General features: G+C 32.8%; 4 protein-coding genes across 5 annotated transcripts; 2 read left to right on the forward strand and 2 right to left on the reverse strand.

Moving 5' to 3' along the window:
- Positions 1-10159: 10159 nt before the first annotated feature.
- Positions 10160-15439, forward strand: LOC124896665. The gene is made up of 4 exons (XM_047408322.1): positions 10160-10212; positions 12897-13232; positions 13398-13548; positions 15179-15439. The coding sequence occupies exons 1-4, from the start codon at positions 10160-10162 to the stop codon at positions 15437-15439; spliced, it is 801 nt and encodes a 266-aa protein (XP_047264278.1).
- Positions 15440-24753: 9314 nt separating this feature from the next.
- LOC107863783 (histone H2B.2) lies at positions 24754-25367 on the reverse strand. The gene has a single exon (XM_016709919.2). The coding sequence runs from the start codon at positions 25300-25302 to the stop codon at positions 24886-24888; it is 417 nt and encodes a 138-aa protein (XP_016565405.1). The 5' UTR covers positions 25303-25367; the 3' UTR covers positions 24754-24885.
- Positions 25368-37810: 12443 nt separating this feature from the next.
- LOC124896666 lies at positions 37811-41638 on the reverse strand. Its single transcript, XM_047408323.1, has 7 exons — positions 41493-41638; positions 40883-41322; positions 40700-40776; positions 40452-40622; positions 39663-39977; positions 39074-39290; positions 37811-37824 (listed from the first exon to the last, which is right to left on the reverse strand). The coding sequence occupies exons 1-7, from the start codon at positions 41636-41638 to the stop codon at positions 37811-37813; spliced, it is 1380 nt and encodes a 459-aa protein (XP_047264279.1).
- Positions 41639-43251: 1613 nt separating this feature from the next.
- LOC107863782 lies at positions 43252-47302 on the forward strand. 2 transcript variants are annotated; one of them, XM_016709917.2, is made up of 3 exons: positions 43252-43379; positions 45198-45433; positions 46929-47302. In XM_016709917.2, the coding sequence occupies exons 2-3, from the start codon at positions 45206-45208 to the stop codon at positions 46986-46988; spliced, it is 288 nt and encodes a 95-aa protein (XP_016565403.1). In that variant the 5' UTR covers positions 43252-43379; positions 45198-45205; the 3' UTR covers positions 46989-47302. The 2 variants fall into 2 exon arrangements, with proteins under 2 accessions (XP_016565403.1, XP_016565404.1); XM_016709918.2 differs by having other exon boundaries at positions 43363-43692.
- Positions 47303-72089: the final 24787 nt, after the last annotated feature.

Consider the following 72089-nt stretch of genomic DNA (forward strand, 5'->3'; position numbering starts at 1 on the left):
GCTGAGTATCGAAAAGAAGATCAATCCCAAACTCTATCTCTCTATCAAGAGGTATCCCTGGGAGATCATCCAGAATGACATTAGAAAACTCATTGACGACGTTAACAGACTGGAGAGTTGGAGTCTCAGACTCAGTGTCTTTGACTCTAACCAAATGGTAAATGCACCCTTTAGAAATAAGTTTTCTAGCTTTGAGGTAAGAGATAAAATAACTCTTGGGTGACACAGAATTCCCAGACCACTCAAACACGGATGCACCCAAAAATTGAAACTTGAACACTCAGGTCCGACAATCAATAGAGGCATAAGAAGAATACAGCCAGTCCATACCCAGAATCATATCAAAATCTACCATGTCTAACTCAATCAGATCAGCCAATAAGACTCTATGAAGAACGGTAACAGGATACTTTTTATACACTTTCTGGGCAATAATTGAATCACCCACTGGGGTAGAAACTAGGATAGGATTAGGAATAATCTTAGGACTCATTTAAAAATTCACAACAATCAAAAGTGTAACATATGAGAAACTGGATCCAGGATCCAACAAAGCATACACATCAAACTGAAATATACGAAGCATACCAGTAACAACATCGGGAGAGTCCTCCTGTTCCTGGCGGGACGGTAAAGCATAGAATCTATTCTGGTGCTGTCCGCCAGCATTGCTAGAAGAGGCGCCCTGAGTTGGGGCTGGGCGAGTCGCTGGAAATAGAGCACTAACAGTCTGAGTCTGGGTCTGAGGGCGATAGTCACGACACCTTTGTCTATCCTATGGACAATCTCTAACTTTGTGACCCATGTCATCACATCGAAAACAACCCCTCTTCTTACCCCAACACTCACCCAAATGAGCCCTACCACACTTAGGACACAGGGGACGATTTGGCTTACTGCCAGCACTATATTGGGACCTGGATGCATATGACCTGCTACCTTGCTCCTGCCTACCTCTAGGCATGGGAGCACTAGTAGATGACGGTGCTGGCATAGATGAACGATCCTGATACTAAGGGCGACTCCCTCCCTGCGATCTAGTCTGACCCTGTCCGTGCTGCTCGAACCTAGCTCTCTTATTCCCTCTCATTCTATCTCTCTCCTTAATCTTGTCTGCCTCAATCTGTTGGGCATGAGTCATCAGCCTAGAAAGATTCATCTCACTATTCAGCATAGCAGACCTACACTCCTTAACCATATAACTAGATACTCCAGTCACAAACTTACTCATACTAGCCCGATTATCAGCCACTAAGTCAGGAGCATACTTGGCCAACTGATTGAACTTTAGACAGTACTCCCTAACAGTCATAGATCCCTGTCGCAGGTTCATAAACTCTTCCACCTTCGCCTCCCTTATCTCCAAAGGGAAAAACTTATCCAGGAATGCATCCTAGAACTCTTGCAAAGTCGTAGGGACAACTCCCTCACCTCTACCTTTTCTCCAAGAAATAACCCAGTCATAAGCAAGGTCTTTCAACCTATACGCAGCCAAATCCATACTATGTTCCTTAGATACATGCATCACTTGAGTAATTTTCCGCTCCTCCTTTAAAAACAACCGTGGATCCTTATCAGACTTGGACCTATAGAATTCCAGCGGATTCATCCGTATGAAGTCATAGATCCTGGCAATAGCTGAGTCACCTCCCTACTGCTGTGGAGCCGGGGCCAGGTTGTCCTGAACATTTACAGTAACAGCTTAGGCCAATGCCTGAAAGGCTACCTGAAATTCAGCATGAGACACGTTTTCATTCAATGGGTCAGCGGGTTGAGGTTGCTGACCATCATTATTTCTTCTCGCTCAATGTGGAGGCATATTTCTGAAAGAGGAGAGCACGAATCAATAGCAGAGAGAGACACATTAAGTACGATAGACTTCTGAAAAAAAGAATCAAACTTTTTCCTAAAACATCTTGTAGCCTCTTGCTCATAGATGTGGCGTGCTACACACCAATGATCAAGACTCCACTTAACGCGGCTTGTCAGACTCCCTAGGACACCTTAAAACCTTAGGCTTTGATACCAAGTTTGTAACGCCCCAGAAAATGGGTCCCAGAGCGTCACACGGTGCTTGAGGCTACGAGTAACCCCAAGCTAGCCCTTTGAGCTATTTTTATTTAGTTCAACACAAATCAATGGGGTTTCCATAAATAACCCTCAAATATCAACAGAGTAATCATCATCCAAGAATAAAAGAATTTTAGAAAGATAATAAAATAAGACTTATTAGTCAACTCCCAACATCTATACTAGTCTAACAAACCTCTAAGAAAATCAATAAAACCAGCGAGCTATTGAGATATGCCCCAACTGACTCATACTCAGTTACCAAATGTAAATAATTTCGTGAAACCAACATCAGACATCACGTCCTCAGACCATAGGACTCACCACAACAGAGAATGTAGAACAGCGTGCCCAAAGAATCACTGTCGAACTAGGAATTGAGCACCTGAACCTACATTCTGAGAAAATGCAGCCCACATCCAAAGATGTGAGTCAGTACCATGGGAAGGAACTGAGTATATGGGGGTGTATGTAGTTGTATAAACATCATCATCATAAATATTTATAAGAAATATGCAGGATGTATGAAAGACTCACATAGCCCGAAGAAAATCATCATAATCATGAGAGGATGAAATAAGTACAATAACACATGTGAGTCATCATATAATTTGTCAATCACTTTCAGTTCATCAAGAATATTAATTCTCATAATGTAAATATCATTTAAATCTTTCGAAAGAATAACTTTCACAATTTCACTTTTAAATCACTTCACTATTCACCATAGACACAAGGAAACACACACACACTGGGAGATCCTATAAACGACATAAACCATGCGAGCTACATGGAGTCCAACGTACAACCCACATTGGGGAGAGCCGTCCTATCCTTGCCATTGGAATAGGACTGTCGATATCAAATCCACACAAACTAGTGATCAGTATATAAATTAGCCTCAGGCTCACTCCTATGGGGGCACGTAGTTCTAGGGAAGTAAGGTCGCTTTATACCTCCCACTCAGTGCTAAAGATTTCTCCCGGACTTAGCTCAGATCATTTCAAAGACAATCCACAATAAAATAATTTCAGTAATATATAAATATACATCGGGAGCCATCATGCTTTCCATCTATCAAAATCAACCACGTTGTGGATTTCTTTCACACTTGAGTTCAAAACAACTCCATTAAGACCAAAAGGTTAAATCATTCAAAATATCTCAAATATTCAACATCAACGTGCTTATAACACACACTTTCTCAAAAAAAACACAATTTTCAATGGGGATTCACGACCCAAATATCAAAATCATGATAAATATCTTTTAAGATTCATGCTTTATATCTCCACACATGTAAATTCATCTTTCAAAATCATAAACATTAAGATTTCATAATAATCATCATAAGATATGGGTTCATGCTTCAAATTCGTAAAAATCAAATAAAAATCATGCTTTTGTAAAGAAAATTACTTTTGAGCACAAGAATGAAAGAGAGTTCTTGTTGAAAGACCCCATATACCTTGAATGATGAACTTTAGATCAATACTCATTTTTGAGATGTTAATCGTACCTTTGAATGATGGTTCTTGGAGTTCTTGAACTAGGAACTTGGAATCTTGAATAAATTTACAGAATTAATGGTGAACTTTGGAGGTTCTTGAAGTTGGATATAGGAGCTTAGGGTTTTCTTATTGAGGGAATTTGATGAAATATAACATATAATGCTTCAATAGGCTTTAATATAGGGTTTGGACGGATTTTGGGTGAGGGGCAGTGACCAAAATGCCCCTAAAAATTAAATAATTCTCGAATCTGTTCTTTGGTGGACTGTTTTGATAGTTTGAAGTAGATCAACCATAACGTTTTACTCCAATATCTAAATTAGATGAAAGCAATTTCATTAGAAAGAGGACTCTCATATGTTTCCGTTGATATATAGTATCTCACCCAAATCATTGTGTACAAGTAGTTATGATCATTTAAAGTTGACCCAAAAATTCGCTTTTGATAGGCTGAAGTAGATAGACCATAACTTTTTTCTCCAATAAACGAATTGGATGAAACCAATTTCATTGGAAAGAGGACTCGCAGAGCTTTCCTTTGATATACAGTAGATCACCCAAATCATTATGTACAAGTATTTATGATTATTTAAAGTTGGAGAAAAAATACGTCAGGTCTCAGTACTTTTTCCTGCACGTTTTACTGTTCACTACTATTCACAGTTCGATCGGAATGCTCATAACTCGTCGCTCGGGTGTCTGTTTTGGATGATACATATATCGTTGGAAATATTATTCGATACTCTATGAAATGGTGGGTCATAATCTAAGACATTCCACATGAAAAATTTATAATTCATTCTAGAAAATAAAACCCAACACGTTTACTCACAAAATTTCAACAAGAAATTTCCTGGGGTATTACCATGCATCACACAAAAATATTCATAATGACTTTGGCTGACTGAGATTAAAACTACCCATCCTAACCCTCTTTTTTCCTCTCTCTCTCCTTAATCTTCTGCTCCTCTATCTGTTGAGCATGGACCATCAACCTAGACAAGTCCATCTAACTAATCAGCATTGAGGTCCTACACTTCTTGACCACACGATCAGATACACCAGAGATAAACTTACTCATCTTGAACCTGTTATCAACTACCACATGAGGAGCATATCTAGCTAACTGAGTAAACTTAAGAGAATACTCCCTCACACTTATGCTGCCTTACCTCAAATTAATAAAATCCAGTACCTTGACTTTCCTCAACTCCAATGGAAAGAATCGAAAACTTTCCTATTCTATAGGCCCTGCATTAACACCTGTATCAACTTTCCACTGCTCAAACCAAGTATGGGCTACATCCTGCAACTGATATGCATCCAACTCGGCACTCTGACTAGACGTCACCCCCATAGCATCTATTACCTTTTGAACCATATCGAAGAATTCCTGTGGATCCTCTTCAGACTTAGACCTCGTGAAAGGAGGAGGATTCATCCGGGTGAAGTCTCAAATTCTAGTTGCAGCAATATTGGCCACTAGGTTGGCTGGAACAGCAAATGGTAGTTTATTTTATGCTGCTACAGAGTTTTCTAGAGTAGTGAATGCAGCCCTAAATTCTGCGTGAGAGACATGCTCGTCCAGAGGATCTACCTGGACAGGTTGATGGGCTGGCTGAGTTCATGTTCTTCTTCTGTTCTTCTTAGAAGGAATGTTCTGTAAATGGAAGGAGGAAATGAATTAGGCTGAGAGTTTAACTTGATCTCATGCTCAATTGCACGACATGAATACTGAAAAAAGGGAAAATTTTCTTAAACGCCTTGTATCCTCTCATCCATAAGTGTGGCATGCTACACACCCATCCATAAGACTCTACTCGATGCAATTTTTAGACTTCCCAGGACACTTTAAAACCTTAGGCTCTGATACCAAGTTTGTAACAACCCAGGCCTACCCCCTAGTCATCACACGGTGCTTATAGTTTTGAGGGACCACAAGCTAACCCATGAGCTGGTACCAGCTGGGAGCACTGAATAATAACATCATAAATGCAGAAAAATACTGACATTGCCATAAGGTTTTAATAACTAAATTCAATACTGAAATATAAATCTAGAAAGGAAACAACTGTCTGAATCTGGGAAAAATACTGACAAACTGAATAACTAACTGACTGTAGTGTCTGAAAGCCAACTGTAAGGCTGAATGACTGTGAATTGATGGGACAGGCCCCCAACTAACTCTACTAACTACTGAAATAAAGACATAAAGTAAAATAATCTATCCTCGGATGATGAGGACTCACCACTGCTATCATACTTTTTGATAATCTGAGAGTCTAAATGCGATCCAGGAACTAAGCGTCAGCACCTATGATATGATACATTATAGCACAAAATAAAAGGTATGCGATCAGTACTTTGAATGTACTGGTATGCTAAATGAGATAGGCTGACATGCAAGGTTGCATGAATAGGAGTAATAAATTATCTGAATATACATGTAAAGCATAGAGTACTGAGTATAGTACATGAAATCCATAGGTACTGAAAATATGTGAAGCATATAAATATTGTGTATGCATGCAAATCTATAAATACTAAAGATACGTGAAAATCTATAGACACTAAGGATGCATGACCAAGCATATAATAAGAACTGAGTAAAGTCTGTAAATTGAGATACTAAAATGACTGACATATGTATGCTTTGGCCAAACAACACTAAGACTGAATAACTGAACGGGGACTATGACTGAGACTGTATTTGAGACAGTAAGAGGTATTATCTAACTGACATGCCCCAATCTGAGATAATCGGGGTCCAACCTGTAACCCTAGTTGGATGGGTGTTAATACCATGCCACGGGTACTAACATTGGCTGTATGGATCCACTAAACTGATATAATATCCAAAGGAATAAGGGTGTCAAGCCTGAACTGACGGGTGACTCCTGCGAGATAGTCAAGCCTAATCTAGCAGGCGACTACTCATATCCTATGCTGGCTACGTAGTTCTGGAGTATAGGGACTGCTACTAATATTTTTGTAGCTACTTGTAATAGCCCAAACTTTTAATGAGGGGTAAATGGGTGATTTAGCCTATATCATTAGTTTTAATTAATAGAATTAAAATGAGTAATCTAGAAGTCAAAACCCATTCCCTTACTTTGTCTTTCACAACTTAATAACTGAAGGAGTAAAATATATAGGGTTTTATTTTTTGTCTGTCCCATTATTTTTAGAGAGAGCAAACAGAAGACACGTTAAAGAGAAAAAAAACAACAAAAGTTTGGGGAGTGCAGACAACTTTAGAAGGGAGAAAAACAAGTTTCATAAAGAGCGGGTATGAAATTCTCCCTTGATTCCTTGGCACGAAGATAGTTTATGCATCTTGTTATGTTTTGGAAAAGAAAAAGATTCAATGAATACTAGTAGGATCCTATTTCTAACTGTATGTTAGTGTGGAAAAAAAATGATTAGAGTAATGATTACTAATCAATGGTAAAAGCATGTCATGATTACACCATGATTGGTGAATGATTACTTAGCAATCTTAGAACATTGATAAGGGTTCAAGCCATTATTTTTATTCGTTAAAGTTAATGTTGGAATAGTGTTTCTATGGGATTTTGGGTTTTTCTATTGTTTTGTTTGTATGGGGTGCTACTACGAAATATGATTATTATTATATTGAGCGAAACTTTCACCAATTAAGTTTGAAAAGTGAGATTAAGTTTTTCTCTTTAAATTTAGGGTTTAATATGTGAGATAGTAAGGTTTAGTTCTGAGATTAAAAGTTAGGGATATTGAGACTTGACCGGATTTGCTAAATTAATATTATTTCATTGATATTTTGCTATAAATTGAGGCTATTGGAGGTTGTTTGGTTGGTGTTCTATGCGTTGCAAGGTTGAAAAATTTGTCATTAGCAAGGTAAGTAACACTTTAAGCTTTGGGTGCTTGCTTTTCAAATTTATTTTTAAAATATATTTTTATCTGTCCGGTCCATGTGTTGGGACGAGTATGTGCTTGGCAGAATCGACGGTCTTAAAGACCAGCCACATATATTGTATGTTTAAGAATACTAATTCTCCCTGTATAAATTATTTTGTGATGTGATATGATTGTGTACTGTGAGATTGGGACATCATGTATGCTTCTTAATTCCTTTGGGGCATTGTGTATGCTTTCCTTGAGCATTGTGTATGCTTGTTGGATTAATTTGGGACATTGTGTATGTTTTCCTTGAGCATTGCGTATGCTTGTAGATTTGATGTGGGACATTGTGTATGCTCCCTTGAGTATTGTGTATACTCATGATATATTTGGCGCATTGTGTATGTTGCTCAAAACTCTTAGTGTTGGCTAATTACTTTAATTACAAATTATGATAAGTACTCTGTATGAATTGTATTGAGGTATATGGTTCTTAATGAACGATTGTTGGGCATCGTTGGTCACCCTGTGTGCAATAACTTTATGTTCTTGGTGTTGTTGTATTTTCTAATACTTGTCCCAGGAGTACTTAAAGTAGCGAACCGATGATCTTACTGGGTTATATTTTATATATAGTTCACTCCTTACTTACATGTCTGTAGGTTCTACAGCGCAAACTGGAACTAGTGGGTGACGGTTTCTTCGTAAGGATTCTATTATCAAGGTGAGCCTTTGCATTGTTCGTGGAGGCTTTCATTTCAGTTGTGACTATCTAGTTTATGTTTCTTTTCATTGGGTTTGCCTGCCCGAAGATTGAACTCATGTAACTCTATTTTACATGCTCCATCATCCATGTCTTAGTGTGGAATTTGGGATAAAAATTTAGTTCTCGAGTGATTGTTCAATTTATAGCTTAATTATGAATTTTTGTTGAATGATATTTTGTTATTTATTGATGCATTGAAGTTTCACATCTTATCGTGGTTCTTATTAACTGATAAAGTTTCAGAAAGATTGGTTCTCCCAACATGAGGTGTTGGCGGGTGCCGTCATGTCTATAGATTATTTTGGGATGTGACAAAGTTGGTATCAAAGCCTAGGATGTAGTTCTCGGGTCATGGAGCAGTGTTTAGTAGATTCTTGTTCATGGATATGTAGGCACGCATACTTATGAACTTGAGGCTACAGAACATCTAGGAAATTTTCCCTTTTTCGTTCATTATTCGTGCCTTGAGTTGAATTTGGTCTAACCTTTAAATATTGTTCACGGATAGTTAAGAGACATGGTTCTTTCTCTGCTAGTCGATTTAACACACCTACTGGACGTGGTTCTACCTGTAGTGGTGGTCAAGTTGGGTCTCATTCGACTAGGCCTCGGACTAGGACGCAGACCGGTCCTCAGCTTGGAGTTGGGAATGGGGGTTAGCCCCGAGATGTTGCTTTTGAGCAAATTCAGGATAAGGTTGATCGGGATGTTCCAACTGCAGTTCCAGCTGTTGTGCCTACTGTTGCATTTCCTGTAGACATTACAGTAAGAATGTTGAATATACTTGAGGCATTGGTGCCTAATCAAGGTCGAGATCCAGCTCCTCAAGCAACTTTACAAATCAGGCACAAGTTCAGTGAAATGTTGTGACTTCTCAGGCACCTCAACCAGTTGATCTTTCGGTTGCAGCTGTGGGGCAACCCAAGGATCTTAAGAATTTCATGGATACTAAGCCGCCGGAGTTTGATGCTACACCATCTTATATTGAGCCTCAAAAGTTTATCGATTGATGTGAGAAGATACTGACTACCTTGGGATTAAAGGAGACTCGTGGTGTAGAATTTACCACTTTTCTGTTCTCAGGGTTTTCTGAGGCATGGTGGACTTCCGTCTTAAGGGGAAAACAAGTAGGGCTACCACCGATCACTTGGTCAAAATTTCCAACCATGTTTATGGACAGATTTATTCCATTGAGCAAACAAGATGACATGAGGCTCCAGTTTAATGAGCTACGCCAGGGATCTATGACAGTTATTGAGTATGAAGCTAAGTTCACTGAGTTTTCCAGGTATGTTCCATCTTTGCTTACAAATCAGAGGAAGAAACTAAGACGATTTGTGGATAAACTTGAGGCTTGTTATCGTGGTTCAGTGATACGAGATGTGGTAATGGATCCTATGCTGAGGTGGTTGACACTGCTATCCGTTCTGAGTCCTATTATGAGATGGAAAGGATTAATTGAGAAAATAAAAAGACACGTGATTCAGGTGTGTTTAGAGGTGCTCAATCTGGGGGTAATGGTAGTTTTTATTATGGGCATTCCAGGCCCATGCAGTCAGATTCTATGGAATAGTCTTTGAGGAACAGTTATTCAGCTACACAGGGTGAACAACAGATGTAGAGGAAGGGTAACAGTTCTTATCAATCAAGTCAACATCCATGGTGTTCCAATTGTGGTAGAAATCACAGTGGTCATTGTTACGCAAAAAATAAGGCTTGTTATACTTGTGGTAAGCAGGGATATGTTGCTAAGTTTTGTCCTAAGAGAGATTTTGGGTCTAGTCAAGCTACTACTCAGGTGCAAAGGAATGTTGCAGAAGCACAAGCTCAAGCTCAACAGGCTAGAGCTGTTCCACAGGGTGCTTATGGACAAAATCGATAGGGTGCGCAGGTTGCTCAAGCAGGGGGTGGCCCACCAAGATTCTTCGCTATGGCTAGACAAGATAATGAGGCACCTGATGCGGTAGTCACAGGTATTACATTGTTAGTTCTCTTGAGGGATATTCTTTTATTGATTTTTGTTCTACGTATTTGTTTGCATCTTCATATATTATTTTTTCTTAGAAAGAAGAGTTGAGACTCTTATTGTTCTATATATGGCTATAACCCAAGTGGGGGACACTTTATTAGTGGATAGAGTTCATGGATATTATGTGATATGTGTCTAGCGAAGGAACACCATAATTGATCTACTTTTGTTGCCTATGTTTGCCTTTGATGTAATTATGTGTATGGACTGGTTGACATCATGTTATACTTTAATTGATTGTCATTCTAAGCTTATACATTTCTATTTTCCTGAAAGACTACCTTTAAGGTGGAAGCGTATGACCCATGTGACTCAAGAAAAAATAATATTTTATGAAAGGCACGTTGAATAATTAATCATGGGTGTTTGGATTTTACTGCTACTGCTCATGATGCACGAGCTAAAAGTATTACTATTGACAGTGTTCTTATTATTCGAAAATTTGTTGGTACGTTTTATGATTGTTTGCCCGAGCTAGCTGAGTTATTCATAGATTATCTTATTTTTCACTTGTATGTGCGAGTTAGATTTCCTCACTTATTTGACGTTTCTTATATGATTGTTACGTTCGAGGACAGACGTTATTTTAAGTGAGGGAGAATGTAACAGCCCAAACTTTTAATGAGGGGTAAATGGGTGATTTAGCCTATATCATTAGTATTAGTTAATAGAATTAAAATGAGCAATCCAAAAGGCAAAATCCATTCCCTTACATTTCTTTTCACAACTTAATAACTGAAGGAGTAGAATATATAGGGTTTTATTTTTGGTCCCATTATTTTTAGAGAGAGCAAGCAGAAGACACGTTAAAGAGAAAAAAAAACAAAAGTTTGGGGAGTGCAGACAACTTTAGAAGGGAGCAAAACAAGTTTTCATAAGGAGTGGGTATGAAATTCTCCCTTGATTCTTTGGCACGAAGATAGTTTATGCATCTTGTTATGTTTTGGAAAAGAAAAAGATTCAATGAATACTAGTAGGATCCTAGTAAACTCCAAGTTTACCATGACATGTACTTTTTTCTTTAGTAAAGTTCAGATTTACTATTACATAAATAAATTTCTGATTTACTACTTTAGAAGTAGATTTCAAAATAACTTTTCTCAGTTATTCTTCCTCATTCGAAGGTGAGTTGTGATACCATCACAATCAAGTGCACGTTTGCATTAATAAGGTTCTCATTCCCCAGGAATGGAATATCATTATGCCTTAAGCCTATCAAATTATGATAGCTTATAACCTCTTTCATGATATTGCTACTTCAAGAGCAAATCGAGGCATAAATATGATAGAGAGAATTTCTCTATATTGCTACCACATTCACTTCAAGAATGGAGCAAATTGTCATCTTTCAGACTTATCATATATTGCTACCACATTCACTTCTAGAAATGGAGCATATTCAATGGACAAGTTTCATGACTTTTCATCAAAAACACATTATTTTGCCTTAGCCATCATAATATCATCAATATAGTGCATTGAGATTCGAACTCAACGTCTTATCCATATAAAGGCGTCTTAGGCATAAATCAATGGGAGTTGAACCCAACATAATATCATCCTTTTTTATAATATTGTTCTTGAGGAATAAATTTAAAACATAAATGATTCCAAACCAATTATTTTTCCTCAAATACAACAATAATTATATTAGTAGTAGCAAAAGAAAAATAACATAAAAAATTACTAACCTTGAAATCCTTCATATTTATAATCTCACCTTATTTGGTAGAGTCTCGTGCTGATAACGTGTTATGAAACAATAAAGAATAAAGAAGAAGAGTAGAGAGAATAGAAAGAGTGATTCTTATTTCTTCTCTTGGGGGATGAAAGATCATAAAATTGAGAATACAATGAACAAAACTCCTCTATTTAAAGGAGAAATTTACTCCTAATCTGAGTAAAAGACAGATGCTTCAAATCCTAATAGATATCAAAATAGATCTTGATAAATGTTGATAGACATTCACTATAATGTAAATACATTTATTGTTAGCATGATGTAAATATTGTATATTAATGTAATCATATATTGTTGTATATTGGTGTAATTACATAGATTTGATTTAGTAGTTAAAGAGAATAATAGTGACTTTAGTAAGAGCAGATTTGGTGGGATAGAATAGCGAATTTAGAAGGACAGAAAAGCTGATATTTAGGGATAGAAAGACGGATCTTTACGGATGTAATCATTAAATGTTTTCTATTTAATGACAAGACTCTCAATATTGAGAGGCATTCAGCAGAAAATTGACATGGTATCAAAGCCAGGTCCATTCTCGTTTTGGGCTCCCGGTCCACGCGCCACTGCCAGTTAGGCCTAGGCGTGAGGGGGGTGTTAGAGTGGGTAAAAGTCCCATTGGGGAATGGACTAGTGGTTTGCTTATATGGACTTGGATAATTCTCACCTCTTGAGCTAGCTTTTGAGGTTGAGTTAGGCCCAAAGTCCATTCTTGACATCGTATCAGGAGTTTCAGTTTCAGTTATTTGTCACTAGAAAAGAACTATGGGGCCATATAGATGCAGCCAATCCTGCTCCTACTGATCCTACAAAGTTAGGTGAATGAAAGATTAAAGATGCTAGGGTGATGACATGGCTTTTAGGGTCAATTGACCCTCTTATTGTTCTTAATCTCAGGCCTTACAAGACAGCTAAAACCATGTGGGATTATTTACAAAGGGTTTACAAACAAGATAATAGTGCCCGACGTTTTCACTTAGAGTATGAAATTGCTAATTGCTCTCAAGAAGATCTTTCTATTCAGGATTATTTTTCTGGATTTCAGAACTTATGGGCTGAATTTACAGATATTGTTTATGCCAAAATATCGACCGAATCTCTCTCTGTAGTTCAACAAGTTCATGAGCAAAGCAAGCGAGATCAATTTTTTATGAAGTTACGCTGTGAGTTTGAGACTGTTTGCTCCCACTTGATGAATCGTGACCCATCTCCCTCCTTGGATGTTTGTTTAAGGTAATTACTTTGGGAAGAGCAGTGTTTTATCACACAAAATTCTTTCAAGAGAGATGATATTGTTGTTGCATTTGTTGCCCAAGGTAAAGGAAAGGGTAGGGATATGACTAGAACTTAATGCTACAGTTGCAAGGGATATGGTCATATTGCTAGCAATTGTGGCAGGAAGTTTTGTAATTATTGCAAACAACAAGGACACATTATCATAGAGTGTCTCACACGCCCTCAAAACCGTAAGGTTAATGGTTTTCAAGCTGGGACAAACGGTTTCACTACTGAGAACTCATCTTCGGGACAAGTTCTTACTCCTGAAATGGTAAGACAAATGATCATGTCAACCTTTTCAGCTTTAGGGCTACAAAGTAATGATCTTGCATCTAATTTTTGGCTTGTTGATTCTGGAGCTTCCAATCATATGACCAACTCATCTAGTATGCTAAAAAATATTTGTAAGTATCATGGTCCATCACAAATTCAAGTTGTCAATGGTAGTAATTTACCCATTACCAAGGTTGGGGATATTACTAAAACTTTCAACAATATTTTTGTGTCACCAAAGCTCTCCACTAGTTTTATTTCAGTTGGACAATTGGTAGATAACAATTGTGATGTAAATTTTTCTCGTAATGGTTGTCTTGTGCAGGATTAGGTGTCGGGAACGATAATTGCGAAGGGGCCTAAAGTTGGACGACTATTTCCTATACACTTTTCCATTCCTTGTGTTCTATCATTTGCTTGTACTTCTACACCTAGTAAGACTGAGGTATGGCATAAGCACTTAGGACATCAAAATTCTATTGTGCTATCTCATTTATCAAATTCGGGTTTATTGGGGAACAAAAATCAATTTTCCATTGCTTCCTTTGATTGTTCCACTTGTAAATTAGGCAAGAGTAAAATTCTTCCTTTTCCTAATTTTGGTAGTCGTGCTACAAAATGTTTTGATGTTATTCATAGCGATGTTTGGGGTATTTCACCAATTTTTTCTCATACTGATTTCAAGTACTTTGTGACATTTATAGATGATTATAGTCGATTTACGTGGGCATATTTTCTTCGTTCCAAATCTGAAGTATTTTCCATATTCAAGACATTTTTGGCCTATATTGAAACTCAATTTTCTACTTGCATCAAATTATTGAGATCTAATTCTAGTGGAGAATATATGTCTTATGAGTTCAAAATTTTTTTACTTGAAAAAGAAATTGTCTCACAACACTCTTGTTCATATACACCACAACAAAATAGGGTTGCTGAACGTAAAAATCATCATCTTTTAGATGTCACTCGTACTTTATTGATTGAGTCCTCTATTCCATCTAAGTATTGGGTGAAAGTTTTGTCTACTGCTATTTACTCAATTAATAGACTACCATCTAAAGTTTTAAATCTTGAATCTCCATATTTTCGTCTTTATCACAAAATTCAAGCTATGATAATTTTCATACATTTGGTTGTATTTGTTTTGTGCATCTTCCTCCTTCTTAGCGTAATAAACTTTCCGCTTAGTCTACTAAATATGTTTTTATAGGTTATAGTACTTCACACAAAGGTTTTATCTATTATGATCCATGTTCTAATAAATTTCATGTTTCTAGAAATGTTGTTTTCTTTGAGAATTAGTATTTTTTTTCTACTCATGTTGAGTCATCTCCTGCTTCTCTTCTTCTTCCTACTTTTGAGGATTTGTCATCTTCTTCTAAGAGGTTCAAACATGAATTTGTGTAAAAACGTCGGCGGCCAACTTTACCCCCTTCTGATATTGATTCGCCACTTGAAATTGCTACACAACTAGAATCTGAGAATTCTTCAAGGTCTGCTCCTCTTGAGTCCACTCGGCGATCTACGAGAGTATCTCGTCCTCCTAATTGGTATGGCTTTTCATGTACTTTATCTACTATTTCTGTTCCAACTTGTTACAAGCTTCCAAGCATGAATGTTGGCAGAAGGCAATGGAGGAAGAACTTTTGGCTTTTAAAGAAAATGACATATGGGATATTGTTTCATGTCCTTCAAATGTCCATCCAATTAGATGTAAATGGGTTTATTCAATTAAACTTCATTCTGATGGAACTCTTGATCGGTACAAAGCTTGGTTGGTTGTTCTTGGTAACAAGCAAGAGTATGGTGTGAACTATGAAAAGACTTTTGCACCGGTAGCAAAAATGAAGACGGTGCAAACTATTATTGTCATTGCTGCTTCATAAAACTGGACGCTTCATCAAATGGATGTCAAGAATGCTTTTCTTCATGGTGATCTCAAAGAGGATATTTATATGAAACCTCCACCAGGTTTGTTTTCATTACCTACATCAGATGTATGCAAGTTGAAGCGGTCTCTGTATGGATTAAAACAAGCTCCCAGAGCTTGGTTTGACAAATTTCGGTCTACTTTGCTACAATTCTCTTTTGAGCAGAGCAACTATGACTCATCTTTGTTTCTTCGGAAAACATCCATAGGTCGTGCTATTCTTTTGGTATATGTCGATGACATTATTATTACAGGAACTGATTATTCACTAATCACTAACCTGCAATAGCAACTTAAGGATTCTTTTCATATGAAAGATCTTGGTACTCTTACATATTTCTTGGGTTTGAAAGTTCATCATGATTCATCCGGTGTGTTTCTAAATCAACATAAATATACCCAAGATTTGATTTCATTGGCAGGTCTTAAGGATTCCTCCTCTGTGGATACTCCATTAGAATTGAATGTAAAGTATCGCCGGGAGGAAGGCGGTCTTCCTGATCCAACTATATTTCGGCAATTAGTTGGGAGCTTAAATTACCTTACTATTACCAGGCCTGATATCTCTTTTGCAGTTCAATAAGTTAATCAGTTCATGCAAGCTCCCCGTCATTTTCATTTGGTGGTTGTCTGTCTCATCATTCGATACCTCCGAGAAATATCTAATCGTGGATTATTCTTTCCCAGTGGTTCGCCCATTTGTCTTAATACTTTTAGTGATTCTGATTGGGCGGGATGTTCTGACACTCGTTGTTCGGTTACTGATTGGTACATGTTTCTTGGAGCGTCTTTGATATCTTGAAAGAGTAAGAAGCAAGACCGCGTGTCAAAATCTTCAACAGAGGCTGAATATCGAGCAATGTCTACTGCTTGCTCCGAGATTGTGTGGCTTCGTGGACTACTTGCTGAGATTGGATCTCCTCAATCTAATCCTACTCCTCTCCATGCTGACAATACAAGTGCTATTCAGATTGCTACTAATCCGATTTATCATGAGCGGACCAAACACATCGAAGTAGACTGTCATTATATATGAGAAGCTGTAGATAAAGGTGTCATTACTCTTCCGTACCTGTCCAGTGATCTTCAAATAGCTGATGCATTTACAAAATCAATGGCATGACAACAACATCAGTTTCTCGTCGACAAATTGGTGTTTCTTGATCTACTAGCATCAATTTGAGGGGGGATGTTACCATGATGTAAATATTGTATATTAATATAACCATATTGTTGTATATTGGTGTAATTACATAGATTTGATTTAGTAGTTAAAGAGAATAATAGTGACTTTAGTAAGAGCAGATTTGGTGGGATAGAATAGCGGATTTAGAGGGCTAGAAAAGCTGATCTTTAGGGATAGGAAGACGAATCTTTAGGATGTAATCATTGAACATTTTCTATTTAATGACAAGACTCTCAATATTGAGAGGAATTCAGCATAAAATTGACATTTATAACATTTTCACTATTTTCTTAAATTATTATTTAATTATATTTATAATATTGTCTCCTAAAATATATGGGATCGGGAGTTTAAAATATATGATAAGACTTTTTCTTAAATTTAAAGTCCTAAAATATATGATAAGATATAATTTTAATCAATCATAGTTTACCTTAAATAAAAATTGTATCTTATTATAATTATTATATTATATTTATAATATTATTTGAAATAAAGAAGCATGGTAACAAAAAAAATGATACAATAAATGGAAAGATAAAAATTGCATGTAATGTTTTCAGTAAACTAAACATGGTAGGAATCCTAAAATTAACGTAGGAATCCTAATGATGTGTATTAGTTATTTTTTATTTAGGACTCTTATAACAAATCTTCCATACTACATAACTTTTCTCGAATTCCTGTTCTAATTGGTTTGTAAATTATTTTTTTTCTTTACCAATTTTTTAATCGTTTTCTCTACTTCTAGATAAACAAGTTTTAGATTTTTCATAGTTTTTTCTCTTGTTCATAGCTAAATGTACCAACAAGATTCACCTATCAGCTCTAATTCTCCTCATCTCATAAGTTTACTTTTGTTAGAAAATTGTATATTCTTGACATTCTAACGTTATAAACGATTTCTTAAAGATTGACATCTTTTGTTACACCTTTTTTTATAAGTTACATGACTTGGTTTGGCCGATGTTCAGTACTATGGTGCTCAGATTGGTACCTTATCTCAGATGACAGTTGATTTACCTGATGGTGTGTGAGGATGCTTTAACTTTTCAAATTTATAAGAATTTTCTCACTTATTATTTAGCATTTATAATAGTACTTCCCACCTACTTGTGAGGCTTGATGAGTTGTTTCTATTTTTTGTTGTTTGTTACAATTGCCAGCAACTTTTGTTCTTCATCACCAGGAGCATGGGCATGCTATAGTTCATCCAATTATTTAATGCATCATTGATGGTACACTGGAGTATGATAAAAGTAGTCCACCTTTTGCTTCTTTTGTATCATTGGTTTGCTCAAGCAGTGAGGTATTCAGATTCTTTAACCATTAATTTAACTAATCTCGTCATGCTTTTTTACTCTATAATTTGTTTAAAGCCCAGCTTGAATATGATCTGAGTGTCCCTACTAATTATTAACCCTTAAACACAGAAGGAATATTCTGAACAATGAGCTCTGGCATGTGGAGAGATTTTACGAATCCCAACACACTACAACTGCCCGATTTTTAAAGTTGATCGTCAGGACAGCGGAGCAGATAGAAGCACTAGTGGAAGCCACACACTTCAACAAGTAAATCTGCCTGTAGTGAACCTAGTGTGCCTTCTATACAATATGAGAGAAAACCTCTGAGACCATTGTCTCCATGGATCACTGATATATTGTTTGCTGCACCACTAGGGATTAGAAGCGATTACTTCAAAATTCATCAAGATTGCAAGAAGAATTCATTAGCATTAGTTGATAGGAATATTCTCTATCCGTATTTATTTAGCGCTTGATAATATTTTCTCTTGAAGGAATAACTGGTAAGCCTTGCCTTTTTAAATGTATTAATTGTGATTATTTATTTTTTGTGAATTATGTATAGAATATTCAAAACTTTCTCTTCATTGAGTTTCAACTCTTGGTAAGACAATTACTTTGATGAAAACGCCTACATTTCATAATTTCATTTTTAAGGATAATCAAAGTACTTGTGAACGAATTTTGATGGTAGTAGAGAAAATCATATGCATTCGTATGAGTATCATCAATTGCTGTGAGTATTATTTTTGAGGTATTCTTGAGCTTAAATAAAAGGGTTGAGGATATTTTTGGATGAAAAAATGTGACGAGGATATTTGTGAGTCATTTTTAAATGTTAATAATAATTTGAGGAAAATAGTGAAAGACAATTGTCTATTAAAAAGTCTTTTAAGGAAGCTTGACAAGAAATGGTTTTTCCTTAACGCTTTATGCTTTCATCTCAAGCAAAAAGGGAAAGAAGCAATAGGAATACTTAATGGTTAGTTTTTTTTTACCATGACTAAGGGTCTACCTATTGATTTCAAGGTACTACAGCATATTTCTTTATCATATTGAAAGCCATAACTTAATTTTGTTGCTTCAAAACAAATGTAATGCTGGTTATGCCTTCATCAACATGGTGTCTTCTTCACATATTATCTCTTTTTATGAGATTAGTTTTCTCTTACAATACCACTTTTCTGGTGGTTGTAGGTTGTTGTGGTGTGTGAAGTACATATTGTATATTATTTAAGAAAAATAGCACATCTGTATCAGCCTCAAATTTATGGTGTTATACTATTTATGGACATCTTCATAAATTGGATGTAGTTTTTACTTATTAAAAAATAGCTTTAACATAACTATTAGTTGAAAATGACTTGGTCTGATATACTTGTGCAAGCATTCAAAGAAAAGAAGTAGGATAAGTTCAACAATGACAATGTTGCATCTTTGGCTTATGCGCGTATCCAAGAAAGGTAGCTTTAGATGCATATTTTCAAAACTCAAGATTAATGAAGAAAGATAACCGATGTCGGCCAATTCTTCTTTGGCTAGAGGACCAAGAAACAACTAGATATTGAATCCTTAAAGAAATGACGGCATAGTCTTGAGTTGAATCATCTTAATATAATGATTTAACCTTCGTCAAAATTATTGTCTTTTAAGTCACGTGCTTATTCAAAATGGTGTCTTGTTCGATTTTGTCTATGAACTTTTGTCATCCACCAATCTGAACATTTGTATTCGTCTACCGGATAGGTCCTATTCTAGAGATTCTCAGAATAGTCCAACTAGCGATCTAGATGAGAAGCTCTTCATGCACCAAGAGATCAGCTGACTCTTTATCCTGATATATGGTGACAATTAGTTCTAATTGTGAATAGAATTACATGGTGAGTTTGTCTTACCACATAGCATATATATTTCAAACTGTAACGATGTTGTTTCTAAGTGTATAATATGGAGTATAGACCCTGCACTTTGATTTATGGATTTCACTTCTTTGTTGACTTGAATAAAGGCAATCGTTGTAAATATAACTTGAATGTGTAGTTAAATTTATGTTACTTATTATAAATCAATCATTTTTGTTTAGAACGGAGGTAATTATACAAGGTAAGATCTATAAAGTGATAGTCAGACCAATCTAAGTTGCTCGAACTCTCCAAATATGTTGTCACACCCGTGTCCGATCCTCCGAAAATGCACTACTTTTGAAAGATCCAACACTCATCCCATGACATTTTTTAAGAGTCCGAGCAACATAGAGACCAGTTATATTGTAATGGTCAAGAGCTCGTACGTTCAAAAGATCAAAGTAGCGAAAAATGAGGATATTACAATGAATGTGTGAGCATACTAGGAGAGACATAGGGTTAGAAATGAGGATATTTCAGAAAAGGTGAGAGCGACTCCTGTGATAGTCAAGGTGAGAGGCGAAATTGAGATGGTTCAAACACGTCACGAGAAGATTATATATATATATATATCCTTCAATTTTGATTAAAATGTAGAATCCTGAGAATAAAATTAATGCTCCATTAAAAACAAAGTGCTTTAGGAATTAGAAAATAAGTATAATGACTAAATATTATTTACAGTGTCTAAAAACTTTGGTTGTCATTAATCGGGCCATTTCAACTTATAGAAAAGGACTAAATAGTATAAATTTAAATGAAAAATATATTTTGGCTACATGTAATTTTGTTTCTTAATTATTAGTGTGATGATAATTTATCATGTTCTCTTTTAGTCTACCTCATTATTTTATCTTCAAAATTTTATATTATATTTTAACTTTTTTTATACTTAATAAAATAACGAACACACAATAATTTATTTTTCATATACATTTATTCTTAATTAGCGTTTGATACACGTGCAACGCAGGGGCGGAGCTACATGTGTTTCAGGGGTTCATCTGAACCCCCTTCGACAGAAAATTATACTATTTTTACATTGTTGTATATATTATTTATTCATATATAGTAGAGGTTTAACCCACTTCGACTGGTTTGTATATTTACTTCTGAACTCCTCAATTAAAATTCTGGCTCCGTCAGTCGTGCAACGCACGTACACTAAACTAGTACATATATAAACATGTACACTGAGTTTCGACCGAGACTTCCAGGTAACGTGGCACCCCGCGGATGTACATAGATTGCCCAATTGTACATATTCAATGGGTTTTTATATACAAATAGAAGGTTTGAATCAATGCTACTGAATTTTTTTAATAAATATACAACCAAAGAGCTCTGGTCTGTCTAACAAGGGCGGAATTACATAGAGGAAAAGAGGTTCAAACTAAATCTCCTTAGAGAAAAACTACACTGTGCAGTTAGGATAAAAATAATATATTTTTATCATACAGATTGTTGAATCCTCAACATAACTATGTCCCTGTTCGGACATGGATCTTTTTTCCTTTGGATGTTTGGTTACCCATTAGAATAGTGTTTAGTTAGTCTCAAAATTGCAACTTTCAAATATCATTTTTAACTACTGCTATTTTCAGATATCACTCAATTCATGTCGAAATTCATACTAACAATTAGGATGTGTGGATATATATGAGAAAGGGCGCGGCGCTAACCAGGAATTAAGATGTTGGCTGCTTCCCTTAAGGCAAAAACAGAAACATTTTTTATGAACTTCGCAGTGAAATGAACCATCTTAGCTCGACCTTCATCATCTGCCATGTACTCACTCAGTTTCTGCAGCCCCTTAACTCTAACCACGTCGTCCATCTTTCTGATTGCGACTATGCTATTATCACAGGAAATTTCACATACCTTCTTCATCGTTTCTTTGCCAAAATTCATCAAATCCATAATTCCCATTTTCCGCCCTTGCTTACGGGGCGGAGCATAATTTACAGGTTCCGTCGATCATCGTCAAGCAATGAACCCTTTTTTAGAAATTGCAGCATTAGTTATTAGTGAGGCGAAATACCAAACTATTCGAACTCCTTTTAATGCCTAAATTATTACTAGTCCTAATAATCTCTAGAATTTGGCCATCTGGATGTGTCGATAGCCTTTAAACCATACCAAACAAAATAAGAGGATGTTTTTAAGTTACTACCTTCATTTTACGTGTCGTCATTTAATCGGACACAAAATTTAAAAAACAAGTGATAACTTTGTAAAATTTATAAAATTATCCTTCTGAATGTTTATATTTTAGTTATCTTTTATTTAATAAGTGGGACCCACTAAGAATAAAATGAAAATGATGTCATTAAATAATTAACAAATAAGAAAAGGTGATATTTTTTGGGGACGAATCAAAAAGGAAATAGCGACACATAAAATAGGATTAAGGAAGTATTTTTTATTTTTTAAAGTATTTGGCAACTTTAAAAACTACTTTAAAAATATTAAAATTGTTTTTTTAAGCCAAAAATCAAAAATACCTTAACCTCTATTTTATTTTATTTTTGGGTTAATAAGTCATACTAGTTTGATCAAGTAAAAGACATATTTATCCCTTGTAATTCTCACATATTTCAAAATTATCCTCATATTTGTCCTAAAACATCTATTCTCTTCTACTATTTTTGTATTTTCTCTTTATTTTTGTGCTTTTCTTTTCAGGTTTGCATTTTTCTCTCTATTTATATTTTTATTTTTTCTTAAATTGGTTGATAACAATTTGATGCTTGTGGGGTTTATGAAGAATTAAGAAGAATTAATTATTTATTTTGGTGGTTCAGTTGACTGAAAGAACAAATTTTAATGAATTAGCAATTCAGCCTCTTTTAAAGTGACTTTTGTTCAATTTTCTTGAAGAAAAATGAAGAATCAATAAGCCTATTTAGTCGAAACAACAAATTTTGCTTCGTTTGAAGTGTTTTTGGTTCAATTTTCAAAGAAAAAATTCGTAAAATGTGGCAAAATTCACAAAGAAAAATTGATCCATATAACTAAAACAACAAATTTTGCTCCTTCTTGAATTTTTTTTGTTCAATTTTAAAAAGAAAAATGGAGTTCAAGTAACTTATTCATTCATAAAAATATTTTTAAAAAATAAATATATTCAGTAGTTTGTACTGAAATTGAATTAAAATATAAATTAATTTAAATTTAAATTATTTTTAAATTAAAAATTTAATAGTAATCAACTTTATATAATGTTAACTATAAGGACATTTCAGATATTTTGACAAAAAAAGTGTTTAACAACAATTGTCTGTCAAACACATCAATAATTTTTTTTCAGTTTTAACACTTTTATCCAAACATAAGTAGCTACTTATTTTTAAAATAAATTTCAGCACTTTTAATGTTTTTTAAAAGTCACTTTTTTTCACCCTATCTAAACGAGCTCTAAGTAGATATTTTGTCAGGTTTTTCATTCTTTTAAATTTCCTCTTCACACAGTAATTACTCTATTATGATATTATTATAGTTTTTTTTATTTTTCTATATCCGTTACATTTTTTTATTCATTTTTACTTGTCAACTTTCATTTATCAAGAATCAAATTACATGAACTTTAGCAAACACCTTTAAGATATATTTTTCATCTTATTAGTATAAAAAGGGTTGCGGCTTACAATATTTTTTGTATAATTTATGCATATTATAATAAATTTAAAATATGATTTCTTAAAGATAATAATTAATTAAAATATTTATGTTTTAATATTTATAAAGAAGTATGTCAAATGCTAAAAGGACAATTGTAAATTCAAATAAATCCAATAGAGTACATATTAGGGGTGTGCATCGGTCGGTTCAATTCGGTTTTACGTGTTATTATTTTGATTTATCGATTTTTTATTTTTAAATATGTAAAACCAATAACCAATCAATAAGATATTTTCTTATCGGTTTTGATTAGTCGATTTTTGGTCCTTAACGGTTTGATTTTTGGTTTTTGATCCTTAACGGTTTGATTTTCGGTTTAACCAATAAGAAAATACTTATAAAATAAAATTAGTAACAACTAACATAAAAAAAATGAAATCTTAATTACCGCCAAAACCTACGTAATGCATTTTAGTTTACAAAAATCTTCAAATTTTAATTGAATGTTAGTTAGGAAAAAAATTAAATCCTAATTGTTGAAAACTATAAATGCTTCAAGTTTTTTATTATGATAATAGTCGAACTTTATATTGTACCTTTGTTGTCCTGAATAGATTAATATTTTGTGAATCACTGAATTATAAATTAGTGGTGCATATAATCTATATACATACACATATCTATCTATCTCTATAGAGAGAGAAAAATAGATAGAGAGAGACAGACAGCCAAATAGACAGAGAGATAAAGAAAGAGAGAGAGGGGGAAGGGGGGAGATTTAAATATATAATATAATTAGGGATAAAACAATAGCTTAGCATATCATTACTAAATTATCGGTTTAACCAATAGTCCAATAAACTAAAATCGATATCGAACCATTTACCCAATAAATTTTTTTATAAAACCAATAAAAAATCATTAACCCAATAACCCAATACTACTAACCCAATAATATTTTTATCGGTTCAATTTATCAATCAGTTCGATTTTTACACAGACCTAGTACATATTACCCCTACAAATGGGAGATCTATCTCAAATTAGTAGTTTCAATTAAAAGTTTATGTACTTAAAAGTATTTTTCAAATTTAATACTAACTTTTATATTATCTGAACATGTAAATCGTCGAGTGTCAAACTCCTTTTAAACATGTTCGTATGTCACTCTTCCAAAATTTATTTAAGCTCTTTCAGACTTTTAACACATTTCTTTTGTCAGTATTTGAAAGCATAGGTAATTTAAATCATATATATCAAGACTAGCATCAATTTCATTCGAGTCATTTTTGTAATACAATTTTTCTGTTCTTTACATCACCAAACCATAATGAAAGTCTGATAAACCCAACAACAGAAAAATGAACACATAAACTAACACATCTCAACCACTAGTAAATTTGGTAACAGCCTTAGTACCCTCAGAGACAGCATGCTTAGCCAATTCACCAGGAAGCACCAACCGAACAGCAGTTTGAATCTCCCGAGAAGTGATAGTTGGCTTCTTGTTGATCCTAGCAAGCCTAGACGATTCCTGAGCAAGCTTCTCGAATATGTCATTGATAAAACTGTTCATTATACCCATAGCTTTGCTTGATATTCCAATATCTGGATGAACTTGCTTCAACACCTTGAAGATGTAGATCTTGTATGTCTCTATCGACTTCTTTGCCCTCTTCTTCTTCTTGTCTGCAGCACCACCAGCATCCTTTGGGAGCTTCTTCCCAGCCTTTGATTTCTCAGCTGCGGCAGAAGCCGGCTTCTTCTCTGTGGGTTTTTTCTCTGCTGCCTTTGGTGCCATTGAAGAGGGAATTTTGGGGGGAAGTTTTGAGTCTGAATTTGTGAATTTGTGTGGAGTGAAAGGGAAGAAGAGAATACTTATATTATAGAGTTTGGAGGTAGATGTTGATTGGTTACTTTTGGATGACGCGGATCATGAGCTTGAACCGTAGGATGATATAGTTGATCAACGATGTAAAAGGAAGGATGAATTAGATTACTTTCTTCTTATTTTTGGGTCATAAATTACACTACTTGACTTCTTTTATGCCCAAAAAGGTATTCTATAGCACTTTTTAAAACAAACTAGTATTCGTATGCATGTGATGCGTGGTCAATATTAAATGAATTAATTATAGAAATATTATCTTATTGTTTTTATGTAATAAAAAATTTATTCAACATTGTTCACAATTTGAAATTAATAATTTATGCAATCCGAATAACTATTAAAATATTAAACATAATATCATTAATTACATAAAACTTAAAAATTTCTTTTCGAAAGTTAGTATCCGCGTGTAAATAATATTATATTGTAATATAATTATTCGAGAATATTAGATAATATTGTGATCTATATTGATTTATTTTGTAAAAAAAATCATATAATTACAAAAGAAAATGTATATTTAACATAATTATTATTAGTTAAGTAACATAATTATAATTACAAAGAACTAATGAAAAATATGTTTTAGAGTTATGCACATGAGGCTTCTCTATAAAATTTTAACCTGAAGTTTAAATTCTTTTGTATTAGATATTTTAATTTGCACCCTTTTATCAAAAGGAAGAAAGGAGTTTTCCTTCTTTTTTCTTGTCTTAATAGATTTTTCTTTCAAGATAAATTTTGTATTTCTTTGCACGATCTTAGTCATAGTATATTTTTTATAAATTTAAAATATTTTTTCGTCAAGGCAAATATTTTGAGCAAAGTCTCAATAACAGTCAATTTTCCCTCTCTCATATTTTTTTATTACCATATTTTCAACAATTAACTTATAGCATTATCTAAAGACCTAACCTGTTTGCACGATTTCACAATGTTCACTTATTCTCTTATGATAATGGACCAACAAATATTAATGAATCTTATTGTATATTATTTTTTTGAATAAATGGTTTAATCCTTTATACGTTTGAATATTCACTCTTCAACCCTATCATAGTTTCTCAATTTACTCAATTTGAATGAATATAAATATTAATCACTATCGAAACTGAATTTCCTCCCATCTTAGAACATTCAACTAATACTTTATCCCTCATGTTCATCAGTACAATAAGATATTAATCTTATTCGTCTTTATCTTTATATTGTACAAAGTATATCAAAATAATTATTGCACCAAAAGATCTACAATATTCTAAAATTGGAGTTACAATATAAATTAAAATATGATTGAACTCATTACCTGTCTATATCAACTAAAACAAAAAAAAATAAGAAAGTTTGTAGCATAATGTTTATAAATAACAAATGATAAATGACTTTTACTTTCACATTAGTACAATATGCTACGTAAAAGTACAATAATATTTGCAGTAAAAATTTAAATATAATAAATTTGAAAAATCAATATTCAGAAGTATTTGATTTATTGAATTATAGCATTGTCCATTGAGCATCGGCCACGAGATATTCACCCAAATTTGATCTTCGATATATAGCTTTTGAGATAGTAATTCTTGTGTCGGATAAATTTCATAGATAGTTATACAACTATCATTTTCTTACTAATGTCACTTAACTATCATTCCTAATACAATATCACAAAACTTTTAATATACTATTAAAATCACACAATTTAATTTATAAATTAATTGTTAATCATAACATGTATAAATATATTATAGACAAATCAAGTGTTAATCATAATATATAGAAATATAATGGATTAATAATTTAGCATCGTGGTTATTAATTTTTGAAATCATATTATTATCTCACTAAAATCTAAAGCAACAATATTTGGAATGCAAGAAAATCAACTAACTAATAACAATATTAGTTTCTTCATATTTAATGTATACCTTGAAAATTTTTATGTTATTGCTAAAATTCTCATTTCACATTTTGACCAAGATAAATTTTTATAAGTCTTTAAAAATATATGACATATTAAAAGATCACTAACTTAAATTCTCAAAGAGTACAAATTAAATAAACCTTTTTTTATAAAACATAAAGTACATGATATACCGGCTCATAAAATTTTCACCAAACACGTAAAAAATAAAATGAACATGCAACATAACCTGTATATTTAGTTGACTTTATAAATCAAGAAAAATCTATTCTAAAGCAATACTTACAGTAAATTGAGATTCTACTGATTATCATGACAGGATAAGTTGTGGCAGAAATCACTTGCACAATTCATCTTCTCCAACATGTTATGGCAGAAATTAATTAGCTTTTACTAAATGTAGTCTTCTGATATAGTGGTAAATTGTTATGATATTAGAACTTCTAGATTAATTGCAGTTGGTAGAATATTTTTTTCCATATATATCTATATAATTGTTAATTGATTATTCATTTTCTATTTATATTTCTCAATCAATTTTGTCATGCTTCCTTAATTGACATACATTGAATGAAATCATAAATACTTTTTGTCATATAAATATTCATTTTATGGTAATACTTCAATCGCATATATTCTAATTTATTAGTAACTCACACCTACATTTCATCATATAAAAATTATTATAAATTTTTATTAACATTTTTATTATCAAGAAATATTTATTCCTAATTCATTTTATTGACCTGCACGTTTAAATTTTTATATAAGATAATTTAATATTTTTAAATTAATTTTTTTCATCAAAACGAAGTATCTTTTTCAAATTTGATTATTTTAAAATTCAAAATTATTCTTACAGACATATATAAGGTTATATAATTGGTCAATTAAAGAATAATTTTGTAAGGCAAAATTTTATTTGACTTCAAATATTAATTAGGACTATGTAATTTTAATAGTTATTTTTTATAAACATTATGCAATCTTCTCTGTGTTGTAATATTCATTTAAAAAAAATTAATATTTATTTATTTTCAATATACCCCCCTTTTAAATTCAAGACTACCATTTATTCATTTCATAATATAGAATGATAGTGTAAGTACTCATTGATAGTTATTCTTAATTATGAAAATCCTTTCATTAAATATGAATGCATATTGTTTTAAATATAGATTACCTAAAATATATCGAATGAAAATTCTTCCAATAAATATGAATGCATATTGTTTAAATAAAATTTCTTGAAATATATTGAAATAAATTTCTTTCATTTTGTAGTCCAAAGTTACCATTTGAGTGATCACATCTTTTTCATAATATTTTTAGTTTTGGAATAACTCTTTGATTATTATATATTTTTTTTCATATATAAGTTGTTTGATTCCTAATTGGTTATTCTCTTAGTTAATATTTCTTGATTTAGTCAATTGTAATCAAATCACACGTGTTCTTTTTTTATGTAGGATTGTTACTTAAATAAATTATATACACATTTTGAGTGATGACATCTTTTTCATCAATTTTTTAATTTTGGAAGGACACATTTGTCATAATAATCTTTTTGATATAAGTTACTTGATTATTAATTAGTTATTCTCTAATTGATTTTGTTTTTGTAATATTTTCTTGATTTACTAAATTTTAGTGAAATCACAAATATTTTTTAAATAATATATTATTTAAATTAATTGTGTATATTTTTTGAGGGATAACATCATTTTCATAATATATTTTTTATTTTGAAATGACTTTTTGATTATTATAATCTTATTCATATAAGTTACATAATTACTATTTACTAATTGATTTTATTGTTTTGACATTAGAACTTTTAAATTAATTGCAGTTGGTACAATATTTTTTTCCATATATATGTATATAATTGTTAATTGGTTATTCATTTTCTATTTATATTTCTCAATCAAATTTTTTCATGTTTCCTTAATTGACTTACATTTAATAAAATAATAAATACTTTTTGTCATATAAATATTCATTTTATGGTAATACTTCAATTGCATATATTCTAATTTATTAGTAACTCACACCTACATTTCATCATATAAAAATTATTATAAATTTTTATTAATGTTTTTATTATTATAAATTTTTATTTCTAATTCATTTTATTGACCTGCACGTTTAAAGTTTTATACAAGATAATTTAATATTTTAAATTAATTTTTATTCATCAAAACGAAGTATCTTTTCAAAGTTTGATTATTTTAAAATCCGAAATTATTCTTATAGGCATATATAAGGTTATATACTTGGTCGATTAAAGAATAACTTTGTAAGGCAAAGTTTTATTTGACTTCAAATATTAATTAGGACTATGTAATTTTAGTAGTTATTTTCGATAAACATTATGCTATCTTTTTTGCGTAGTAATATTCATTTCAATTTTTTTTAATATTTATTTATTTTCAATCTACCCCCTTCTAAATTCAAGACTATCACTTATTCATTTCCTAATATAGAATGATAGTGTAATTACTCATTGATAGCTATTCTTAATTATGAAAATCCTTTCATTAAATATGAATGCATATTGTTTTAAATATAGATTACATAAATATATCGAATGAAAATTCATCCAATAAATATGAATGCATATCTTTTAAATAAAATTACTTGAAATAAATTTCTTTCATTTTGTAGTCTAAAGTTACCATTGGAGTGATTACATTTTTTTCATAATATTTTTTAATTTTGGAATAACTCTCTGATTATTATATTTTTATTCCATATAAGTTGTTTGATTACTGATTGGTTATTTTGTTAATTGATATATTTTGATACTTTCTTGATTTAGTCAATTGTAATCAAATCTTAAATGCTCTTTTTTTATATATATATAATATTGTTATTTAAATTAATTATATACACATTTTGAGTGATGATATATTTTTATAATATTTTAAATTTTGGAAGCACTCATTTTTCAATCTTTTTTTATATAAGTTACTTGATTATTAATTAGTTATTCTCTAATTGATTTGTTTGAAATACTTTCTTGATTTATTAAATTGTAGTGAACTCATACACAACAACAACAAAAAACCCAATGTATTTCCACAGCGTGGGGTCTGGGGAGGGTAAGATGTACGTAGTCCATACCGCTACCTCCGAAGAAGTAGATAGGCTGTTTCCGATAGACCCCCGGCTCAAGATAAAGGATGTAGTGAACTCATAAATGTTTTTTAAATAAATAATATTTTTAAATTAATTGTGTATTTTTTTAGGAATAACATCTTTTTCACAATATTTTTTTTTATTTTAAAATGAATTTTTGATTATTATAATCTTATTCATATAAGTTACATGATTACCATTTACTAATTGATTTTTTGTAATATTTTCTTGATTTACTCAATTGTAGTAAAATCATAAATATTTACTTTTTATAATATTATTATTTATGTTGTTTAAATTAATTGTTCACATATTTTAAGGAATGACATTTCTATTGATTTTTTTTTATTTGGAAATGACTTTTTGGTCATAATAATTTTTTTCATATAAGTTGCTTGATTACTAATTGGTTATTCACCAAAATAATCACCAAAATAAATTTTGTTGCAAACAAAATAGATTCTTGTTGCCAAAATATCAAATAACTAGTTCAATATGCCACTTGGCTTAATTTTAGCCTAACTTCTTTGTTTTATTATGTATATAGATAATCACCAAAATAAATTGTGTTGCCAACAAAATAGATTCTTGTTGCCAAAATACCAAATGGCTAGTTCTCAATATGCCACTTGGCTTAATTTTAGCCCAACTTCTTTGTTTTATTATATATATAGATAGCGCAAGTTTGAAAACTTTCCAAGAAGTAGCCAGTCGGATATACTATTTTCGCTTTATAGTCATTTCCTAATTTGGGTCATTTTGGCATATGTTATCTATATACAATACTGATACAGTCTGTATACAATACTGATATAGTATTCAACTTGGGTAATTCGGCCCTTTTAAAAATATTTCAATTTCTTTTTTGTTATAAATTTTTAACTGATCAAATATTTTGTTTTTTTATTGTTTAGAAATAGTAATTAAATTATATAAAAATGATATAATTGTTAAATAAAATATATCTCTATATAAGATATATGTATAGAAATTGTATAGTTCTATCAAATATGTATATGTATAAAATATATATAAAAAATATATAGAAAGTGTATGAAAATTATATAATTGTTGTATAAAACGTGTACAAAAAAATGTATAGTTATTGTATAAATTGTGTATCAAAACTGTATAATTTTTGCTTAGAATATTTATATGTATAAGATTTGTATAGAAGGTGTGTAGAAATGGTATAGAATAAGCCAGTAAATTGAAATTACTAGAAAGTGGAATTAAAATTCTATGGTCATTTTCATGAAAATAGTTTAATTTGAAGTGTCGTTTATGTCCTTTTTCCTTTTTTTTTGGGTGGTGAGGGGGGGGGGGGGGGGGGGTCATAACAAGTGAACTAGATTAGGTTTTTTGGGTCATGAACTATTTTTTTTTTTGGTTAATGATAAATGAATTAGATTACTTTTTTTAGTCATAAGTTAGATTACTTTTTGGGGGGTTATAAATTAGAGTACTTTTATTGGTCATGAGTTAAATTACCTTTGGAGGGGTCATAAATTAGAGTACTTTTTCGGTAAAATTATATAAAAAATACAAATTTAAGAGGTATAAATATATAAAATCTCTTACTCTTAAACTATTTCACAAAATTCCAAATTTTTTCTTTTCCTCTTAATACATGCTATTAAATAAGGAAGTAACATATTTGCATTTATTTTAGGAGAGTACATCATGAGAGAGAATCTCTTAAATATCTAAAATAAACCGAATTAAAAAAATTTCATCAAATCTTATCATTTGCAATTAGAGCCGTCAAAATGGGTTTGTCCCTTGAGGACGACCCAACCCAACCCGCTATTAGTGTTGGGTTGGGTTACGATTTTTGAGCCCATTTAAAACTGAGGCTTATAAGCCCAGCCTAAGTCAGCCCGTTGGTCCTTGAGGCTTGACTGAGGCTAGGGATGTGCAAAACTGATAAAAATGTGATTGATTTATTTTTATTGGGTTATTGGGTTAACGGTTTTTAATGGTTTTATAAAACAATATTGGATTATTGGTTCAGTTTGATTTTTTCTTATTGGGTTATTCGGTAAATCGATAACTCAATAAGAATATGTATGTATGTATGTGTATATATATATATATATATATATATATATATATATATATATATATATATTCTCTTAATTTCTCTTTAATTTCTACAAACTAATAAATCTGTTATTTCAATTATACAAACTCTTAATTTCTCCTAACAACATTTAGTCCAAACCTGAAGATTCTTGTAAATTAAAACACATCATGTAGAATTTTCGGTTGCAACTAAGATTCAATTTTTTTCATGTTAGTTACTACTATTTTTATTTTATGAGTATTTTCTTATCGGTTAAACCGAACCGTTAAGGACTAAAAACTGATAAATCAAAAATCGATAAAAAATATCTTATTGGTTTAACATATTTAAAAACCGAACCGAACTGATCAATGCACACTCCTAACTGAGGTTAGGCTGGGTCGGCCCGTGGGCCAAAATACTATTTAATTTAAATTAAAAATATATGAATATTGTGAAAGAAAAAATAATAATTAAGAATAGTAGTTATTAAATAAGTTTAATATCCTACATAATATTGAACTTATTAAGTGTTAAATCTTAATTATCAAGTATAGATGTTTCATTTGTAATTGTTATTCAATTTAAAATTAAAATTAAAAGAGAATTGTAACCATAAAAATTTAAAATATAAATAGTGATTACTCAATAAATTTTACCTAGTATCTTACACAATCTTTTACTCATTTGGCATTAAATGGCTAATACCAAAATTTCTAATCATAAATATAAAAATTGCATTCATCATGAAATGTTCAAACACTTGTTCAGCTACTCGAAATCAATTGCACAACATTATCCAAATTTAAAGCGATAATATTTTTAAGTGAATTTTAAATATTATTAATTTTTTATATATAACTTTTTGATATTGTTTAACTTATTAAATTTACATATGAATTTAGATGAATGTTGATGTTAATTAAGATAATTTAATCAATGTATTCAAATGTGCTTGACAATGTATTGGTGTTGAAAATATTATAAATCATCTTACAATTATGTACTTTATATAATAATATGTTAGAAGTGCGAATGGATTGTCATACGTATTAGTTCAAATATAGATTGCAAAAAAAAATCTAAGAAAAAAAAAGCTATAAAAATAAAGGGCTAGCCCGCCCCAATCCCTAACCCTATTAGGGTTGGGTTGGGTCGTACATTTTAAGGCCCTTTAAAGTGAAGGGCTAGCCCATCAAATGTTTGGACCCGTGAGGCTTGGTCTGGGTTGGGTTGGGCCAATCCATTTTGACAGCTCTATTTGCAATTTACAATTTGGTTCAATTTTTTTGCGTCTCTATTAATTTTTATTTCATTAAAATTTTGAAAGTTTTATTGTATTATTACATGTTGACAAGCATTCATATTCTTTTGAAGAATCTTCATACTTTATAAGCTAAAAAATCTCTATTAATTTGGCGATCATACATATATTTTTGGTTAATGCACTTGATACATGTATAATTTTGTTAATTTCTTAATTCATTTTCATACTATAGACGGTGATACATATGAATGATACATTTACTGTCAGTATGTAGGTGATAGATATAAGTGATACGCTTGTTGTCACAATACTGGTAATACATATGACAGATACTTTTTGATTATGATTCATTTTTTTATTCATTTATAAATGTTTGATACACTTAACATATGTTTGACATATGTAAATTATTTATTTTTGTGTGAGATTAAATTTGAATTGGTATTGAGTAATTTTTACCAGATGTATCATTATGATATATCTGGGATCAGATGTATTTATGCCATGATTTGCGCTTAATTTACTCCGCATAATTTACTCCCCGTAATAATTGAAAATCAGTTACTTCTTTATTTAACTAACCACTCAGTTATAAATGTATCACAGTGCATATGTATCAAAGCTAAAGATATATATCACAAAAACTAAAATTCGAGATATCTAGTAATTTATTAAAGTTATGGTAAAAGTGTTACAATCCATTAAAGATATGAAATTTATGTAAGTTACCCTATTTTTTTTTTTGGTCATAACAAATGAATTAGATTTTGTTTTTTTTTTATGGGTCATAACAAATGAATTTGATGAGGAAATTACATTGGATGGCTCTCACAGGTGGCTTTGTTTTTGTGTCCTCCATAAGAAAAGCCTTTAAAGACTAACCTTTTTTTTATGTATTGAATAAATATTTTTTTGTCCCTTTACACCTCAAATATTTTTATACTTTTCCATTTACTGAGCTTCTATTTCTTCTTCTTCTTCTTCTTCTTCTCTTTTTTATTTTTTCTTGATTTTTATTTTTTATTTTTTATTTTTTCTCTGTTTTTAATTTTAATTCATTTTTCTCAAACTTTATTTTCTTTTATTTTTTATTTTTTATTTTCTTTTAATTCATTTGTCTCAACTTTTATTTTTCTTTTATTTTTTTGTTTTCTATTTTTTTTCATGTTTTTCAAACTTTATTTTTATTTTTTTCTTTTACTTTTTTTGTTCTTCTATTTTTTCTCAATCTTTTTTTTTCTCAACTTCTATTGTTTTTTTGCTAATGAATAGAGAAAAGGACAATCCGCAAAGAGTATCTTCGTTCTTTGACATCAAAGCAAACTTAAGGGCGTGAGCTATTGTTTGAAGTCCTCTGGGATAAGTTTTGCCTTTAAGATAAGAATTATGAAATAACTCATAAATTAAGACACAATGTGATATTGTTAACTCTTGCTCGTGGAACGTCACTTGTTGTTTGAAAATTTCTAGGCTAAGTCTTGACTTTAAGGCAAGAATTTTAAAACATCTCATAAATTATTTTTTTAAAGTCCCTCGACTAAGTCTTATAAAACATCTCATAAATCTATATACAATGTGATAGTATCAACTCTTACCTATGGGGCATAACTTGTTGTTTGAAAGTCCTTGGTTATGTCTTTCCTTTAAGGAAAGAGTTATTGAACATCTCATTAATCAAGAAACAATGTGAAAGTGTCAACTCTTGTCCATGGGGCGTCACTTGTTATTTGAAAGGTTTTGGGCTAAGTCTCACCTCTAAAAATGACCTTCTGAACCCCTGTACTATGTCGGTTTTGTAAGTTGGATACTTCTACTTTCATGTTTGTCATCTGTCCTCTTGAACCCATCAAAAGGCAACATTTTGCACCCTTTGACCGTTGACCTTGCCTATGTGGCGTTGAAATGGTGACTAGGACAAAGAGAGTGTAGCCACTCGCCTGGGGTGCAAGTGGGGGTCAATTTTCGGCCAATTTTATGTTAAAATAATTTTAAAAAATAAAAATAATATTAAAATTTAAAAAAAAAATAAAAAGGGTCCTTTTTTTCCTCCATCTTTTTAAGTTTAAAATTTTAAAAATAATTTTAAATTATTTTTATTTATTTTTTTAAATAAAAAGGGTCCTTTTTTCCATCCATTTTTTTTAATTTTAAAATATTTTTTAAAATTTAAAAATAATTTTAAAATATTTTTAAAAAATTTAAAATAATTTAAATTTTTTTAAAAAAATAAAAATATTTTTCCCTCCCCCCCCCCCCCCCCCCCCCTTTCCCCCCCCCCCCCCCCCACACCGTACCCAGCACTATCCCACCCTAGCCCCATCCCCACCCCCCCACACCTCACCAACCCTGTCCAGCCCCTTCCCACCCCACTCAGCCCCCACACCCCTCGCAGCCCTATCCCCACCCCACCCCAACCCCCATACCCCACCCCAACACTCTTCCAGCCCCCTTCCTCCATGTTCACTTTTTATTTTTTATTTTAATTTTTCCTCTCAATTCAATTTTTTTCATTTTTTAATTAAAATTTAAATTTCAAATCTTTTTATTTTTTGGGGGACTAAAATTAAAATTTAAATTGAAAGTGAATGATAGTGAATATTGAAAAAAATTAGTCAATTTCGCTTGAAAAAAATTAAACTTTTTGTGAATTTGTTAAAAATATTCAAATTTAAAAATAAAAAATTTATTATGTTTGTATATATGAATTTATAGTTAAAAATATAAATTAGTTGGAGAAAAATTTTAATTATTTGGAATGAATTTGATGTTTAATTTTTGAGCAAAAATAAAAACATGATTATTCAAATTTTTCTACAATTTATAAATTTTTCTTATTTAATTAAATTAATTAATATTTAATTTGTTATGTAGTATTTTAGAAATGACTTAGAATTTAATGTAATATTATTATTATTATTATTATTTTTTAAATGACGTGGCAGCTGACGTGGGGGAGAGTGTGTTACACTCACCAAAAAAGGGGTTTAAAATGTTGTTTTTTAGTGGGTTCAGGGGTCCAGATGACAAACATGTAAGTAAAAGTGACTAACTTACAAAACCGACATAGTATAGGGGTCCAAAAAGTCATTTTGCGGCAAAAGTTATAGAACATCTCATAAATCAAGATACAATGTGGCAGTATCAACTCTTACCCTTGGGCGTAACTTGTTGTTTGAAAGTTTTTGGGTTAAGTCTTGCTTCTAAGGCAAGAGTTATAGAATATCTCACAAATCTAGACACAATATTGTGATGTCAACTCTGGGCCATGGGACATAACTTCTTGTAATTTAAAAGTTCTTAGGCTAAGTCTTGCCTCTAAGACAAGAGTCATTATTTTTAAAATGTTTAATCAAGAGTCTCGCCTTTAATTCAACTATTTAAATTATTTTTTAATGTTTAAAATGAAATCAAATACATACTTAATTCTCTATTTAGATGTAGATCTACGATTTTTAAATTTAGGAAATACTCGTAGGATCCATTTGATCATTGTATTTTGAAAATGAGTATTTTTGAAGTTTAAAGCTATAAAAATTGAAAATTTGTAGAGTTTTATGAAAATAAAAAAATTATTTTTTTAAAAATAAATTAAAAGTACAAAAAGTGAATTTAAAAATAGTGAACACCTTTTGAGGTGTTTTTCAAAATTCAAAAACAGTGAAAAAGTATTTTGAAATATTTATGGCCAAATAAATATTTTGAAATAAAGTAAAAAAGTATTATGAAATACTGTGAATAATATTTATGGCCGAACGCCTACTTAGTTTACTTTAAATTTCAAGCATTGCATCTGATTCATTTATTTGTCTTGATATTTTTATGCTCTATTAAATATTAAAAATAATAATTTAATAAATTATTTTTATTTATTATTTTTATTTCAATTTAACATATACTTTGCTTTTATCACACTAATTTCATTCAATTTTTATTATATTAAGAAAAAAATAAAATTAGAAATTAATTAATTTCTTTAATTTCTAAATTAATCGATAGTTCATACTCACATTAGTTATGTTCCGAATTAAAGTGAAGCAACTGCAAAAAGTAATTACATTAAATTTCAGATTAATTTAAAGGAAGAAAGAAAAGTGCATGGTATTGAATATTACCTTTTGAAAAAAGCTTCTATGATAAGGGTGACAATTGATGACCATTTGAAGACAAAAATTGAGTTCATATTCTTACACATACACACGATGTTTTTATTGTTCCAATGTGTTGTTTTCATGTGTTCGTTACAATTTAGTATAACTTGAATGACTTTTCAAAAATTTAATATAATCTTTGCTTGTAATACTAACTGATTGAAATTGGATTATGTTGTTAAATTACAAAATCATTGAATAACATTTTTACTCGTGTTCGTCATTCAACTCATGATTTTTTTTTAAAAAATTATATAACAAACCTCTACAGAAACAATAAGCATTATTGATTAGACCAAAAAGAAAAGTGAAAAATAGTAACTTAAGTGCATATATTATTAACGTTTAATAATGACATGAATGAAATTTATTTTTTAAAATTATTAATTATAATAAAATTTTAATATCTATTTATACAATTAAAAATAATAGAGAGCGATAGTTTTATAGATATATTTTAATATAAGTAATAAAAATAATTGATAAAAAATAGAGGTATAGTTATAATAAATTCCTAAAAGATCATCCATTTATATTGTCATTAAATTATAATTTAGAAATAACAATTACTAACAAAACTAGTTTATCTATATAGACAATTAAGAATAATAGATAAGTAAAACTTAAATATACATATATACTTACTACATGTAATACAACAACAACAACTAACCCAGTGTATTCCCACCAAGTGGGGTTTGGGAGGGTAGAGTGTACGCAGTTCATACCGCTACCTCCAGAGAAGTAGAGAGGCTGTTTTCGATAGACCCTCGGCTCAAGATAAAGAAAAGTAGATCAAAGCATAATTTAATAAGAAGCAAGATGGATGGCATAACATGACAAAGAATAAGACACATAAAAATAGAAGTCGGAGCAATAAGAAATAAAATAAATAAGCGCAATAGGAGAAAGAGACCCACGCCCGCCTGACCGGGCTTCTATCTTTGGACCCAATCCTAGGTTTACTAGCCCGACTCAATCTGAGCTCTTCTAACTACTTACTAAAACCACGCACACAACCTAGTCTTCTACCCTTATCCGTGACCTCCACACCTTCCTATCTAGGGTCATGTCCTCAATAAGCAGAAGCTGCTCTATATCATGTCTAATCACTTCCCTCCAGTACTTCTTCGGCCTACCTCTCTTTCTTCTGAAGCCATCTAACGCTAACCTCTCGCACCTACGAACTAGGGCATTCGTGCCCCTCCTCATCACATGCCTAAACCATCTCAACTTTCCTTCGCGCATCTTATCCTCCAACAAAGCCACTCCGACCTTCTCCCGAACGGTCACATTCCTGACTCTATCCACTCTGATAAGTCCATACATCCAACGCAACATTTTTATTTTCGCTACCTTCATTTTTTGAATGGGGAAGTTCTTGACTGGCCAACACTCTGCTCCATATAGCATAGCAAGACGGACTGTCACTCTGTAGAATTTACCTTTAAGCTTTAGTGGCACCTTCTTGTCACACAACACTCCTGAGGTGAGCCTCTATTTCATCCAACCAGCTCCAATACGGTTAGAGACATCCTCATCAATCTAGCCATTCCTCTGAATTATAGACCCAAGATACATAAAACTATCCCTCTTTCGGATCTCCTGGGAATCCAACCTTACCACGACATCATCCTCCTGCCTTACCTCACGAAACTTACATTCCATATATTCCGTCTTGGACCTACTCAACCTAAACCCCTTATATTCAAGGGTTTGCCTCCAAACCTCCAATTTTTCATTCACACCCGCCCGCGTCTCAACAATCAACACTACATCATCAGCGAACAACATACACCACGGTACCTCCCCTTGAATACTCCGTGTCAACACGTCTATCACCAATGCAAACAGAAATGGACTAAGAGTCGAGCCCTGGTGCAACCCTGCCTCGATCGAAAAATGCTCTGAGTCTCCTTTTGCCGTTCTCACCCGAGTCTTTCCTCCGTCGTACATGTCCTTAATAACTCTGATGTACGCCACCGGGACCCCTTTGGCCTCTAAACATCTCCATAGAACCTCCCTCGAAACTTTGTCATAAGCCTTCTCCAAGTCGATAAACACCATATGCAAATCCTTCTTCCTTTCCCTATACTGCTCCACCAATCTCCTCACCAGGTGGATTTCCTCTGTCGTCGAGCAACCAGGCATAAAACCAAACTGGTTCTCCGAAATGGGCACGATCCTCCTCAATCTCAGCTCAACTAACCTCTCCCAAATCTTCATAGTATGACTCAACAGCTTGATACCTCTATAGTTAGTGCAACTCTGGATGTTTCCCTTATTTTTATATAATGGAATCATCGTACTCTACCTCCAAGCCGCCGACATCATTGCCGTCTTGAAAATACCGTTAAACAAATCAGTCAACCACCTTAAACCAACCTTACCTATAAACTTCCAAAAATCCACTGGAATCTCATTGGGCCCCGTCGCCTTTCCCTTTCACATTCTACAAATAGCTTATCTGACTTTCTCCACCCTAAAATGCCTACAATAACTGAAATCATGTCTCACCTCTGAGCGTTCCAGCTCTTCTAACTCGATGCCTCTATCCTCCTCCTCGTTCAAAAGCCTATGGAAATACTCCTGCAGCCATCTCCTCTTAATGTGGACATCTTCCACCAAAACAATACCATCCTCTCCTTTAATGCACTTCACTTGGTCTAAGTCCCGACCCTTCCTCTCCTAGCCTTCGCAAGCCGATATAACTTTTTTTCCCCGCCTTTCGCATCTAACCCCGCATACAAGCTCTCAAATGTTACAGTCTTAGCTGCCGTGACTGCAAGCTTAGCTTTCTTTCTAGCAACTTTATAGGCTTCCCTATTCACCCGCTTCTCCTCTGCATCATTACTCTCAATCAACTTAACAAGCCCTCTTCTTAGTCTCCACCTTCTTCTTAACTTCTTCATTCCACCACCAGTCCCCCTTATGTCGGCCTGCCTGACCCCTCGAAACACCTAAAAATTCTCTAGCAGCTTTCGTGATGCAACTAGCAACCCTATCCCATATAGTCTCCACGTCCCCCCTGCACCTCCATACCCCCAAACCTGCTACATTCTCCTCAATCTCTAATGCACTACCTGGTGTCAAGCCACCCCACCTAATTTTAGGCCGATCCTCTTCGGCCCTTTTCTTCTTTCCCTTCTTGATAATCAAGTCCATCACTAGAAGTCTGTGCTGGGTCGAAAGATGCTCACTCGAAATGACTTTACAGTCCCTATAAAGAGCCCCATCCTCCTTCCTAAGCAACAGAAAGTCGATCTGAGTCTTAGCTATCGCGCTTCGAAAGGTAGTTAGGTGATCCTTTTTCTTCGGGAAGCTCGAATTCACCACCACCAACCCAAAGGCCCTAGCAAAATCCAACAAAACAGCTCCCTCGTCATCCCTATCGTCGAATCCAAAACCTCCATGTACATTGTCATAAACTCTAGGCAAAACCCCAAAGTGCCTATTGAAGTCCCCTACTATGACAGTCTTCTTTGAACTAGGCACGCCTCTCACCACCTCATCCAAAACAACCTAAAATCTCATTTTCTCCTCCTCAGCCAAGCCCACCTGCGGAGCATAAACACAACACACATGCAGCGAAACCCCCCAACGACCAGAGTAATCATCATCAGCCTATCACTAACCTTCTTAACCTCCACCACCTGCTCTCTAAGCTCCTCATCCACTAAGATCCCCACTCCATTCCGACGCATATTGCACCCAGAGTACCACAGCTTATACCTATCCACATCCCTAGCCTTAGTCCCTACCCACTTAGTCTCCTGCACACATGCAATGTTGATCTTCCTCCTCTTAAGAACCTTAACCAGCTCTATGAACTTACCCTGAAGGGTTCCTATATTCCACGACCCTACCCACAATGTATCTACTCTCGCCTCTTGCCTACTTCTACCATCCCTCACCATACCAGCCCTAACACTCGACCTAAATCCTCCACCCCCCCCTGCCCTTCCCTCCTCACCCCCACCCAAAACCGACCCCAACCCCAACCCCCTCAAACATGACCCTATACCACCATCAACCCCTACCTCCACCACTTAAGAACCAAAAGCCAATCCCTAAACCGATAGACCATAAAACAAAAATCAATAAAAGGCAGGCATGAAACTAAAAAAGCAGTAGGGAAGCAGGGATCGCACACAGATAAAACTATCTGGCCTAGCAAAAGGACACAACTCTAATCACAAAAAACAGCAGTGCAAACGAGAACGGTAAATAAGGCGGTAAATAATAACTAGTAAAAGTATGTAAATAATAAAGGTTAGATGTCACTGGGGTAATCTCGTGTGCTGATGGTACCGTTAATTCTGGCTTTGAAGTTGGTTGCTGAAAATACAGTTGCCGGAAAAATTTCGTCGGAGCTTCGCTGGCTCTAGCTGTCGCTAGAGCGTATCCTGGGCATTACCAGATCTGTGTTCTGGTGCTCGTTGCCGCAGTCGATCCGGCGGAAACCCTTGTCCCGCCGGTGAAATTAGTGGCTAAAATTGCAAAGAAGGGAAAGGGAGAGAGAAATAATTCGAGAGAGATGGAGAGAGAGGGAGGAGAGGGAGAGAGCTTAAGGGAGAGAAACAAAACAAAGGTACCCTTTCCTGTCACCGACGCCGGCACCGGCCGATCAGTCGAAGAAGAAGACCGTTGGTTGTGAAGAGAGAGAGAGCGTATGAGAGAGAGCAGACTTGTCCTAATTTTTTTTTACTTACTACATGTAATATTTAAATAATAAAATAAAAGATAGCATTAGATTTTGTAATAAGTTCATAAAATTATTCTACTTATAATGTTAATAAACTAAAACAAAAATCTATAAATACCTAGAATAAAATAATAAAATTATTACATATAATATAAAAAGATATTATAAAGATGGAGAATTGAAAATATCAAAGTTAAAATCGACATCGCACAAAATAAAGAGAAATAATATCTATGTCCAAAATAGAAATTTATTCAAATGAAAAATTAAGAATATTTATATTCTTAGAATAGTAGGGATCAATTTGGGAAAAACCAATGTCTTGATATTTCAAGAGACAAATAGAAAAATTAACTAATAGAGAAGACCAGATAACTAATAATCTAGGTAAAAATTAACTAATAGAGAAGACCATATAACATGATAGCCTAGGTAAAAATATAATGTATGCATTAAGATGTATAGCGGTATACAAATAACATGTTTCTCTGTTTTTGTAAGTTAAAGATCTTTTGCCCTTGTTAATGATCCTAATTACAAGTTTGTCCTTGATCGTCCTCAACTCTACTTTCTATATAGTAGAAATATTTTTGACCGAGTAAAAGGGTATATATGAGACTATACCAATTCTTAAGGGGTCAATTTGACATTTTCCTTAAACTTTGATCGCTTTCATTTTTTTTTAATTCTAGAGAATCTCTAAACACAAACGTTTTTCCGGTCGGCAATTGGAGACGACAGTGAGTTTTAATTTCTGCCTTTCTTTGTTCTAATTTGTGCGGTGCAATCCAGAGTCAATTAAATTTTTCCTTGGATTAAATTTTTTGGTTGTCTTTAAATACTTTAAGTTGCTAATTACTATAAATTTTGGAATATATAAATTTTATCCCAAGGAATAACTTAAGAAAGCTTCAGTGTCTGAATTCACTCACAAGCACAGTTTAGAAGTTTGAATTTTGAAAATTGTGGCACATAATGTGAGACATACAGGGAGTACAAATTAAGACTTTGATTTCACGTATCTTCCTGAGCCGAGGGTCTATTGGGGTAGGGGTAAGGTTTGCTACTCTCTATCTTCCGGTCGGCTATTGGAGAGGACACTGAGTTTTTTATTGCTGCAATTGTTTTATTATTTTGAAACTTCTTTTACTTTCTTCGTTACAATCGATAGTTAAATAAGTTTTTGTTTGATTGGAATTTCTTTATATGCCTCTTGAATATGTTAAAGTTGTTAATTATTATGATTTATAGGGGTTCTTTTTATGTAGTTTTTTAAATATAGAAATTTTAGTTTCTAAAACTTAAGGCTTTAGTGTCTGAATTCACAGTTTAGAAGTTTGAATTTTGAATTTTTAGCGACATAAATTGAAACAGAGAGAGTAATAATTAAGGGTTTGATTTCATGTATATGTACATGTTAGATTAGCGTTCTCTCTTTGATAATGTTTTGAATTTTTGAATGGATGGAACTTATGATTTGCTTTTGTATTGAAGGGGAAAAGTTGAAAAATGGATGTGCTTATCAGACATGTAGCACTAACAAATTGACAATTTCTTCTCTTTTTTTTTTAAAATTTCGTTTGGAGTTTGAGTTTATTGAAATAATTAGGTGATTTCAAAAGGTTTGGTGGCAAATGGAGTAGAAAACTGGACTTTTAATGCATGTTTATGCGTTTTTATTGAAGGATATATTCAATTGAACTGGTACCTCTCTCCAGAGGCGTAGTTAGGTGTTGGCAGAGAGTTCACTGGAATCCCCTTCGCCTAAAAATCATATTGTGCAACTAGGGCAAAAGTGAACTTTTTTTGTTATATATAAGCTGTTGAGTCCCTTGATATGAGCGAAGATTCTAGTGTAGTGGCAACGGGAGTTCAAAAATTGCTTTAGGCCACAAATTCAAATTGTAGGTGTGGCATTCTAATTGAATTCCCTTGTATGTATTCTTGTCCATGCCTGTGCCTCTCGCCCAACATTTTGTGCATCTAATTACTTCCTTTTTGTTGTGCATTGTGCTGCCTACTTTCTCAAGCTTTTCTTTTTTATTAATGTATATACAAATACACAGTACAAAAAGATAGAGAATGCAACAATGCGAATGAAGAGAAGAGGTTGATTGATTTCCAAGTTTCAGAAGGTTTTTTTTTTTAAAAAAAACAATAAATAAGTCGGAAACATATTGTGTTTTGTGTAGGGATTTTCCTTTTCCCCTTTTTGCATATCTTGTCATCTTTCACTTAATCAATTTATAGTAGTTTACAGTCAATTCCCTGTCTTAGAGGTAGTGGTATGGACTGCGTACACTCTACCCTCCCCAGACCCCACTAGGTGGGAATATACTGGGTTTGTTGTTGTTGTTGTATTAAATTAAAGTTATAGCTGATTGACGTGTAGTGTCGAAATTTCAGAAGCATGGTTAGTTAGTGTGTTTGCCGCCTCTGTTCTGTACATGTATTGGCATTTTAGGTATTATAGAGGGTCCAATCTATGCCTTTTTCAATTATTTTTCTCTTGTGAGGTTCTGATTTATCCCTGCTTTAATGTATCTTTTTATCTATAGGTATTTCAATGGATCACTTCTATCAAGTTAATCACACCAGTGCCCTAAATCATCCAAAAGACGGCCTCCCTAGTACCCAGTCGTCTAATGATGCACTTAGGCAGATGGGATCTGAAGGGAAAACGAGAGCAGTTCATGAAGAAATGAAGAGAGTGAGCAGACTTCCACCAAGCAGTGCATATGCCACTCATCGGATGCGCGTCCTAAACAAAATTCTGCAACTTCTGTCAATTCAGGTACATGGTGCATACATCCAAACCTTCCCAGCCCTGCCCACCCCACCCCATACACTCACAAAGAAAAAGGGGTTAAGTGGATTGTGTTGAGGTGGGGTCGGGGAGCATATGCATGTTTAGGATATATGGTCATTGTGACATCTATCTCGTGTTTTAGGATATATGGTCATTGTGATATCTTTCTCGTGTTTTAAAGTTGTTATAGTTTAGTGTTGTACAAATTAGTAGCTATGGGAAAAGGAGACTTGTGCAAACATCTTATTTGAGCACACCTTATATCTTGCTTGGGTTCTCATTTCGGCAATGCTACATTATCCAGGGTTAAATTCACTGATTACGGCCTACTCTTCTTTATCCTAACGGTCTGAAGAATTTGATATATGATCTTCAACATGACTTAATAGTGACTTCTATTGCTATCCTATAGATTTATTAGCAACAAATACCTAGAGGGCTGAGTTTCTCTAGGTGGGGAGAGTGACTTGTCATTTACCTTAAAGTGCTCCATGCATAGGTGTCACCTAATGTTGTAACACTGTTAGCATTTGACATTTTGTATAGTTTTGGGTATATTCAAGGAATAACAAGAGATATTTCCTGTATGAGTTCTGCTCTAGATCAGTTAAAAAAGGGCAGCCCGGTGCACTAAAGCTCCGCTATGCGTAGGGTTCGGGAAAGGGCTCCACCACAAGGGTGTATTTTACACAGCCTTACCTTGCATTTCTGCCAGAGGCTATTTCCAAGGCTTGGACCCGTGACCTCTTGGTCACATGGAAGCAACTTTACCGGTTACTCCAAGGCTCCCCTTCAAAGTTACAAGCTCGATTTTGTGTGTTCAAAAGAGTTGTATGAGTTTTGTTGCCTCCACAGATTAATATTAGTTCATGCATGAGGGAAAGTAAATTTTCCCTGAGAAAATACTTTTCCAGAAAAAAATCCTGAAAAATTATGGTTTTTGCCTCGTATACTGTAAATTTAGAAGTCCTCATGATCCTTTGAAACAGATTGGCGTATTACTGTTTTCCTCTTCCTTCAACATGCCAGGAAAGAATATAACCCTTTCATCTCCTATCAGAAAAGAATAGTTCAGTTGAAATTCATACCACACACAACTTGTATATCTTCTTGTGGCTGTTTTTCCCTCTCCCTCGTGAAAGTTTTGGCACATTGTCTTATGGTAGTCAGTCTAATCAACCAATTGTTTGGTGATAATACAATGCCAGGCTATTTGTTTATAGGGTAATTGTTGGAGAAACTGTGATAGAATTGTTCTGATGTTTGCTGGTCTTTCATGCTTTGTTTCACCATCATGATTAGTATAAGAGCAAGTTTTTTTATAGGAGGGAGAAGCAATATATTTCTACAGTCGCTTGACTACTTGCTAGTGGACGTTGTATTGTTTATAAGCGTATCATAGATTTCTGTTGGCTTTGTTTTAATTGTTAAGCATATGAAATGGGTTTTTTATGTTTTCATCATCTCACATTTTATGCAGAGAACCACTTCACAGGATGAAGAGTTGGAATTACTGTTTTCTGGACTCTCTCTTGGATGATAAGAAGCAAAAGTCATATTCTAGTGGTAGTTTATCAGGTTATGCAGTGGATCATTTATGTTGCTTGCTTCATCTTGGGCTTCAGTTGCATCTTTGCAAACCTTTTATTTTTGATGTAGCGATGTTATTCTAATTGTTAACTAAATTATACTTGTTACATAATAGGTCTATACTTACACTTGTTATCTCAATTATCTAGTGCATAATCTAGCTAGTTCGCCATCAACATCAGTTGATTTTACCTTGAACTCTTACCCGGAACCTTGGCACTACTGTATTGCTGAATTTGTTTATTGAGCTCCTTAGCTTGTCCAGATTTGCAAATTGAATTGAAAACTTGAGCTCCTTATCTAGTTGATTGGTGGTTGATAAGCTGCTTCGTGTACCATTACACAGGAAAAAGATGGTGTAAGTGGCATGCATACAGTTTCTCATGAAAGTTCTGAAATTTAATTAGGTGTTTTCTGGTTGAAGATGGTCCACAGATATAAAAGGGATGGAGAAATATTTTTTTCTCTGATTAAATGCTCGAGCTTGATTAGTGTTTCCTTCCTTTGTGCATTCTCTCTATACTGGAAAATGCATTGTCATTGGCCCCATATTTCTATCTTCCTCTTATACTCATAGAACCTTGAGAAAGATGGTGATTCTACATCAGTTTTTGAAAGGAAATTTGGAGATACGGATGATCGAGATCAGCTGCTAATAAGAGAACCATATTGAATGGCAAGTCCTTTATGATCTAAAGCCACGTTCTTTGTGTTTTTTTTTTTTTCTAAAAAAAAGGATGTGAATGGATTTCCCTTCTCTCTCACATCTTTTTTCGTTTCGCGATGTGTAATTTCTTTATGATTTGTTATCATGGTTGCTAAAAGGGAATCAAGATGGGAAACTTTTTTTTTTTATACCGTTGGATAAATAACAAAAGAATATTCTTCTTTTCTTTTAAAACTTTTCCCCCACTAATTGCTTTGGCATTTATCCAACTGGCAAGACATGCAAGTTGGCATTTGTCATGTAAAAATTGAATGTTTTATCTTATTTATGAGTTGCCTTGTTATGAAAATTTGCAGCTCTAGTATGAGTTCTTTTCTTCCTTACAAGGACCTTTAGAAGGCTTAACTAAGCCCGATTATGTTGCAGCTATATTGTGAAGTTGAGGAATGTATGTCTCAAGTTAATGACGAAACTAGAGAGGGAGTTGATCAAAAATTTGAACATACAGTGAGATATCTAAGCTCAGGCTGCATTTGTTTTTATTAAGATTCAGACGTCTGAATCTTAATGCACATCTAAATGATGAATCTAAAAACTGAATAATTAAGATTGGTTGTTTTTCAACGTGTAAAATTTATTTATTTGTATATCTATAATCTATATCTATAATTTATATCTACATCTATAATCTATCTATATCTATAATCAATATCTATAATATATTAAAAGTGCGAAGGGTCTTAGAAATGTTGTTTGAATTTTTTGCCCTATATTAAAAGTTCTTGCTTTAGACAAAGTCGTCTTTTCACTATTTTTTTTCTATATTTAAGAGTTAAAAAATAATTAAATATATTTAAGATAAAACCTTTCCTTATTAAAAGTCCTCAGAATTTCAATATATTTTTTTTTTAATTTAAGAGTCTAATATTAATTAGATATATTTATGATAAGACTTTTCCCTATTAAAAGTCATCAAAATCAATGACAACTAATACTTTTTTCATTTGTTTAAGAATTCTAAATCAACTAAATTTGATTTCAAGAAGATTTGAAAAATCTAAAAATAAATATAGAACTATTGGAATAAGAAAATTTTTAGAAGTACCTGATTTATAAAAGTTTTAAGTATGTAATAAGAATGTAATCAATGATTTTGTAAATATTTGACTTTAAAAATAAGAAAGGATTTTAAATATGAAAAAAATAATCGTAACACAGATATGGTTCAAATTGATACGTCTCTCTTAGTCTGTGACAACAAGGGAAAGAGGTAATATATGACAAACGCAAAAGCAATGATCCATCAACAGTTTCAAGTGGTAAAACATATATGTGTATATGTTTATATTAAAGTGTGAAAGATTTTTGAAAACTGATTTGAGCATTTACACTTTATTAAAAATCTTCGCAATAGATAAAATTATTTAATTTTAAATAATCAAATGTTACACGTGCCTCGTTAAACTAGTATGATAAAAATACAGTTCAAATAAAAAATGTATTATATATTAATTTTTTTTTAATTTAATACAATAAAAAAATTTGATTGATTTTTTTTTTAATGTTTGTTAGTGGAGAAAATTGAAGGAAAAGTGTCATTTAAGTCTTCAATGAAGGATTGATGACATTGACCAACTTAAAGGATCAAACATAATTAGGAAACTTGATTAGGTTAATTGTGGACTTGATTAATATTTTTTAAACTTTCTAATCTTTTCAAAAATACAAATCAACCCTCATCCCACTCCTTTCCAAATCAACCGTCTCTGTCCTCTCTCTCGACAGTTTCTCCCAATCAACAGTTCTGCAAATTTCTCCTTTCAATCCCCGACGACTTCAACCTCCGACGATAAATAGTTGGGCTTCAAATTTCTTTTCGACTTTCAATCGTCAATCGACGTGACAACCTTACTCTCCAGCCACAACAACTTCGAGTTCTTTATTGTCCCTTTTCTTCCTTCACAGGTAAAAAATTATGGCTTTTTTAGTTTTAAAGAAAACGAGAAACCTGAGCCAACTTCTCTTCTAGTATTGGTGAACAATTTCAATAGTTGTTGCTTTACTTTGAAATGAGGTTCGAATAAAACTTTAATTTCTGGTATTTCTTCTCTTCTCTTTTCGGAGTGCAATTTGATTTTTTGTTGTTTGTTGTGTTTTTTGAAGTTTGATTTTTGTTGGTTGTGTTTGTACAAACAAAACAACAATGTTGGTGTTTTTGGTATTGCGCGCATTGCTAGGTTAATTTATTCTCGTTCTTGGTAAAAATGGTGATATTGCTGTTGTTCTATTGAATCATGATACTGTTTTTTCTACAATAGATTAACCATCTAATGTAACAGATTAACCATAAGATGTAACAAATTTACCATATGATGGAATAAATTTACCATCGAATAAAAAATCTGATGCAACAAATTAACCATCGGATTAAAAATCTGATGCAACAGATTTACCATCGCATTAAAAATTTGATGCAACAGATTTACCATCTGATGCAACAGATTAACCATCTGATGCAATAATTAACCATCTGATTTAAAAGCTTTATCATATGATGCAACAGATTTACCATCGAATAAAAAATCTGATGCAATAGATTAACCATCGAATTAAAAATCTGATGCAACAAATTTACCATTGGATTAAAAATCTGATACAACAGATTTACCATTTGATGCAACAGATTAACCATCTGATGCAACAAATTAACCATCTAATGAACGAATTTCACATATGATGCAACGGAGAAACCATTAGATTAAAAATCTAATGCAACAGATTAATCATCTGATGCAACAGATGAACCTTCTGTTAGATAAAATCCTTCAACTATTCGAACAAAATATGTTCAAGACTTGATTTTTTGAACTGATCATTCATCTATCGCGATAGATGACCTTTTTGTTGAAAGAAATGTAAATAATATTGACTGTTGATAACTGTTCCAATAGATCACTCATATGTTGCAACAGATGTGTGATCTGTTGCACAGACCAATCATCTGTTTCAATAGATGAGTGATCTATTTTTATTGTTGCAACAAATTACTCATCCATTGCAACAGGTTAGTTATATGTTGTAATATATCACTCATATATTGCAACAGATGTGTGATCTGTTGCACATACCATTCATTTGTTTCAACAGATTACTCATCCGTTACAACAGGTTAGTTATATATTGCAACAGATCACTCATATGTTGCAATAGATGTGTGATCTGTTGGAACTAATATTTTACTGATGTGCATGTTAGATTTACTGTTATCCCTTTTTAACGATGCATGAATTAATTATAATCTATTTTATGTTCCTATTAATTTTAGATAATATGGCTCCCAAAAGAAAAAAAACCGAATCAAGTCCAACTAAAGGAACAATTAATGCAGCTAGGCTACATCCACTACTCTATTAGCTTGCTTTACAAACGTTATCTCAATTAGGAGCAGAAGATAAAGAACATGGAGAGGAGGAATGTTTCAAAAAAAATGATTCAAGTGCTAATATCCCTTCCACTGAAGAGTTGGTCAAAACCTTCAGTATTGATAGTTATCTTGTGAGAATGCAGTGCGATGGTTCCACAGATGTAATAGATAATTTCTTGGTTAAGTCAGATATGGAAAAATCTTTCGACGCCTTCAGAAAAATACTTCGAGAATAAAAATTGGATGCTTATTTCAGGGACAGCTGCTTTGGGCAATATCTTGATTTGCCGGAGGACAACAATGCTCGTTTCTAAATAAAAATGGTATATGATCTTCTCAAGCGCAGGTTTATGTATGAAAACAAAGATAAGATGGATGAGGTGTGGATAAATTACAGTGGAATGCCTATTTATTTTGGTTGGAAGGAGTTTGCCATAGTTACTAGACTAAAATATTATCCTCCTTCTCAAGTTATACCCATTCTAACTAAAAAAAAAAAGCACCCGGCACACCCAAAAAAGACAAATGGAAGTCGAGTTATTGTGAAAACTTGGTGTCCCTTGTTGATCCAAGCTTCAAAAACAAAAATTTGATAGAAGCGTTGAAAGGTAAAAGACTTTCAAAGAAGCACTAACAATCTTTGCGCTTGGTTTGGTTTGTATATAATATTCTTTAGGCGAGAGACGTTAACAACAACATACCACTTGGCTTAATAAAGCTCTTCAAGGATCTTGAGTTATTCAACAGCTATCCTTGGGATTATGAAATCTTCAAAATGACTGTCAAATATTTGTTGACTTTGTTAACGCCAAAGACAGTCAAATATTTGTTGACTTTGTTAACGCCAAAGACAGTCAACTTATATGGATTTCCATGGGATTTCATGGTAAATATTTCCTTTATTATGATATGAATCATTTTTTATTCAATAATGCTTTTAATTTGTTGGCGTTATTTTATAAGCTTGGGCGTTCGAAGCAATTCTTTATTTGAGAAAATAAGTGAACTACCAAGAAGAAGTTTTTTGTCCAAGAATCCTGAGATGGTTATCGGTCAAAACTAATAAAAATACAAAATTTCTTGATCTCTTCAACCCCCCGAAGGATGCAGTAAATCTAATTCTAATTAAGTTTTTGTTTCAATTAATGATTTTTTTGAATGATCTAATTATCATTCTAATATGTGTACTGATTTATGTTAGATTGTGCATCCGTCGCTTGTTTCAACCAATAGAGAGTTGAAGATGCCATTTTTCTTACTTTACGATCTGTGCAAACTTTATCAGACCCTAAGATTATTGACAAAATAAAAATGGAATTGTTTGGAGCAACAACCATCAGAAGAAAAATAATTTTGGAGGGTGGGCTTGTTGTTGTTGATGATGGTAGTGGTAGTGGATTTGTTGGTGGTGATAGTGGTGCTACTGTTGGGGCTAATGATGCTCCTCTTACAGTTTTTAAAACAAACCATTATGAGTATGATCATATTTGTTATGTAGATATTGTCCCTCCCAGCGAATATTCTATATGCAAATGTTAAGACTGCAAGGAGAAACATGATGCAGTGATTAATGTTATTAATGCATTAACTGCTTCTGTAAAGAAATTGACATCTAAGAGGGGTGTCATTCCATCAAAGAGGATTTCATATCCATCTATTCCATTGGAGATTAAGGCTAAGATGAGAAGGAAAGTAATTTTCAAGGCATTACCAAACATCCAAAAAGCGAAATTATAACTCCGCTATCTTTGTGTTGCACTGTTGAGCAATGTACAAGGCCCGCAGGAGAGCAACATGAGCTGAAGAAGGTGAATATATAACTTCTATTCCAACTAACAAACAGATACATATCTATTTCAACAGATGACACATCTGCTGAAAATTATCAAACAGATATTACATCTCTTGCAACAGTTGACTAACCTATTGTATCAGATGCAGTATCTATTGCAACATATGTCAGGTCTATTTTAACAAATCAAACAGCTCTACGTACCATTTTTATTTTTACCAATAAATGACCTATATGCTGCAACAGATGGGTCATCTGTTGGGACAAATTAAATCAAGACTTGCTATTGTTTTAGTTTTTCAGATGAGTCATATGTTGCAACAGATGGTTTATCCATTGAAAATTATAATACAAGTCTTCCTCATGTTTTAATTTGTCCCTATAGATGATCCATATGTTGCAACAGAAATATAATCTATTTGCTAAAACAGATGAGTTATCCTTTTTCATTTTTTTTTGTATCTCTATGATTAGCATTGATAATTCTAGATTTCTAGGTAGATGTCACAGTAGAAGCTACTGCTGAACAACATTGACAATATGCTACTCTTTTTATGGAAATACGAAGAAGAGAAAGCACAAAAATCATACACAAGCGACATTAAAGACGACCAAAGCCGAATTCCATAGCATCGGATGAAGAACAACTTGTCCATATTGAGTAGATCTTTATAGCTTGAGTTTGTCAAAGTAATAACCTTACCCCTCCTTAGGAATTAGTGGCATCAAAACTTAAATTATTGATTTATTTGTTGAGATTTGTACTCATAACAATTTTTTTACATTTCATTTATTTGTTGATTTATTTCATGTAATTTTTAAAGGCTTCGATTTATTTTATGTTGTCTATGAATTTTATTTTATCCTTAGATTTGAACTTATTAATTGAAATAAAATACTAGATTCAAATATTACAACAGATAAGGTATCTGTTGCAATAGACGGCATATCTGTTGGAAAATATCATATAGATTTAGATATATGTTGCAACATATAGGTCATCTGTTGGAAATTATCAAACAGGTCTTTCCACTATTGCAATAGATAAACTTAGATAGAGATATCGATATAATGCAACAGATGGCCAATCTATTACAACAAATAAACTATCTGTCAGAACAGGTAGAATATCTGTTACAACAGATAGACAATCTGTAAAAAATTGTCACTACATGTAAAGTGAAGTGACTTAAAATAAAAAAGGCGGAACCCATCGACAGGCACCTAAAGTTACAATGATCTTTCACTTTGGTACCTCAAGTAGACAGTGTTCATTTTAAACACCTAAAATAGGCAACAAATGTGTCAGTTTGGTATTTTTTACCCTGTTGGCAGCTCATGTGTAATTCACGTAGCCAAGGCACGTTGAACCCTCGTTTTTGCTGACTTGACGTCTGATTTGGCCCCAACGATTATTTTTCCCCATGTCTTATATATTCATCTTCTTCCTAAAATTTAACCCTAAATTCCCAAATATTCTTCTTCTTCATCTTTTTTCCTCTATCCAAATTCTTTAAATTATTTGTATTTGGTTTTTCTTCATTTTTTTTTTTCATTTTTTTCAACTGAGCTTGACAATATCGAGCTCATCATCTACTAATTTTTTTGATAAAGATTTTTGATACTGTAAGTATGGACATGAAGCTCTATTGAAGACTTCTTGGACTCAACAAAATCCTAGTCGTAGGTTATTTACTTGTAAGATTTCAATGGCAATAGTTTTTTATTTAATTAATTGATTAATTATTGACTTGTAATTGTGGTTTTGTTTTTATAGAAATTGGGTAGATGTGATTACTTTGATTGGTATGAAGAACGACAACCTTCACAAGCCAGTCGTGTAATCTGGGGTTTGTTCAAAAAAGTTAAGGCTTTTGAAGAAAAACAAAATCGAGCAAGAAAATACTACATTGTTGGTGTTATTGCTACTTGTTTGGTGTTGTTGGGCACATGGATATTCAAGCCTAATTGCTGAAATTTTCATGGTGGTGTATTTGCTACTGGTTTGGTGTTGTTGAGCACATGGATATTCAAGCGTAATTGTTGGAAATATCAAACAGATTTAGTCATATGTTACAACATGTAGGTCATATGTTGGAAATTATCAAACAAGTCTTCCTACTGTTACAACAGATAGACTTAGATAGAAAACATCGGTATAATGCAATGGGTGACCAACATGTTGCAACAAATAAACTATCTGTCATAACAAGTAGAATATCTATTTCAACAGACAGACAATTTGTTGCATTATTAAAAATTCAACTTTCATCAGACGAAAAAAATTATCATATGTAAAGTGAATTGACTTGAAATAAAAAATTGTTATGGTGTTTGTGTTCTACATCTTCTTATTATTTAGACACTGGATCCAAGTTCCAGTTAGTACCCTATAAACCCAGACCTCTTGCATGTTTGCCATGGCATTGTCGCACAGAAAGGTTATTGGCTCGGTCATTTCTGTGTCGGTCATCAACATTTGATGTATGCAAGCGCGTACGACCCGTATGCAGAAACAGTTTTATTTTTTGTAAGGCCCATGTCCTTGTTTCGACCATCAAAATCCCGTGTTTGTTTCTTCAACACTTTCACTGACAAATCATCATCAGTTTACTCTGCCTCAACAAGTTGGGGAACAAATCCAACAGTGGCTGAATGTGGGTAAAAAAGTCGGCCTCCTCGATGACAGGTAAGTTGCAGTCATAAACCTTTATCTTTCCCTCCTCGAGTTATATCTCAAGAGCCAAAAAATATTTGACATTCACGTTCACATTCATGACTGCAAGAATTCTCTTTGCCTTGGTCCAGCTCTTACCGTGTGGATATAGCCTCTCCCTTCTAACGTATTTAATCATTTCTTCATCCCATTGGAACCCAGAAAATAACGAATCAAATCTCGGGCCATCGGGAGTCGACGCTTTCTTATTGAGCTTATCATACCTATCCTTGAAATTCTTGTAGAAGTTGAGGTCCATTATTCTATCGGTAGCATCAAAAGCTTCCAAATACGCTAATTGCCTGCCCCTCATAAGGAAGAGAATTTCCTCAACATACTGTGATTTAAGAAGTCATTTTTTAAATAGGTTAGTAATTGTAAAGAAGAAAAAAATAGGGGAAATATGCAATGGATGGTCTATCTGTTGCAGAGGGTTCTCTGAATATGTTCATAGATTACCCATCTAACGCAACTTATGCAACAGATGGGTAATATGTTGCAACAAAACCACTACCAGTTGCACCAGAATACACAGCTGTTGCAACAGATGACACATTTATTGCGTAGCTTCTTTTTAGAAGTAAACTTACCTTGTCCACATATAGCGTATGCATATCTGTCATACTCTTGAAGTCTAGGGCGGAAAAGGTATGCATGGGGTAATCTTGCTTGGCATTCATGGACCGTAACAGATCTCTCTTCTCTTCAGCGCTAAGTTTCGCGTATATGTCCACTTTCTTCAATGACCCCTGCCCTTCAACAACTTTTGGAGAGTGAGGAGTAGCAATTTTTTTTATTTTCGATTGAGAGTATTTGGCTAATTGCTCTTTTCTTCCTCCGAACTGCCACTGTGGGAGTGTATGACTCTGTCACTTTCTTGGAGGGTATAACACCCCTCTTGGATTTTAATTCCTTAACAACTTTAGCGATAGCCTTTACTTTTTCAAAGGGTTTATCCTGTCTGTCCTTTCCCTCTTCATATTTGCAATGAGAACATGAGGGTGAAGAGGGGTAAGAGGGATCGGTGTAAGGGTGAGAGGGACCTATGTAAGGGTGAGAGGGACTTGTGAAAGGGGTATTTTCAAAAATATTTAATTTCCTTAAGCATCAACATGCTCATCATCACGACTTACATCAGTATTAACATCAACATGCCTGCCACCAATATTAATAACTCCACCAACAACACCCCCAGAAGAAGCACCCGAATCTGTTGCAGTAGGTTGGTCATGAAGAGCCTCAAGATTAGGCTGACCTTACCTAAATTCTCTTCTTATGTCTATTGATCAAGCCGATTCCTTTTTTATTAACTCCACCGTTGGGTCTGCTATTGTATCAACAAGACCTAGAGTAGTAAAAGAAGTTATCCCCAACTCCTTCTCGATAGGCACGATCAATGGGTGCAGTAACTATAAAAAAATACATACATTTAAATCATACAATAGTTTGCAGTCAGTTGGGTTATATGTTAACACAGATAGCTTATGCAACAAATGATCTTTTTATCACAACAACTGATCTGTCTGTCACAATAGATTAATAATATGTTGCATTAGATTACCCATCTATTGCATAATTTATAGTAGATGGGTAATTTGTTGAGTCGGGTTCAGAGAATCAAAGCAACAGATGGGTAATCTGATACAAAATATGAATCATCTATCACAACAGATTATCTATCTATTACACCAGTTGCAGTAGATGGGTAATCTGCTATAACAGATAACCCATCTGTCACAACAGATGACACATCTATTTTAATATCTTTCTTTGAGTCAAAATATTTTACTTGAAAGAAGACGTACTGCATCATCCAGAGGGTTAAAGACATCAGCCTCCTTAATTCTTGTGTTGCTCTTTACAGCCAACCACCTAAGGATCCTTGGATGAGAAACCTTATCTGGGTAATCCTTGACCTACTTTCGGAGAGGAGGAATGACTTCAAATGCCTAGTCCTTGAAAATGTAAATGGGAAGCAAGCAAAAAAAAAGTCATAATAATTATTCAATATAAATTAATGGATGAGTAAACAAACAATGATTAGATTTACCATGAAAGCCCAAGGAAAGCCGTATAATGTGATCGTCTTTCGGGATAGCTTTGATAGTAAATATTTGACAATCAAGTTGTAGCTATTATATCCCCAGGTATAATTGTATAATTTCTCAAAATCCTCAATAAGCTTCAACAAATCATCTTCTATGACTCTGTTGACGTCTCTTGCCAATATAACGGAATGGGCAAACCAAACTAAGCACAATTGCTCCTTGTACTTCTTTGATATGGTTTTATCCTTGAGATGTTTTATCAACTTATTGGCTTTGTACCCACGTCTAACAATGTCTAATAACCCATTTATTTTTTCCTTTCTTTTGTTGGTTTTGGTCAGTGGTCGCTGGGATAATGCCTTCCCTCATTTGATGGTGCTGGTTTGGCTGTCCTACTTGTCTTGGACCTTATGTAGAGTGTTTCCTTGATGACCGGTTTTTCTGGATGATCGTATCTCAAGCCTGTCACTACAGCAAACTCTTTCAAGCCAAAACAAATCGGCATGCCATAGTAATTGATCTAGATTTCATTCATCTTTTTGCCCTCCTTCAAATGTTTATCATCCCCCACGTACTTGATCCTGCGCTTGAGAAGAACATATGCCATGCTCATTTGGAAATGGGCAGCGTGGTCCTCAGGCAGTGCAAGAAAGTGTCCAAAGCAGCTCTTCTTAAAAAGTTTGTCTAGATTTTCATTCTTCATAGTTTTCCTAAAGTCATCAAAAGGTTTTCCTAACTTACATTTAAGTACAAAATCACCAGTTAGTTCTGCAGGGTCATCTATTGACATTACAACTTGAAACCTGTCAATACTAATAGTTTTGGTAGCCTTATGCTGGGATTTTAATATTAATTCATGCCACATTGGTGATGCATTATCATCATGTTGATCATCATCCTCTTTCTCACGTTCTTATCCCTCATCTTCTTGTTTATCTTATTCTTCTTTCTCTTCACTTTCATTTTCTTCATCACCATCTATAGACCTTTGTCCACCTCCCACAACGTTGTTTTTATATCATTCCTCAGCTTCACTTTTTCTCTAACTGAGATTGTTTAGAAAGCTCTTCCGAATCCCTCTGTACTTTAGCCTTTTTTGTTATGTGGTCAGAAGTTGATCCACTTTCACCTTTTTTTTCTTTTGGGAGACATGTTCTACCTACAAACAACAGAAAAACAAAAAACAAAAAATACATTACAATTGATGTATGTATAAATTTAAAAAAAAATATTACAAACACACCACCAACCACCATAAATACCACCATTACCGACACCACCAACACCACCAACACCACCACAAACACCACTAGTGCCTCCACGATGACCACCACTAATAATGCGACCACCATCAACACCACCTCTAATGCCACCGATACTAACACTACTACCAATAATCACCACCAACACCACTAATACCACCAACACCGTCCAACAATACAACGATAGTCAACGAAATACTGCAATAAAAAGTAGGGGTTTCTTGGGTTCTTCATACGATTTTATCATCAAAAGTCAAAATGTTATCCCATTCTCGAAGATAATACAACTAAAAGACTTCTTTTTCATCATTAACTAAAAAGCCCTAATTTTTAGAAAAAAAAATATAGAACTCTTCTCGAACCCTAGTACCTACCAAAATAGAGAAAATGATGGATACAAGCAAGAATGAAGTAAAAAGTAACAATATGTAGTCGGAAATGGGAAGAAAATTGATCTATTATGAAGGATTGAGCAATATGTTGAGTAGTTGTTGTCTGTATTATTGAGAGACAAAGAAAAGAGAGAGAACTTGAGATTTGAAATGATGAAACATTTTTCCCATAAATAGATAAAATTGTATGGATTGATTTGTATTTTGGAAAATAGTGAGAAGTTTTGAAAGTGTTAATTTAGTCCAAATTGATCTTAATTATTTTTTTAAATTTTAAAAGATATAATTTTTAACTGTCTCATCATAATAAAATGTATTAAGTTCAACTGTAACACTGATGAATTTTAGGTATTAGCATAACAATAAGTTAATAAGAATCTTTTCAACTCAGAGTGATCGTTTGATGACTCGGGTCGGGGGGAACACAATAGCAACATCATACAATCGCAAAGAGCCAAAGACTCAATTGAAGATGTAGTTAAACCTGTCAACTCATCCTTAGTTGTAGCTAAATAAATTTAGGTATTAGATTAATAATAAGTTAATAGGAATTGTTTCAACTCAGAGTGATTGTTCGACGACTCAGGTCGGGAGAAACACAATACAAATATCATGCAATTGCAAAGACTCAATTGAAGTTGTAGTTGACCTTGTCAACTCATACCTAGTTGTAGCTAAATAAATTTAGGTATTAGATTAATAATAAGTTAATAGGAATCATTTCAACTCATAGCGATAGTTCGATGACTCAGGTCGGAAGGAACGGAATACCAACATCATGCAATTGCAAAGACTCGATTGAAGTTGTAGTTGACCCTTTCAACTCATACCTAGTTGTAGCTAAATCAATTTAGGTATTAGCTTAATAATAAGTTAATAAGAATTATTTCAACTCAGTGTGATCGTTCGACGACTCAGGTCGGGAGGAATGCAATACCAACATTATGCAATTGCAAAGACTCAATTGAAATTGTAGTTGTCCCTGTTAACTCATCCCTAGTTATAGATAAATCAATTTAGGTATTATATTAATAATAAGTTAATAGGAATCATTTCAACTCAGAGTGATCGTTCGATGAGTCAGGTCTGGAGGAACGCAATACCAACATCATGCAATTGCAAAAACTCAATTGAAGTTGTAGTTGTCCCAGTCAACTCATCCCTAGTTGTAGCTAAATAAATTTAGGTATTAGCTTAATAATAAGTTAATAAGAATCGTTTCAACTCAGAGTGATCGTTCGACAACTCAGGTCAGGAGGAACAGAATACCAACATGATGCAATTGCAAAGACTCAATTAAAGTTGTAGTTGACCCTGTCAACTCATCCCTAGTTATAGCTAAATCAATTTAGGTATTATATTAATAATAAGTTAATAAGAATCATTTCAACTCAGTGTGGTTGTTTGACGACTCTGGTCGGGAGGAACACAATACCAACATCATGCAATTGTAAAGACTCAATTGAAGTTATAGTTGTCTATGTCACCTTATACCTAGTTGTAGCTAAATAAATTTAGGTATTAGCTTAATATAAGTTAATAAGAATTGTTTCAACTCAGAGTGATCATTTGACGACTCAGATTGGGAGAAACGTAATACCAACATCATGCAATCGCAAAGACTCAATTGATGTTGTAGTTGATCCTGTCAACTCATACCTAGTTGTAGCTAAATAAATTTAGGTATTATATTAATAATAAGTTAATAGGAATCATTTCAACTCAGAGTGATCGTTCGACGACTCAGGTCGGGAGGAACGCAATACCAATATCATGTAGTTGTAAAAAATCAATATTGTAGTTGTCCCTGTCAACTCATACCTAGTTTTAGATAAATCAATTTAGGTATTAACTTAATATAAGTTAATAAGAATTGTTTTAACTCAAAGTGATCGTTCGATGACTCAGGTCGGGAGGAACGCAATACCAACATCATACAGTCGCAAAGACTCAATTGAAGTTGTAGTTGTCCCTGTCAACTCATCCTTAGTTGCAGCTAAGCTAATTTAGGTGTTAGTTTAATAATAAGTGTTGACACCCAATTTTTGCTCTCCGTGCCTAAAACTAACGTCTTCAGGCTTCCTGATCGTTGAAGGGCACAAAATATAATTTTTACATCCTTTTACAATTATTTGACATATTATTGATAATCATCCTTACTTTAGGATTTTAATCAATTTGTTGTCACATTTTTACCTTTCATAATTTATTAATAATTTTTCTTATTTTATGATTCTATCAGTACATTATCTTTTTTAACATTTTACAATCATCCGCACACATGCACGACACATTTTTTTTTACAGTATTTTTTTATTAATTATATTTCAATATTCCTTATGATTTTTTTTAATTACATATCAATACAATACCTACATTTTGTACATTTATTACAATCAGCAAAATCTGAGTCGGACCAGTTATTTTAATACACGTAATGAAAAATTAGTCAAGTCAAGGTCTCGTCATATTTATGACACTTGGCTTTTTCTCACCTACTATCCATAATTTAAGGGATGTGTTTGGAAAAAGTTAGAATTGATATTTTATTTTATTATTATTTTTCTTTTTTAAATAATCAACATACATACACATAATAAATACATAAAATACACATGTAAACGATATTACATCATATATTATAACATTTTTAAATCAATTATATGTTAAAATATTTTTAACATTCTTTATATTTTTTTCGTAATTACAAATTAATTTTTTTATATTTTTACGATCTATAAACACTGAATTGAATTAATTATTTTTACACAGTATAACACAAAATAAAAAAAGGGGAGACAAACAACACAAAATAAGGGCAGCCACAAAATATATTTACACCTTTTCTTTAAATACACACACAAACACACACTCAGCACACACACTATACACACACAAACACACATATCACACACTCACACGTACAAATCTCTTTCTCTCTTTCTCTAATATCATCTTCCTTTTCTCTCTCTCTTCCTCAGAATTGCCGCTGCCACCAGAGCAGTCCACCGGTCGGCCGGCTCCCTTCTACCCATATGCTTCTCTCTCTTTCTCTCTAAGAAGACAAACCCAACAACAACCACACCAACGCCGACCAGCCATCTCCACCGGATCCGTCAGCCGCGTTTTCCCTTAACGCCACCACTGCTAGTCGGAGATACGGGCCAAACCTGGCCGAAAAACCATCCAACTAACCAGATCTGGCCGAAAAATCATCACACGCGACTCTTTCTCTCTTCTTCGTCGCTGAACAACCCACCGCCTCAGGAGAGACACCACTCCCTTAAACCTGAACTCCGTCACCAACCACTCTTCCCTTCTCTCTCCCCCTATTTTTGTTGTTGTAACATAATTTTCTTTCAATCTTTACTCTTATTTTGCATTTGTACAGATCTGGTGGGATTTTGAAATTTCATGACTTGCATCACTTTATTTTGTCATGTATTTGTTCCAATTAATTGTATTTTTCTATCTTGTTTGTTGACATGTTGATTTGTTAATTATTTTTTTTTTAGTGTTTAATACGTGATTTTGGTACTAAACATTTGGTATAACTTGTATGTTTTGTTCTGTTGATTTTTTTTTCTTCAAATTAATTTTTCGCACTATTTTCAATTTTTGAATGAATTTTGGATTGTCTTGTCATATTATGTTGTTGATTTTGTATTAATGTTTGAATTACTTCTTTAATCATTTTTGTACGTTATTAGTTTTGTTGATATTTCACTATAAACATCAAATACTTGGCAAATGAAATTATCTCCCCATCAGATATTTGAGGCCACCCCATTAAAAAGACGGACTTTATTTTATCAAAATTATTATTTTATATCAAAGGCCTACACTTGGCCAATGATATTATTTTTCCGTTGAATTTTTGAGGCCATCCCATTACGAAGACAGACTTTACTTTCCTAAAATATTATTTTACATCAAGGGCTGACACATGGCCAGTTAAAAAACCCTGTCAGTTTTTGAGGCCTTTCCAAATAAAAGACGGACCTTACGAATACAAATACATAATAAAAAATAAAAATTTTTGGGCGATGACGAAATCTTTATAATATTTCAAAACTTTATCTGAGCCCACTTTTAACAAAAAATTATATTTTTAAATACGTATATGCACATATATATTTTTTCAATTTATTATGATTATTATTTATTTGTTACTAACATTTTTATTACAAGCGTTTACACAAGTTATTGGAAATACTTATCGGAGATGACAGTCAAAGAAGACTTTAAATTATGTGCTTATATTTTTATATTCTTGCACTTGTACAAATGTTAATCATAGTGAAAGCTTTATTTTTGGGGTGTTGGGTGGATATTCTTTATTTAATCTTCAATATGCGTTTAGGCAAATTTAGGCCATTAGTATTTATATAAAAAATAGTAGATTGACTTAGATTATTTAATCAAATAATTTATACTTTTTACACTAAAAAATATTACGTAGTCTCTTTAGAACAATTTTTCTTTATTCAATCTTGTCTTTTCTTTACATACATATACTTATATACTTTTGTTTATATATATTTTACAACAACATATACATTAATATTATTTTAATACATATTTTATATTTACTTTTCTTTCTTTTTTCCTTTTGTTATTTAGGCAAATGTAGATCGTTAACACCGATACAAATGAATTTAATTAAGTAAATCTACACGTTTACATCATTATGTAGTTTTTTCTTTGAAATAAAATTTTTTCTCTCCATAATCTTGATCAAGTCCGTAGTATTATGTGTAAAAATACTTTTTCTTTTTATAGTACATAAAAGACACTTTCTTTTCACATATCACAAAATACTTTCCTTTTCACATATAATTTATACATTTTTATACATATCTTTTACATTTGTTTCATAACAATATGTTTTATTTATATATTTAATATACATATACCTTTACATTTATATTTTTCAAAAGAATTATTTTATACTTAATACACACACTTTTTACATTATACCTCCTCCATCTTTGATAAGTTTAGTCCAGTCGGATACCACAGTTGTGGATCCGGAAGAGTGCCTAATCCCTTTCCTCCGGGATAATTAGAACCCTCACCTAGAATCTCAATTGATTTCCGCAGACTGAAACATCAATCATACGTGTTAATAAATAAACAAGTTTCCTTATTTTCCTTAAAATTAGGTGACGACTCTGTACAAAATCAATTCTTTCAGAATCCATAATGTGGTGCTCGTTTTGTCCTTAGGTAAAAATCGGGTATGACAGAATGACGACTCTGCTGGGGATGCAATAGGTTCTAACCATGATAGACTCAATTCTTCAATTGAGGGATGTATTTTTACATTTTTGTATATATTAATTCTTTGATTCTTTATCTATTTAACATTGCAAATTGTGTAGACTTTTTCATAAATTCTTTACATTATTTGCGCAAATTAAATTTGTTGCCTTATCATTTTTTTTAATTTATTATTTGTTTAAATACATTGTATCCGTATATTGTAAAACTGTTACACATTATTCTTTACTTCATTTGATTATAAATCACAATTTCATCGAGTCTTTGGCCGTACACTTCACACACTGCGGTTCACACGGAGGGTGTATTACATTCCCCCAAACATTCTCTGAATTTCATAGTTTTAGTATTAGTGCATTTAGGTTAGTGTGACTTTTCGCAATTATTCAGTCCTATTCTAAATCATTTAGGAAAATTTCTATTCCAGAAATAAAGCATGCTCTATACAAACCCATAAAAGGTTTGAACTACGTTTTGACCCGATTCTTGTCCTGACAAGATACGTAGGCAACCGGCGTTAGGGTTTGGTATCTTCACTGTTTCAAAATAATTTCTCCGACATTTAAACTGGGGCAGTTTTCTGAGACAGTTGAAAGACGCTTTTCAAAAGTCTTCAAGAGTGCAAATCAATAGCTCTTCAAATCCAAATCTCATTGATATTAGTGCTTAGTCGGCCTACCTCTAGATCCTCACCAAATTTTTGTGCAATCATACCTAACTTCTTCTTTCGAATATCGTAAACTATTAAATTTATGGTGTATCGATCTTCCCTTTCAAAAGCAAGAATTCAATATTTTTTTCAGTTATAATAATCGTTCCAACTGCGGCCAAATAATGTCATAAATCCTTTAATGTCTGACTTTTTTTAATCTTGTCAGCATACTGAAATTGTGTCAAAGCTCTCCTCATGCTTTACATCCATTCTTTCTATCATTTGATTAGAATAATTTTGATGCTAAAAGCAGTTCTTTCTTGATCGTCTTTCACATTATTTTTATGAATGACCATCACTTTTTTTTACAATCATACATTTCACATACAAATTTGCAAATTTGCCTGAACTACGCAGACCTGATTCTTGTTTTCACAAGATACGTAGGCAACCCTCATTTGAGTTCAGTCCCATTCTTTTTTAAAATAAAATAAAATTTTGACTTGGTTGGTACCAATACAGTTAAGAGTGCGCATGAGAAAGAACAAATTGGTATAATGAAAAGGACTGACTTTATGATAAACCATAGGTTCTTTTGGTACCTCTTATAACACCCGAGTAACACTTGAAAAATTCTCTTGCATACATCTAAGACAAGAATGAAGTCAACCTCATCGTTTCATATGCATTGTGTGGTGAGATTTAGTTTAATTCATCACATTGCATTGTTGATCTAGAACTTGACCTAAATGTCTGCTGGGGCAAAATTCTGAGTTACACTTGGTTTAGGAAAGGATCGTAGGTCTTCTTTGACACGATTGAGCCTTTCATAGCCCACCAAAATGACATTAACCCCTAGCATTCCCTCTTTTGAGCCTAAACCTTTTTTTGGACAACCGCATCTGCGCCTATACCTTTTTGAGTACTTATATGCACTATCCCTCTCTCGGCCCTACCTTCTTGAGCGCACTAAATACGTGCAAATTTTGAATAGAGATTCAAGATCAAAGACGCAAAATGCAAAGGATATATTGTCCTAGATAAACAAAAATGAACAAATGACTTCAAAAGGATAAAAGTCCCCACAAAAAAAAAGAACCAAAAATATATAATTTCTTGAAAAAAAGGGGGAAAACTCTAACACAAGATTTAAAGATGTCGAAGCATATACAAAAACAAAGGACAACAAAGAAGATCACGCGTCAAAGCGCAATAAATGTCGAAAGCACAAATACAGTGAAATGTTCACTGAAGAATTAGTCACTTTCATTCCAAATATTATTCTACCCGTCCCCAAGCCTACATTACAAGCCGATAGCAAGTCCTATGAGATTCTATTTCAAGTGTTCTCACATTAGTGGATACTTACATGAAGGTCAAGCCTATGGTATCACAATTGCATGCAATTAATTTCTTTCTGAGTGTGAGTGTATATCTCTGGACGTCTCTAAATTCAAAATAAAATACTTAAATATGTGTGAAAACAAGACATTCTTTCTGGAGAGGGCACTTGAAACATAGGGATAAGTGTAGTTTGAAATCTTTGTTTAAAACAAGATGAAAGAATCTTGTCGATACTTAGGTATGTCTGAGGTATCACTTGAAACTATAGGAGTTGCCATGAAGTCGACTCGGGCAGTTGAGAAATAAATGGGGAATTCTTATACACATTACTAATTATTGGTATCAACTGAAGTGAAAGACACGATCATGTCTTTTTCATCTTTCAGCACTTTTTATCAAGAAAATACAAAAATTTCTTTCTTTTTTCAAGACATCCATTTTTAAATACGGGCTTTTTTTACCTTTTATTCAAGACACTCATTTTAACATACAAACATTTCTTTACTTTGAATTCAAGGTTCCATTTTCACATACATACATTTTTACTTTTCATTCAAGATGCTCAGTTTTCAAATACAAGCATTTGACTTTCTTAAGCACATACTTTTAAATATCAATATTTTATTTTTCTGTCAAGCGCTCATCTTTGAGTATTTTATATTTTTTATAGCCCCGCCAGGCGAGAGGCTATTACATTTTTTCTCCCAAGTCGAGATTTTTTTACACACCAATAGCCTCACTAGTTGAGAGGGCTATTAGATTTCAGTCACCTCACTAGTTGATGGCCTCAGTCTTCATAAACAATTAGAGACGATAATCAACATAGTCTTCGTAGACAATCAAAGACAACATTCATTACATAGTCTCTGTAGACAATCAGAGACATCATTTTATCATCAAGTCTCCATAGACAATCGGAGATACCATACATAGTCTTCGTATACAATCTAAGACAACATTTATAACATAGTTTTCGCAGATAATCTGAGAAAACATTCATTAGTAGTCTCTGTAGACAATCAGAGATGTCATTTTATCATCAAGTCTCCATAAATAATTGGAGATATCATGTATAGTCTTCGTATACAATCAAAGACAACATTCATGACATAGTCTTTGTAGACAATTGAAGACAACATTCATCACATAGTCTCTGTAGACAATCAGAGGCATCATACGTCAGTCTTTGTAGACAATCAGAGACATCATACATCAGTCTCCATACATAATTGAAGATATCATGCATAGTCTTCATAGACAATCGAAGACATTATTTAATCTTCATAGATAATTGAAGACGACAATCAACAGTCTTCATAGAAAATCGAAGACATTATTTAATCTTCATAGATAATTGAAGACGACAATCAACATAGTCTTCATAGAAAATTGAAGACGACATTCAACATCAGTCTTCATAGACAATTAGAGATATCATTCGTCAGTCTTCATAGACAATTGAAGACGACAATCAACATTAATCTCCATAAACAATTAATGATTTCATTTGTCAGTCTTCATATACAATTGAAGACTACAATCAACATTAGTCTCCATAGACAATTGGAGATATCAACATCAGTCTCCGTGGACAATCAGAGATGACAATCAACATTAGTCTCCATAGATAATTAGAGATGTCATCAAGTCTTCGTATACAATCGAAGACATCATCATATCAAGATCAGTCTCCATAGATAATTGGAGATATCATATATTAGTCTTCATAGACAATTAAAGACAACAATCATCATCAGTCTTCGTAGACAATCGAAGACACCAATCAACATCAGTCTCCATAGACAATTGGAGATGTCATACATCAGTCTCCATAGACAATTGGAGATATCATACATCCATCTCCATAGATAATTGGAGATGTCATCAAGTCTTTGTATAGAATCGAAGACATCATCATTCAACATCAGTCTTCATAGACAATCGAAGACGACATTCAACATTTGTATCCATAGACAATTGGAGATATCATACACAGTCTTCGTAGGTAATCGGAGGTATCATTTAGACAATTAGAGACATCATTAAGTCTTTGTAGATAATCTAAGACATCATCATTCAACATCAATCTCCGTAGACAATCAAAGATGACAATCAACATCAGTTTTCATAGACAATTAGAGATATCATGCATCAAGTCTTCGTATACAATCAAAGACATCTTTCATTCACCACATAAGTCTCCGCAAACAATCGAAGATGATATTCATCCCAAGTCTCCGTAAACAATCGGAGGCGTCATTTATCCTCAATTTTCCATAGACAATTGGAGACATCATGCATCTTATCAATAAAAAGTACAATTCAAAATAATAACACATTTTGTAAATCCCACACATCATACACTAGGGCAAATTTTGAGAGCTGCCCTAAAATTTTCTATTTTTCTCATTTCAAACTATATTGATCTGATTCTCGCAAAACTCGAGACATGTAGAAAGATCTATGAAGAGTTCGGTCATCACAACCACACAATCATTCTTTCTTTCCAGCAAGTACATAATCTTGTATCCCAGCATCTCACAGCTCGATACTGGGGCAATTTCAAAAGGAACCTCGAGAATATGTGAACACTTTCATTCCCAAACAATCCTCCTCTCAATAATCATTCTATATAATCACTCGCTTCCAACAACAAGGCAAGAAACAAATTGCCTATTCTTTGGAACTACACCCGACCTGATCATTATAGAGTTTGAGGTATGTAGGCAACTCTAAATTAGAGTTCGGTCAAATTTTCTTCAAAAAATAAAAATATATATCTTTTTTTTGTCGAGCAAAATTGGCTACACGTCAACATTTTTATTTGAAGACTACTACATCGTCCTCAAATGAAAAGGGGAAACTATTGATACTCAATTTTTGCTCTCCGTGCCTAAAATTAACATCTTCAGGCTTCCTGATTATTGAAGGGCACAAAATATAATTTTTATATTTTTTACAATTATTTAACAAATTATTGATAATAATCCTTACTTTAGGATTTTAATCAATTTGTTGTCACATTTTTACCTTTCATAATTTACTAATAATTTTTCTTATTTTAGGATTCTATCAGTACATTATCATTTTTAACATTTTACAATCATCCACACACATGCACGACACATTTTTTTTAGTATTTTTTTATTAATTATATTTCAATAATTTCAATATTCGTTACAATTTTTTTTTGTAATTACATATCAATACAATACCTACATTTTTGTACATTTATTACAACCCGCAAAAGCTAAGTCAGATCAGTTATAATAATACACATAATAACAAATTAGTCAAGTCAAGGTCTCATCATATTTATGACACTTGATTTTTTCTCACCTACTATCCATAATTTAAGGGATGTGTTTCGAAAAAGTTAGATTTGATATATTTTTTTTAAATACCCAACATACATACACATAATAAATACACAAAATACACACGTAAAAGATATTACATCATATTTTTTATAGTATTTTTAAATTAATTACATTTTTCAATACTTTTAGCATTCTTTATATTTTTTCGTAATGACAAATTAATTTTTTATATTTTTACGATCCACAAACACTGAATTGAATTAATTATTTTTACACAGTATAACACAAAATAAAAAAAGGGGGAGACAAACAACACAAAATAAGGGCAGCCACAAAATATATTTACACCTTTTCTTTAAATACACACACAAACACACACTCAGCACACACTATACACACATAAACACACGCATATCACACACTCACACGTATAAATCTCTTTCTCTCTCTCTAATATCATCTCTCTTTTCTCTCTCTCTCTCTCTCAGAATTGCCGCCGCCGCCAGAGCAGTCCACCGGCCGGCCGGCTCCTCTCTACCCACACGCCTCTCTCTTTCTCTCCAAAAAAGACAAACCCAATAACAACCACACCAATGCCGACCAACCATCTCCACCGGATCCATTAGCCACGCCGCCCCTCACCGCCATCACTATTAGCCGGAGATACGGGCCAGATCTGGCCAAAAAACAATCCACAAACCAGATCTGGCCAAAAAATCATCACACGCGACTCCTTCTTTCTTTTCCGTAGTTGAACAACTCACCGCCTTCGGAGAGACACCACTCTCTTAAACCCGAACTCCGTTACCAACCACTCTTCCCTTCTCTCTCCCCCTATTTTTTTTGTTGTAACATAATTTTCTTTCAATCTTTACTCTTATTTTGCATTTGTACAGATCTGGTGGGAGTTTGAAATGCCATGACTTGCATCACTTTATTTTGTCATGTATTTTTTCCAATTAATTGTATTTTTCTATCTTGTTTGTTGACTTGTTGATTTGTTAATTATTTTGTCTTATTTTTTGGTGTTTAATACGTGATGTCGGTACTAAACATTTGGTATAACTTGTATGTTTTGTTTTGTTGATTTTTTTTTCTTTAAATTAATTTTTCGCACTATTTTCAAATTTTGAATGAATTTTGGATTGTTTTGTCATATTATGTTGCTGATTTTGTATTAATGTTGGAATTACTTCTTTAATCATTTTTTTATGTTATTAGTTTTGTTGATATTTCACTATAAACATCAAACACTTTGCCAATAAAATTATCTCTCTGTCAGATATTTGAGGCCACCCATTCAAAAGACGAACTTTATTTTATATTAAAGGTCCACACTTGGCCAATGATATTATTTTTTCGTCGAATTTTTGAGGCCATCCCATTACGAAAACAGACTTTACTTTCCTAAAATATTATTTTTACTTTTCTAAAATATTATTTTACATCAAGGGATGACACATGGCCAATGAAAAACCCCCCGTTAGTTTTCGAGGCCTTTCCAAAATAAAAGACGGACATTACAAATACAAATACATAACAAAAAATAAAAATTTTTGGGCGATGACGAAATCTTTATTATATTTCAAAACTTTATCTGAGCCCACTCTTAACAAAAAATTATATTTTTAAATACGTATATGCACACATATTTTTTTCTTCAATTTATTGCGATTATTATTTATTTGTTACTAACATTTTTATTATAAGCGTTTACACAAGTTATTGGAAATACTTATCGAAGATGGCAGTCAAAGAAGACTTTAAATTATGTGCTTATATTTTTATATTCTTGCACTTGTACAAATGTTAATCATAGTGAAAGCTTTATTTTTGGGGGCGTTGGGTGGATATTCTTTATTTAATCTTCAATTTGCATTTAGGTAAATTTAGGCCGTTAGTATTTATATAAAAAATATTAGATTGACTTAGATTATTTAATCAAATAATTTATACTTTTTACACCAAAAAATGTTACGTAGTCTCTTTAGAACAAATTTTCTTTATTCAATCTTGTCTTTTCTTTACTTACATATACTTATATACATTTGTTGATATATATATTTTTCAACAGCATATACATTAATATTATTTTAATACATATTTTATATTCATATTTTTTTTCTTTTTTCCTTTTGTTATTTAGGCAAA

The sequence above is a fragment of the Capsicum annuum genome, chromosome 3 (genome assembly GCF_002878395.1).
Source record: "Capsicum annuum cultivar UCD-10X-F1 chromosome 3, UCD10Xv1.1, whole genome shotgun sequence".
NCBI lineage: Eukaryota > Viridiplantae > Streptophyta > Magnoliopsida > Solanales > Solanaceae > Capsicum > Capsicum annuum.

What these genes read in the sequence shown, in the direction of transcription:
- LOC124896665 (XM_047408322.1), top strand. Translation starts at nt 10,160, where the DNA reads ATGGCTAGACAAGATAATGAGGCACCTGATGCGGTAGTCACAGGTATT. An exon ending in GTAGTCACAGGTATTACATT is followed by an intron (nt 10,213 to 12,896) that starts GTTAGTTCTCTT and finishes TCTTAATCTCAG; the next exon opens with GCCTTACAAGACAGCTAAAA. An exon ending in AAGTTCTTACTCCTGAAATG is followed by an intron (nt 13,549 to 15,178) that starts GTAAGACAAATG and finishes GAATGTTGGCAG; the next exon opens with AAGGCAATGGAGGAAGAACT.
- LOC107863783 (XM_016709919.2), bottom strand. Translation starts at nt 25,302, where the DNA reads ATGGCACCAAAGGCAGCAGAGAAAAAACCCACAGAGAAGAAGCCGGCT.
- LOC124896666 (XM_047408323.1), bottom strand. Translation starts at nt 41,638, where the DNA reads ATGCGTCGGAATGGAGTGGGGATCTTAGTGGATGAGGAGCTTAGAGAG. An exon ending in GTTGTGTTTATGCTCCGCAG is followed by an intron (nt 41,323 to 41,492) that starts GTGGGCTTGGCT and finishes ATTCGACGATAG; the next exon opens with GGATGACGAGGGAGCTGTTT. An exon ending in AAGAGCTGGAACGCTCAGAG is followed by an intron (nt 39,978 to 40,451) that starts GTGAGACATGAT and finishes GACTTGGAGAAG; the next exon opens with GCTTATGACAAAGTTTCGAG.
- LOC107863782 (XM_016709917.2), top strand. Translation starts at nt 45,206, where the DNA reads ATGGATCACTTCTATCAAGTTAATCACACCAGTGCCCTAAATCATCCA. An exon ending in TGCAACTTCTGTCAATTCAG is followed by an intron (nt 45,434 to 46,928) that starts GTACATGGTGCA and finishes CATTTTATGCAG; the next exon opens with AGAACCACTTCACAGGATGA.